The 72,089-nt window shown below is 43.1% G+C and overlaps 3 protein-coding genes across 3 annotated transcripts; 1 reads left to right on the top strand and 2 right to left on the bottom strand.

Moving 5' to 3' along the window:
- Window positions 1–52,708: 52,708 nt before the first annotated feature.
- Window positions 52,709–53,782, top strand: LOC128711912 (deoxyribose-phosphate aldolase). The gene is made up of 3 exons (XM_053806803.1): window positions 52,709–52,736; window positions 52,811–53,391; window positions 53,459–53,782. Exons 1-3 carry the CDS (start codon window positions 52,709–52,711, stop codon window positions 53,780–53,782), a joined length of 933 nt encoding a protein of 310 aa, XP_053662778.1.
- A 524-nt stretch (window positions 53,783–54,306) lies between these two features.
- LOC128715054 (uncharacterized) lies at window positions 54,307–56,048 on the bottom strand. The gene is made up of 3 exons (XM_053809937.1): window positions 56,031–56,048; window positions 54,565–55,252; window positions 54,307–54,329 (listed from the first exon to the last, which is right to left on the bottom strand). Exons 1-3 carry the CDS (start codon window positions 56,046–56,048, stop codon window positions 54,307–54,309), a joined length of 729 nt encoding a protein of 242 aa, XP_053665912.1.
- Window positions 56,049–61,113: 5,065 nt separating this feature from the next.
- LOC128714930 (uncharacterized) lies at window positions 61,114–61,479 on the bottom strand. The gene has a single exon (XM_053809811.1). The coding sequence runs from the start codon at window positions 61,477–61,479 to the stop codon at window positions 61,114–61,116; it is 366 nt and encodes a 121-aa protein (XP_053665786.1).
- Window positions 61,480–72,089: the final 10,610 nt, after the last annotated feature.

The following is a 72,089-nucleotide window of genomic DNA, read 5'->3' as shown; positions in this document are numbered from 1 at the left end:
GACAATCCTTTATACCCGTGTCCCGTCGGTGTAGAGTAGCGCAGTTTGCCATTCTGCCCTCTTATTAACCCCTGTTGCAACACCTTTCAAGAAAAGTCCAAAATCATTCCCAGCCTAGGACGAACCTTGGGAATTGTTTGTTTTCCATCGCCAACCAAATGAGCAAATGCGTCAAAGAGTTGCTGCCTGCCTTTCCTAATGGAAACATCATCGAATTCAGCGCAGCAGCAACTCGGCACGGCAGATTAAAATGTCCGGTCTCGTAAGTGATCCATCATGTGTCGGTTGCAGCATCCTGTTTCATTGCATTCTTGACCCCTTTCGAGCTGCTTCTTGACCGTTTGCACCCTCCGGGGACACGACCCGAAGATGGACCTGGGGACTTTCTGGACGAAATGACCATCCTTCGGCAGGCAGTGAACCAGAACTGGACAATCAGCATCAACAGCAGCATGCCTGTTTGGCGTAATACAGGTTCCAAGAGTTTAAAAAGATGTTAGAACATTAGAAGCAAGAAAGTAAACAGCATCATAATGATTGCCTTTTTTTCTAATGCATCTGACCGTACCGTTGGTACTTAACCAGGGAGGACATGTTAGCTTACAATTGATTACAGAGACGATTACAAGCGGTTTTCGTGGTGCGTAACCAAATATCGCGCCTATTTTTTTCATCCATAGGTTACACATACAGTTTTCTTCCTTGTCTTCTTAATCTTAATCTTCTTCGAAAAAAAAATTCGTTGTAAGATAACAAAAACAAACCTTGCACTGTGTTGATCGTTTGCACATTTGTTAGAAGTTCCTACCGTACCGTACGAGAACGGTAAACTCACATGTCACAGTTCATGCGTCGCTCAAATTTCAGTAGCGCACATTAACAATCCTCATCAAATTTGAATTTCTGCCTGGTAAGGGTTTCGCGCCCATGCAGTGAGCGCTTTTTGCTTCCTCATATCTCACCTCTCCGGTGGTACCAACGTCTTCTGCACTCGTCCTTTAGATCCTGATCTATATTATCTCGACCTTCGTGATTCGTTCGCTTCATTATCTGGCTAATTATTCCTGACAAGGCTGACTGACAGGCTGTGATTTCGGGACAGATTTTTCGTGGCCACCCTTTAGACGAACGATCCTTCTCCGCTCGGTACAGAACACCGGTCCTGCCGTATGTGCCTAATGTGAGATAAACCGTCGCCCGCTGTATCTTTGCCGTGCCAGGGAAAGGGAATCTTGATCGACACCATGGCGGGTAACCGCCGAAGATGGGGTATGATTGTAATAATCGTCCTCGTCACTTTTACACCGTCCACGGAAAGCGAACATCCGTTGGAAAGAAAGGGTGTTCAGGTTCAATTTTTTTGTCTTTTACAAGATACCTCCGAAAAAAAAGAATGGTCCAAAAAACGTTCAAGCAGATTATATCCTTTCGACGCACTTCTGAACATTGCTACTGTTTATGATTTGTTATTGCCTACGAGACAAAACATACACAATCGCAAGCACTGTTACAGTGCTCCTGGGTGGCGCATCTGATTCGTTTTGACAGCGGTCTTCTATCCGCCGGGGGATATCGGTTTGATTTGATTGCGTCTTGGCATCTGGAGTTTGTGTTCTTATCTGTTTTGTAGCAAAAAAAAACAACGTGAACAACAAATATTTGTTTCCTTTCCGCATTTTACTTTGCATATTCTTGAAATAAAAAGGGTGTAACGATGAATATTTCTTCCATGTTCTAGTGGTAAAGATCTGTATTTTTTTGTAGTGAAACAAATTGCTTAAGCAAATTTATCAATGGAAATTAATTCGTACGTAATCTCATCCAACCACATAGTTTACTTAGGAAATTGATATGGGGTTTGTTTTTTGTTTACAAAAGAATCTTAAACAATACTCGATCTTGCTTTAAAATTCCTCCGTACATTTCTTTAAGGTCCTGTTTCAGGGATTTAAACTTTTATGGTTGAAGTGCACCTTTATTGATGGTACACTTTTTTCACTAATCTTTTTACAACTCTTTTAATGAGATCAACGATAACATCACAGCACTCGAGTCCTGTTATTCAACTTGTGCGCCATGTTGGTTCTTCCTGGAATTGACGCTCCAATTATCTAAACTAGGACACTACGCTAAAACCCATCAGCCAACGGGAACCACGTGACAGGCAATCAGAGAGCATCCGGCACGGTACACCCACTACCAGACAGATCCGCATCCTTTTTACAAACTCTGCCAAACGATAAGAATCGGGACGAAGATTTAAATGAGGCTGCAGCGTGCCCGATCTGCCCGGTTGGTTGTGACGTTGTCCTAGTTTCGTTTATCTGGGAGTCATCTCACGCTCGATGTGCCAACCCGACGGCATGCGAATGCCCCTAGAGCTACGACTCTCTAGACTATCGAATGTGGCGGAAAGATTGCACCGCATCAGCTGTAGCACTGTTGGACTACCTTCCTCCCCATACCGAAGTGGCTTCGCATTTCCGGAACGGAAAGATAAATTTAGAACGCATTTAATGAGTGCTACAAATGGTAATGGTAAGCAAACACTTTGCGACAATAGAGTATAACGATGGAAAAGATTGAAAGCATGATCAAGGTTATTGATTTCATCGATAAAATTATGATATTTTTGGTGATGTTCTGTTGAGAAATAGCCATGCTTGACTTAGATCAATGATCTACAATGATATACGATATACATAGCCGTAGGATAGTCACTCCTTGCTACGGGGGATTGGCCCGGATGGGATTTTGGTCCGGTCCGTTCGTATGAAGATCGGCGCCGCTACCATCATGAAACCGGGCCGCCCCGTTTGTTTGCTTTTAAGTTCGAAATAAAAAATATTCTTATGGTTGTATCCTACTAAGAGAGAGCATCCTTACAGTTCATCTCGTAGTTCTCAACACCCTTTTTCTGGCAAATCTTTCCACAAACCCTTTCGCCTAAGAAAACCGGAGCGACGGATCGTGACGCTTCATTATGTAAATACAATAGGTTTCGGGCGTGATAATGCCCGTTGCTCTGCACGGTTGTCGGACAAAACCCCCGCGTTTGTTTAACGTCACCTAGCGGAAGGATCACGCGCCATAATCCGGACGATGGTTGATGCATCACTTTTTTTTGCCATTAGCTTCATTCTGCAGAGGATCGGATCTTTGCTTGTGGATGGTTTTACTGCTCTACAGTACCGAGCTGAGAATGAGCTGTTTGTTTTCTTCCCGATGCGCCGATGGATGGGATGTATGTGCACACGGGCACAGGGAAACGCTTCCTGCCGGCATGGAGTTGGTATGGAAATGAAGTTTTTACTCTACTTCGCTCCGGTTGGCATGGTTTGCAGTTGTGGTGCAGCAACTTTTTATGAACGTGTTCACTACATTTAGAGTGCCCTTTTGACGTTCGGGCAACCGGAACGGTGGCCCCGGCCTAACTGTGGCAAAAACAATATCGCAATGGATTCGCCTCACCAGACACACAACCAGGAAGATGATTGCTTTGCCATGGGTTTGACGTCACACCAAAGAGGCGTTGTTGCGTTGCTGATGAACAGCCCGATTTGTGACATACCTGCAGAGACGGGATGAAAAAACAAAGCAGAGAAAGAAGATTTAAAATAACCATCATTAGGCAAACGACTTCGGTAAAAGGATGTGCAACCCCTTGCTTAAAGCGATGCAACTGCAACCATTCAAGAATTTGCACAAATTGCTCCCTCCCAAGCATGGAACGATCAATGCGTGCAAAATTGCATCACACGATGACGGGTTAGAAGCTTGTCGTCACCACATTTGACAAATTTGCAACATTCATTTCTCGTCTGAGTAATTATTGGACGTTCTTTTGGCACGCCTTAACCACAAGGAAACAATTTGCATTGACATCGAATGTCGGATGGTAAGCTTTTTGTGGTTAACTTTGCAATTTGTTGCATGAAATCATCATGTCTTTCATGATTGATTTTATTATAATTTTTTTTAAATTGCCGAAAATGTTTTTGCAGGCGATCTTTGCTTCGAATGTTTTTGCAGGCGACTACTTCGAAGTTGTAATATTTTAAAACAAACATTATAAATTGAAAATAATTGTACGCTGTAAATTCCATCCATTCCAAGATGAAGTCATTTAGCAGGACACCATGTTGTTATGGAATGTACCCCTTCCTTTATCTATAAAACTACGAAGTTTTCCTTTATAATCGTTTCACAAACACCAGCACCATTGGTGATGCATTTATGAATTTATGATCATACACGAAGGATAAGATATCGCGCACGTTCTTGGGCCCAGGTGGTACACAGAACCTCTCAACAGCATTAATAACGCACATGTCCCACTGGGTGTCCACGGACCGGACCCCTTTTTTCTGGTATCGCTAATTAAACGGTCACCTCAAGCGTCCTTCATGAGTGCGCGAGCAATCCTTCACGGATCCTTCGCGATCGCGCACCAAACAGAGTCGCCCTTCTGCACGGTTCTTTGTCTCCGCACACGCGCACGATCACACCGAACCCGTCCATCTGACGTGCGGCCGACGTGTTTTGAAGTAAAGAAAAAAACGACACCATCAACATCTTCGCCCCGGACTGCACTACGCTGTGTAATTTATCTTTCACGCATCACGTGTCGGGGCGCTGTGGTGTTCGGAAATTTATTCCCTGCCAGTACACGGTACTTAAGCATCGGCTCGCGATCGCTTATCGTGTCGCGTGCGGAACATTACCAGAAGTTGTCGAAATTGTAAGCAATTTAAAGTATAATTTTATTCACTTTTTTCCCTCAGGCAGATGACGAACTCAGTTCCCTTCGATCTTTGCTGGTGACTTGTTTCTTTGCTTTTCGATGTTTTGATGAGCGAAAAAACTACTTAAACCTCGCTTAACCTCCTCCATCTTGCAACCATGCTTCAGCAAAAGGACCCATTTGTTCTGTGGCCATTCTTCATATGTTTTCAACCACTTTTGGGAAGGATTTCCATTCCAAACGAACAGAAACGCGCGTAGGGTGGTTAACTTCCGCTAGAGTGGTTTAATTGTTCGTAATTTGAGGTTACGTCAAGAAATTTGTTTGACGAACCACAAAAGAAGCGAAACCGAAACAACAGTGAAAACCTTGTGGCGTGGACGGATAAACGAACGGACACAGCACCGTGCGCATTATCCTTGCCAGCAAAATCAGAATGGGGGGCATAATCGATGGAACAATAAGGAAAGCTTTTAATTCGACGTTAAAGACAATTAGAAGCGTTCTTAATCGAAAAAAAAATGCTTACACGGTGGCAGTTTTTCTTGCTCTATTGATTCGCCGTCATTTGACGAACATATTTACCAGTCATTATGCAGTATTTTGTATGTTTGTTCTTCACATTCAAAGAGAGAGGAAGTCTTGAAAAAAAACTAAAACCATCACATCTGGAACTATTCGATATCGGGAATGGTGTATTTGCATTGTCAACATGTTGTGCTATTTGGATCATTTTCTTTGCCCGTTCATCAGATTGTGAAGAGAAACATTGAAAATTAATCGACCGTGGTGTTGTAGCAAATGGAGAAAACTAATGACGGTTTAATAGACATTCACTTAGATGAAACTAAACTAAAAGCACATAAGAACTGCTAATTAAATTCTGTATTTTGTACCTTTCAACTTGTGAAAAATATGAATAAAGTAAACTTAAAAATAAATATGAATAAATTTAAACAACCCATTTTAGCAATTACTTTCAACTCTGTTTCATTCTAAAGAGTACGTTTCCGGAGATGGACCGGAAACAGCATCCCAAATGGTTACGGAAAATCTAACCCTTCACAGAGAAAAAACGGTGGTGAAAGGAGTCGGCTGCCGAATGCCTGTCGAATGGTGAAATGTTGTTTGTTTGAACGATTCAATTCGATCCACACCGACCGTTCGTCCATCCCCGCTGGTCCCGTCCAAAGCACGCGGTAGGGAGGGCTGGTTTCACCCGCTTTTCGGGCATCCCGTACACTGCGCTTATTTACATATTTTATGGAACTTTATCAGCTGCCGACATCATTAAACGGTGGCGGTGCATGGTGCAGCAGCAGCCGCGGTTCCAACTTTGGGACACTTTTTTCCTTCGTTTATTTAATTTCCCTACCCTTCGTGCGTGGCCTGGACACAACCACCACTCCACCATCGGGAGATGGAAAGTTATTGCTTTTTCTGACGTTCGGCAGAGTTCATTCAAATGCATTTTTTTCTGGTTTTGGGAAAACACATTTTGGGATGCGGATTTAAATAAAATACAATAAATACACAAAACGTCGAACGAGTGTTGCTGATGGAAGCGAAAAAAAAGGATAACGAATCAGTCGCACATGACACGCGAAAGGGAGAGGAACAGAGTGCGAAGCAATAGAACTACAACAACGCAGGAAAAAAATATGACATTCGCTTGTGTTTTATTGACACACAGCACTTCTAAATCCTGTCAACCGAAGAAATAAAATGCAAGAGACGAGGATCTCCCTCCATCGCTATCCTCGATGGGCAGGAAAATTGCTTTCCCTTTGGTTTTCCGCATCAACGATCGCGAAAGAACGCACCGATCGGAATCGAAAGTGTGTGGCAGTGCAACGCATCCACCACCGTTGATGGAGTGGCATTCAAATAAGAGATGAAAAAATCACCTCTTTCTTGTTTGCGCATCAGTTGTTTAAGGGTGCCGTGCTGGAAAATGGTGTTATTTATTGTCTTTTAAACATGCAAACTGCTGGCAGCCAACTCTTGCATAGTAAATGAACTCAAATTAAACTTTTTTGAATTATTTTCCCATTTTGTGAATCAGTTAAAAAAAAGGAAAAAAATTATTTTCGTTTTTATTAAAAAAAAAATCTATAAGGGTTGTAAAAGGGAGCAGAAATTACAAGGGAGTCCAATGTGCCATTTATTCGTTCAATATTTGATCACCGTTAGATGTAAGCTGATACCATAAAAGCCATCCCGAACCGTTCCATTAGAAAGTGAAAAGCAAAACGGAACACATTCTGTCCATGAAGAGACAGGTTCATTCGGAATGAGCGTCGAATTGACGTCGAACAAAGAAGATTGATTTTTGTCCTTGAAGAGAAAACTCACTGGGCAAGCATACAAATAAAATTATTACCACAACAAACAGCCGGATAGAAATGCAGGGACTTGAAATCAGAACACTCATCCTAATAATCAGTGTGCGAAGCTATAAACCAGTATTTTTCTCAACAAACAACCACGACACTGACACGTTGTAAAAGATAGTTTATGATTGTAATTTATATAGTTCACTTTTATGGGTGCTTGTTTAGAAGGCAGAGCGAACATTATCCTTTCTGTAACAATTCGCTGTAAATAGGCTATAACAGTAAACATTACTCTCGACGATGGAGTGGCCGCTTCACGTTCCCAAACTGCTAGACGAACGATAGCGAAAACATAACGATCAAAAGCCTGAAACGTTCTATCCCGTCCATCAAACACACAACCATCGAACATTGATGCAATTCTTGGTACAATTGTCCATCTTGTTTGAGTTTGCCCTTCGTAAGTACGTGTCATTCAGCTTGCAATTTATTGAAATGAGAACATTATGCTGCTAGACATGATGATAGCCCCGAAAGAAGACCAAAATAGAGGAAGGGAAACATCCTTCCGAGGAGTGTGATCCTGTGACTGGCGCTAACAACCATCTCACGAGAAGAGAACGAGGATCGATCGATCGGTTTTTGTTTCTCGGGAGGGAAAAATACGCGTCACATCGCACAGCATCACCACAAAGAGATCCCGCGATGATGCCAGGTCGTAATTTTTGGCAAACGAACCGAAAACTCGAGTAGCACATCTTGGCCAGCTTGCACCAAGAAACGGTCCGCTGCCATTCCCAACAATGACCGGTTGGACAATTATTTATGTGTAGCACCATTCATTTGGACCTCATTTTGTATTTTTTTTTTTGCGTAATTTTGTTTCCTCTTTTCCTACCTTCGGTTCCCGGCTCCGTTTGGCAAAGTTCTCCAAAGATCTGGAAAGTCCTTTTATGTTCGGCACACAATGAGCGAATGGGAAGGTGTATACGGGGAGTGAACAATTCCGTTCAAACAAGCATGTTTCTTGTGCAATTGTTCTATTTGTAGATCACATAAATTGCAATTATGCGTCTTATTGCAGTGCAATAGTCTGCAAGTACGTAATGTGCTATCAAACATTATTGTTTGATGTGGTTTTATGTTGAACAATACATTAATGCTCATTACTGGGAAAATAAAACCCAAATGTTTCGGCTAGAAATTGGCGTTGAAAATCTGGATAACTTCCATCATGTTCATATAGTACAATACATATGTACAAGTCTTACAAAAACTGCGAAAGACTTGTACAACTTCAAACATCAATACTTTTGGAGGGAACTGGATCAGCCAAAACGATTGCTTCTATCGTTCCAGTGCAAATCAATAAAGCATTCAAAATTTTACACAAAAGTCGGTTGTAAAGTTAAACGATTCAGCAAAAACCAGTAGCATGATTACGCATTCCAGTAGCAATTGCCATATTGCCCAAACAGGGAGTTAAAACTATTTTGCATTTCTACATAAAATAAAACGCTCAAAATAACGTTGCTTTTCTGTTCATACACTCGAAACAAAACATTGAACATAAAAAAACGTAACAAGCCCATCTATAAAAAGGCACATCAAAATTGCACCCTTCCAACCCTTGCGCGTACCACACGTGTGTGTGTGAGTTGTTCGTTTTTTATGTATTTGCAATTGCAACTGCGGTCAACGGGTGTGCATAGCGGTGCACGATCGAAACCATCTGCCAGCTGATTGTTTGCTGCTGTCAGCTTCGTCCTGCATACAAATTCTGATGCTCCCCTTCGGGTATCCACCTCCTTACGCCCCCTCTCCACCCTTTCACGCTCGTTGCATTCATGATGGCGATGATGGAGCACGGTTTAATAGCTCTCGCGGACATCCATGTTCGTTCAGTATTGCAACGGTCAAACGAGATGTACTGTTTTCGCGAATGTCCTTCGTGTGTACACTCATCACGTGCCAAGGTGGACTGCAAAGGACGCCGACCTCGGGGCAGACCGTTGCGCAAATGAAACGAAAAAAGTACAACAAAATTGAAAGGCGCTCTCTCTCTCGAGTCACTTTTTAGTTTAACGATTTTTCCTTTATCTTCATAATTCAAATGAATGCATTTTCTCACACCGTTTCACTAGTTCCGTCACATTCATCAATTAGGTCATCGAATCGCAGTTGGTCCCTTTACGCTCCTACTGGCTCGCCTAATTGTGTCAGTGATGTTACGCTTTAATGTACGTTCGTTTAACGTCCGCCGTAAGTCCGATTGACATTTCCAAGGACCATTACGACGTATGTCGGGGAGGTCATCCGTTGTTTGGTTGCCATTTGTTACCGGTGCGCATCATTTATCAAAATTCATCACCATCACACATCCCATCCGATGGCTCTCGAGATTGATCGACAGCTTTGTTGGCACAGCTCCCTTTTTTTCCAGCCCTTATGTCCCAAACAAGCCACACGGAAATGCACACACGCCGGACCACACTGGACACCGGGATGGCTTGTAGCCACACAAACACACACAAAAGGCTTCTTCAGGATACTGCGGCGGACAACCATTCTGCGGCCAAAAGCTAATGTCAACGGGTGAAGAACAAATAGCATCCGCCAGGAAAAAGGCTAGCAAAACCGGAGGACGTCAAGGAAATGGTGCAATGTGTCGGCACGTTCGATAAACACAATGCTCTCTTCGGTTTGAGGTTATTTCAACAGTTTACCAACCAACAGACACCGGGACACACTGGGGGGCGAAAACGCTTTGGTAGGATTTTCCCGAAAGCAATCCAACGCTAAAGTGTCATTAAAATTAATTGCATAGTGCGAAAAAAGTCATTTTGCATCATCCATCAAACAACGCTGTGTCCATGTCGACGGGATAATGTCCACCGTGAGTCGATACTGTTTCTTCTGTTATGGGAAGATGGAAGGGAGCAAACAAATCCAACAATGGGATAGATGAATTTCTAACACATGTTTTCGGCCATCAGTAGGTAAATGTGTTGATGTTGGGAAGACAATTATTTATTTCCATAAAAAGAGATTTGTTCGGGAATCTAATAGGAGGGAGTTAAATAAAGGCTGAAAGAACAAATTATATTAAAAATATGCGAGTATACATTCATCGAAAATATCCCAAAACAGTCGTTGGTTAAAATTCTCGGCCATTTAAATTCAAATCCACCAATAACGGGTTTCTTCAAGTAATACGCCAAAGCTATTGTTTAAAAAACAACATTTTCAAATATTTTTTTGAAAAATTGAATGATTTCTCAAAACGCATATTGGAAACAAATCAGTAAAATATGACTCTCGTAAGACTCTTGGGAATCCCTGTAATTTATGCAATCAATTATTTTTCCAGGCTATTCTTTTTATATTTTCCAATGTTTATTTTTCCTTCTTTTAGTTTTTAATTAAAATATTGTATTTCCCATGATTGATATACCTCTTTTCATCAATCCCCATCCTGTCATCAAATGCTGAGCACTGTTTGTGTTTGTACCATGCACCAATCGAAATGAGTTCTGTCCACCCGTCTGTCCGAATGTTGAACTTAATGACAAACAAAGCAATCCCTTCCGTTTGATGCAAATGCACCACCGAATGCATACACCCACCCTCGCGCTTCTAACAGCTACTGGTAGGTCAAATACGTGCAGCGCACTCTAGACTATTGACAGCTTTTCAGCATGAGTTTGACACATCCTTTACTCGTCCTTTGTCGAACAGGGCAGGATTGTTTCAACCGCTGCTAGCCGGGTTCAATGTGCTCAGCTCGCTCGGCAGCTATTGTTTGTGTGTTTATATTTTAAATATCAATTCCACTGTTTGGGGAATAATGAAACACAACCATACCCTTCCAGACCGTGGGTCCTTGGGCAGACACCTCTGAAGGTTCACAGATCCCGGGCAGTGCCCGTTATTATAATTTCAATGTTTTTTTTCTGATGTTTTTTTTGGCTTTTTCCGGTCAGAAAATAAAAATGAAAACTTTTCCCATCCGATTTTTTTTATTATTCGCTGTGCAGTACTTGATAGCCACTCACAACTCTGGTGTGCTTTGACGGCGTGTTTCGGTCGCGAAAGGTGGTCAGATGTTTACGGTTTTGTTTAACTTTCGTAACGGACCGCAACGGGATGCGATGAAACGGTCCCGAACCGGACTGGTCTCCGAAAGGATATTCTTGAAATGTGGCGTAACGACCGCATGCTACACGGCCACGATTCGCTCCAATTGAGAGGCTACGGTCGAAAGTGATTAAAGCGGATCAATCATCATCACACACACCTCGGGAGTGGAAGTCGCCAACGCCGCTACCTTATCGTTTGAGCCCAACATTTTCCCGCTTTGATACTTTACCACTGAGCTACGAAAATGGTAGAATATCCCACAATTTATGATCCTGGTTCCAGAAGCGTGTTTTTGCCCGGCCGTTCCGTCAAGCGCAACTAATTCGATTTCGATACGATCCTTTAAGAACCTTTCCTGCTCAATCCGGATCCCGATGCGTACGCAATGCTTTGATCGACAACATCATCACCCATCGCTGATCGAAAGTTTATTGATGGAAGACCCGAGAAAAAAAAAATCAATAAAGCCATCACAAAGCACAAAAGTTCCAACCAAACGGCCGTCGGGTAGATCATAATTTATCGAAGAAAGTTTCAAATCGATTGAAGAAAGTACAGCTCAATGCCCAACGTCATTTAGGAAGGCATCATTCAAATGCCACAAGGAACGTACATTTATCCCGAAAAGGTCATCCAGCAGACTGCCATTGGGCGAACGCTTGCTAGCACAACCCCGTAAGCAAACGAGAGCCGGTCAAGAGCGTTTGGATCCTTTCTTTCACAGTTTACGACCAGTAAGGACATTTTGTGACAGTGCATTTGAAAATGTCACCGTTCGGTGTGTGATGAAAGTGGTGTACATTATGCCGCACCGTGAAACGTGTGGTCCTTTTGTGGCGCTCAAAGTCTTTTCACCAAACCCTCATCGTAATGCGCTACTAAAGAAGTTCATAAATTGTCCACCACAAAAGGGGGCCATCGGGAGTTTGGGAATGGCACCAGTTTAAACCACCAGAGTTTGACCTCGATATAAATTTATCCTATAGACTTGTTTTAGCTTTTAAGGGAATTGTTTCCAAGCGTACGTTTCCTGACAGCGAGCTACAAGATTTACGAACAAAAAAAACTGCAACCGGGTTTGAGCCTCGTCGTTGAATAATTGAAGCATCCGGAACCAGTTGCTGACAGTTACTTCAAGCAGTATAAAACATTTATACTTCATTTACCATTCCACCATGAAAACCCATCAAATGGTGAAGCAACATCACAAACGCCCAAAAAACCTTCCCAACAATAAACAAACCAAGAAGCTTTTCAGTGTTTTTTCTCCGATGGCGAATGCTCCCGAAATCAACAACAACCCAATACCGAAGTTTAACAATGCTAGATGAGAGGTAAATAAAACTTGATCCTGGATCCCTTTTTAGTACGCTCCTTGGGTATGCAAATATGCTCCTACCACCCATGGATTTTCAACCACTTCGTTCCCTGCAAACGCACGAAGAAAGTTTCCTCCATCCGTTTCAGGTGCCTGCCGGGAACAACCTTCATCACAACAATCTGCAGCCGCCAGTAAATCCCATTCCAAATCCATCCTGCAGCATCGTTTCGCGAGGATTACGGTTGGGGAATGATCACGTCATTTCTTGGGTGTTTGTGGAAACTTTAAGCGCTTCAACGAATCAATGCTGTTGTTTGATTCCTCAACCGAAAGGTATCCAGTGGTATACAATGCTTTGGAGCGTTTCTGTGGTTACATCATGCAACAGCTACCAGTGCACATAGGTAGAACCTAGAATCGGCCCTATGCCACACATTGTATGGTATTCTGCGACACAAATATCTTGTTCTTCGGTTCTTTTGCGCAAATCTTCTCCTGCACAGAGAGCGAGATCTCGCCATCAACCAGCATGACCAACTTTTACCTAACGAGACTTTTAACGAATGCTTACATAGACTCACCCACACCGTTCCACATCCGGTATTGTGTATACTTTGCAGCACGTGTTTCTGACGGAAAGTTCTACGTGCAGCCATTTTACCGAGGCGCAATTTAAAGCAACAACAGCTCCCAAAGAACATTGGCCCAATTTCTCTCAAAAGGGAGGAAAATTGTGTCGAAGGATATCGGCATGGACGAGTGGATGCTTACAGCTTTACTCCATCCAGAGACCCACTAAGCAAACAACCTATAGGATGGACAGAGAAGGAAAGCATCGTAAACGCGAGTACATGAATTTTCCTTTTGCTTGATTTGAACACCCTCGCCTTGCTTTCCACGGAATCCCTCCATTTATTTTCGGGTATGGACACGATGACTCATCGGTTGGATGTTTCGGTTCAGTTCCAGCTCTTCTTCTGGTAGACTGTAGGACGATTACACCCGGCTGCTCCTTCGCATCGTAATCAGGGTGAATACTTTAATGTTATTCTCCCGTTTGTTCCCAACCTCATCGAAGGCACCCTCAGTGAAGGTGTCATTTCCGAAGGGAGAAAAATCAGTTCGATCATGATGCGGCGTTAAGCTAAGAAAAGTGCAATTATAAGTCTCCCCACGCTATAATAATGACCATCCATCCAATGATTCCTACGCGCTCGGTTTGCACCACGAAGGTATGTGCTGCAATTTAATTACCGATCTAAAAGAAATATGGCCCTTCGTTTCGTTACCTAAGTGCCACATGAAGCGTGATTTGATTGACAAGTGAACATTTGCCGATGAAAATTTAATTATCACTCGGGGTAAGAAAGGCGTTGCGAATAATGTTGGATGTAATTAAAATATATCTAGAAATAAAATCCCATCAATCAGCATTAATCTTTATAAAAGAATCCATAACAAATAAAAACACGAACTGTTCTAAAACAAATAAAATTACATGTACAGATTCAAACTCCACAAATACAGTTCAGTTCATAGGACAATTATGTGGTTTTATTGTTTTAATTTTGAATTTAAAACAAATTCTCGTTTATTTTTATAATATGATAAATACACCACATTTATGGACTAATCCGCAGTGACTGTACGGAAGCATATTTCACTTATTAGTACAAAACACACTGAATTGCATACCTTTTTGCTGTACTACACATTGAAAAAGCATGTACAGCACATTGCATACTATCAGGGGCTTTCGTGAGTTGAAGTGTTGCACAGCAGATTGCAGATCGCAGGCAATTAGACACTGCGCAGCGCCATCTGTGGGCCACTAGCATAACACGAAGCGAACAGTTTTAGTACAAACTTTGCTTTCGGGTTTAGCACGAACAGCTGATTCCTTGCTTGTTGGAAACAAAATGTTTTTCTTTTATATGTAAACCAAAATTTTGTAACTTTCAATAATACTTTTCCATAATAATGGAGAAGATTATACAATCTTGTATGTGCTAACGTAGCAAAAATATTCCGTCCAGCTCCGTCAATCTTTACAACCCCAAGGAAAGCCTCTCGGTATCGATCGAACTGGAAAAACCTCTTAGTCAGCTGCTTCATATTGCGACACTATACCTACGCTACGACAGATGATTTTTACTCCCACTACTCCTCATATTTGTTCCTTCCTTCACGAGCGAACCCGTTTATCGAACGTACTGGGTCGAGTTCAACTTTGGGCGTGAATCCATCAATTTACAACGGGAAAACACAAGCGCCGCTGCAGGATAATGAACGAAGGTGAAAACACAACCAACCGCATCACCCTGAGGAAGGGGAAACCTTTTCCGAGCACAAACTGAGGAAGCGAAAGCACTCCTACCCACTGTCCCATTCTTTGAGCAACTTAGTACAAACAAGAAAGAATCATTTTTAAACCTCATGCTCCTCGTTCGCTTTCTGTGTCTTTCCGCACTGCTCGCCACCCCCCGCCATTCCTCCCATCCAACCGACAATTAGATTGATGGAAAACATATTTTATTCGCTTCACTGGAAAATCAGTCTCGGTTCGGTTGCGTCCAAACCAGAATTCATCCATCCGTTGGGGAAGTTGCTGCCGAACTGGTGCGGATGAAAAGTGAAGCAGGACGAGCGAAGGGTCAGAAAAATACGCCCATCGGTGGTGGTGCCCTATGTTTGTGCTAGTGATTTTCCACCGTCGGACACCGAGCACGCCAATAAATTTCCACCAATAAAAACTCACTCCCTGTTAGGCTCACCAGTCCGGGCAGGATAACTTGCGCTGGGTGATGAGGGAACACACAGCTTACGCAAACGTTTTGCCGATAAAGCAGCACAACAGACAAAACACTGTCTGAGATTCATTTGCGCGACGTGTATCAGTTTTGATTGCACCATGGGATTTTTTTTCTCTGTACCAGCCAATTACAGCAGTGGTTGGCACTTCTAATAGTTATAAACTAACTTACAATAGTTATAACTTCACGTCTCTGCACTGGATTTCGTATCGCGCCTTGATTTATGCAATCTTAAAAGTTAACGACTATGTAGCATGTAAAACATCATCCTCTCACTGGTGATTGCATACTTCCGGGCGTAGTGAGAATGCAACCAATGAATGAAACAAATTTATACAAGGAAGCATGCTATTCTTTTCCACTGTATTTTTTCACGCTCATTGGTGCCACAAACTTGCCGTCCACTGACTACAGAGAAATGGAAAAACCACGTGAGGTGCAGAACTCAACTGCACTAAGTTCGCCTATTCACCTATCACACTTCCTCCATTTGACGCAGTAGAATGACGATGGAGATATAAAAACTAGTTCAACAGACACACGCACACACAAATTAAACGAGTTCGCCAAATCCAATTAGGTTTGTGATTTTAAACCCCAACGGGGACGGTACATTTGCGCTGCAAAAAAATCCACCATCCAGAAAACGACCAGCTGGAATAGTTTTTGCCCCACCGAAAGGACTCTTGCTCTGTACTTTTTATCATGCCAAAGATGAACTAAACACAACAAAAAAAACCTGGAGAAACGCCCGAGTCAGTGAATAATGTAAATCAGGGAACATAAAACCACCGAGACAACACAAGACCGGGTAATTATTAAGCTAGTCTTTCATTACGGATCTGCGAGTCGTTTCTCGCGCGTTCCTCTGCGTACCCGCATCAGACGGAGGGTCGTTTTTTATGTCACATTTTCACAGACACATTTTACTACCACGAGCGACTGACAATCGTGTGCCCTTTTTCCAAACCGGAGAAGCAAATTTTCCCGGGAAGGTGGGGTGGGTTTTTTTTTTGCTATGATAACCGCTACCATACGGTGCGGTGATGGCGTAATCTTCCTTACCTTGCATGGCCCCCTGCCAGCCCTACCCCATCCGTTTGTGGTGAAGGTCGCGAAACAGCGACTGCAACGTGTGCGCCACTGGCGGGACCGATGGGACGAATTATACTGTCACCAGTTTCCGTGCTCCGTGTGCACGTGAAAACAACAAATCGTGCGCTCGATGGTTCGACTCGGTTGACGTAAAAGACAATTGGGCGGAAGTAAATTAAAGCACCGCGTTTCATGATGGTGCGGATATTTCATGCAAATAACACGTGGTGAGTGATTTTGTTTTAACTCTCACACGTCTTCCCGTACCTACAAAGTAAGCGCAATGTCATCCTGTTAATAAATGGTGAATTATGATGCGCGAAGCCTCCCACCAAGTAAGATTGTTTCGCCATAAACTCATCTTCCGAAACATTCAACTTCAGTTGTAAAAAGTAAACGATTTTTTTCAGCTACAGTTTGCTACAAAATTTGCATCTCGTAAAAAGAGAGGCACAATTATGATAATGAAGCACGAAACGGAGCACCACTGCAAGAAGGTGTTAATTTTTCCCAAGACAAGAACTCTTACAGCCCAATCGTCAGCACGACACTCAACATTACTTATCTTCTTACGATTACAAACTAGCTACTTAATTATTTCTACTCCCCGACAGCACCAAACTTTCATTGGCACGAGATTTGTTTTGGAAGAATGGTGTGAGACAATCGGGAAATTAAACTTCTTTGAATGACACGAAAACAACTGACACGACAGCAGCTGATACGTCGGAGTGCGCGAAAAGAATCAAATAATGTATACGTCCGATAACGCAAAAGCAAGGGCAACATCCGATTGAAAAAGAAAAAAGAAAACCCCCACCAGATGGTTTGGATGCTTTTATTTTTCAATCAGTCTAACCTAACATCATCTGCGTGGATGAGAGATTGTGCTATTTCGAATATTAAAACAATCGCACATGCTTCTGTAATACAACTATAATGCGTTCTTATCAGCATATTAAGGGGCGTAGTTTTTACCCTGATTCATCAATTTACTCTCGACTCGTTAATGATTTTTTTTTTTGCAATCAGCAAAGCAAACCAACCGTCTGACAACGAATGCCACATAAACCGCCGGAATCATGTCAATTCATTCGATTTTTTTTAAATGATCAAAAGCCAATTAAACGTAATGCTCGTGACAGTAATGCGTGATACAAATTTAAATGTACCTGTGGGTATTTTACCTGGACGAAAAAAAAAACAAATGGCCGGGCTTTAATCGATCTTACTAAAATATTTATGATGTCGCGCCATGTGCTATGAGCAGGAAAAGTGCACCATTTAAGCCACGAAAAATCCAGATAATGCAAAGCACATCCGAACCGACAGGAAGTTGGGAACGAACCGACAGGAATCACTGGGCATTCTGTACTACTGTGCACTCTCCATCTCGCTTTACGCAATAGTCAGCGCTAGAAAACAATTGGAGCATAATTTGCATACGGTTGGCCCACCGTTCGCAAGCACACCGGAACGATAAATGGTTTCCAGCGGTGGATGGACTGGTTTTCGTGTGCGATAAAATGTCAACACAAAATTTTCCTCCTCGTCGATTACGGATGTGGAAACCGTGCTCGCAGCACTTGGTCAATTAGATTCCGTTAATTTATGCAATGAAAATTCGATACATGTTTGGCAGGTTGTGGAGATTGAATTATAAATGTGGTGATGTTTACCAGTGGTTCATCGTAAGGGAAAACACCATATTTGGATCATTTAAAAAACAAAATGAATTGTTTAAAAAAATAATAATAAACAAAAAAACATATCACAACCAAACAACATCGTCTGGGTATTGGCGCAAGTTCGGTTTGTTCGATTTTTTAATATTACTATTTATATTCAATGTATCATTTCATAATCTTCACCCACTGAAAAGTTCACTCCCGTCCAAGGATTATGAGTAAACGGAGAGTAAAAAAGACTGACGCGACCTGACGGTAAATATTTCACTTCCATTTCGCTGCCCACGTCCTCACCAAATGACGGAAATGGGGTAGGATAATCCCCGGAAACGACCTCCAACGTGACACAATACAAAGCACTAATCGGAACCGGAAAATCCCCGAGGATGAGCATCAGATTGCAAACAAAAAAAGAAACCCAACTTTCCTGTTCGACCGAAGCCGAAAACGGGTGGTGTGAAAATCGATCGATTGCCGCGAGATTGGAAAATGTCCAGCACAGACACATTCTCTCGCACATACCGTATGCTTGGCACTTCTTACTACGCAAAACCACAAAAATGAACGGCACGGCACAAGGCATTCGATGAATGTAATTCCTAGCATTCCTGCCACAAATACCGGCTCGTAACACTCCAAGGGGTAGGTTTGAATATTGAAAGGCCTTTCGGGAGATGAAGAATAAAAAAAAACAGGCGACATACCATTTTATGGTGGGAAAACTGGAAGAATCAACTCTCTGCAGGCGCTACAGAGGGACATCGAAGTTGAACCATAAATTGGAAAGATAAAATAAAATGATTGAAAAAGCGATTGGCTTTATTCATACTTTTCCCTATAAATTCATATTGCCAGAACAATGGTCCACAAAGGACAGAACCATAAGGATTTTGAGCGATTTATAAAATTGCTTTCCAGTGTTGTCCCATCGACCGCCTTGCACAATGACAGAGTCGGAAATCGAAAATAAGAATGCTCTTAATCAAGATGCAATAAGTAAGAAAGCTTAACTTTGCGAAGATACAAAAGCTCCATTCCGCCGCAGGGAGTGGATGAATAAAACAGACATTACACGATCGTGGTTTATCGATAAAGTACGTCCGTAACACTAAGTGCAATTTGATGGCTTTATGCAGATATACCTCTCTACAGAAATTGGAGAATAAACAGTTTTATTTGCGTCATCATTTCAATTTAATGTGTCTTAAATTGATTTTACGTCCAGGCCCAGGTAAATCTTCAAATGTATTTTTAATCGTTAATTTTAAGTTTCAGATACGGTTAGCAATTTCCATACCATGCAACCTGTGTTTACAACTAATGTGGGGCAATTAAGCAAAGCCGCAAATCCTCATCATCAAAACCATGGCATCACAACAATGAACAGTTTCGAATCTTCTCGACCGTGTTTAATGATTCTCCGCTTCTCCGAAACAGGGATTGACGTGCTGACCAAACAAGACCTAGAATGCAAGGAGCTAGTGATTGTCTTGCGTAAACGAAGCCGTAATTCCAATTTCAATCGCTCACCATGATGCTACCCAAACTAGGTGGGTAGTTAACGTCAAGGCTGGCACTGATAAGGGACGAACCGGGATACCAAAGGTGAGTTCAGTTGGACAGGAGCCCATTCCCATCCCTCCTGTTCTCAGTCTTAAAGAAGACCGTATGGTGTTATACCGTACACACGGTGGTATCATTCTTTCATGCCTAGCAAAACGACTTCTAAACCTGCGGGTTTCAATTTCTGGTATGTCTGCAGAATTTATCCCCCCTTTCCCAGTGCATCTCGAAAGCATCGTTCACGAAAGTGCTCAACGTACGAACCGGCATTCGATTTTTCCATCAAAGCTCTCCAGGCACGTCTAACTGCTTCCTGAGTTGGAGACGGCGAAGATGGGATGCAGGCGATTACGCCCGATTCCGGAGCTTGATGACGATTTAAGGCGAACGTTCTATTCACGTTTGACATTTTCCCTACACAGCTTATGTCACGCACACGAACCCACTTAAAGGTAACGTTAAGCGAGCAGATGAAAAGCCTTCGTGAGGGCTGATGCCTACGTAACATGATGGAAGTGGAAGCTAGAATAAGACCGGAGATTAAAGGCGTTTAGACTTCCGTTTGAAAAGGGCCCGGAACGGTGGCAGATGAGTAGGCAGCTTAAATCATACACATATTCACATTGAAGAGATGGACAATTTTTTTCTTAAAAAAAAAACGGACGATCAAGTAATGTTCAGATTCGCAATTCTCCAAATTTCCCATCTTTTGAAGCGTCATACACCGATATCGAAACATACATTAGCATTCACTCTAAGTGCATCCAATCCATTTCGTTAATCATAACTATTTGGAACGTAATTATTGCAAGCATGCTTCGCGCGTCGTTTAAACACCTCGCTGAACTTCAACCAATGTGCAGTGGCGGCGGCACACTACCTATAAATTTGCCTCCACGAAAAAACCACAAAATAACCCTCGCCGCGTACAACATCATCATTTTATACTACCACCAGGGCGCATACAATAGCAATATGACGGCGACCTGACCAAATTGTAATTAAACAATTGAGGCCATAATAATCCCCCTTGCTCTCCTCTTCCACCACCATCGCCAGCACCAGCAGTATCCACATAAACGCACACGCACGGTTTGGCATCGCTACACACACACACACACACTGCACGTCGAAAAGTGCAACGCCACAGTTGGGGTGCACGGTGGCAGGTCGAAGAGTGAGAGATAATTTCGCATGTCCGTAATGAATGATAATGAGCCGTCTCGCAACGCACGAGCCACCACGAGGCATCGTGCGGTTGATAATGTTGAAACATGCTCACCTTAAACACATCGTAAGTGTATCGTAGTAAGTGCGTAAGTCTCTCGCCAACACGCGGGTCAATGTGTCGCTTCGTGCTTTCGTAAAATCTCTCGCCTAAACCCCTCTATTATTCTCATCTCGGTCAAATGGTTTCGCATTCAATCATTGGAAGCAAAAAAAAACGCATGGCAATACGGACGAGCACAAACGCACACCGAACCTCATAACAATCAATGACTGTTAACATTGAAAGTTAAGTAGCGATCGCGAGTATACTTGCACACGCGATCATTATCATCACCATTCATTAGAGAAAACATAAACACAAGCTGCTAATGTATGCACAGAACTGGGAATTCTGGGTGCAAAATATGGTGCATTTCTAATCTTTTTCGATGGAAAGTTTGTGGCGCAGCACTAGGGCTATTCAATTTCAGGTGTGTTGGTTTATAGCAAAATTCGAGCAGTCACAATAGAACATTTGTTTAATAAATGTATTTTAACGATCTTGTTATTATTTACGAAAAAACGCAATAATATTTCAAAAACATTAATTTTCATTATAATAATATGCTCAAACACAAACAAATTGGACAAATATTTTGAGACTAATCTAACAGCCAACATCAGCAATTATCATTGCTATATCTACTTACACTTTGATAAATATTAGCATGAGAGAATAGGTCAAATGTTTTCCATTACCTGCAAGAAAAGAAAATACAAATAATTAATGCTACTTCTTCGAAGGTTTACCCCTCGAAAGGGTTTCTCGTACAATAAGATATACAGAAGATAAAAGCACCGTTTCCAGTTAATCAAATCAAATATTGCTTTCAAAGCTGCGCAGCATCCCATTAATGCCGTTGTTCAATAACAGTCGTTTGCTTCGAGAAGAGAGCACCATTCGCCAGTGAAACATGAAACTGTAAAAAAAATGTAACACCCACCAGAGATTTTCTTTCCCAAAAACACAAACCGTGAGCTTTGCCCGAAGGCACATCCGTCCCAAAAGACGGAAACCGGCAAGTAAACGCCAAAAATCCAAAGCAAAACGGACCATTCTATCCTTGCGCACAATAATATCCGGTAATGTTGATCTTGTTTCACTCAATTTTCCTCGTTTTCTCGGTAACGAGAAAATGAACGAGTCAGACACAAGGGGGGCGCGTAAAGCGCACCGGCAAAAAGCTTCCAGCATTTGAAGCAAAATTGCACTCGTAATTCTATTTCGCCCAATGTCCGGTCGGCAAAGGTGGATCATCAGCATCTCCACACAGACAGGAGAACAAAATCCAAACACACCAAAATGCTCGCTCTGGTGCGATTCCCTTGCCTTCGTTCGTAAAAATTGGAATGAATTTCGTTTCGACGTCCACCGGGGCTGAGGTGTGGTACATTAGGTTCTGCCCCTTTTTCGTGTTGTGCTGCCGATGAGGAACCACCGGGAACCACGATTTACACAGAGTGATGCCGGCAAATGTACGATCCTTATCGCAATAATGTAGATTAAATTTCACACTTTATGTTGCGAAGCCCGGCCACCAACTGTTTCCATTGTGAACTGTTTAAGTGCACTATCAAATGTACACCGAAAGTACAACCGATCGGTGTATCGTCAGAGAGCAGAAGAATTAAGAGCATCGGAAGCCCTTTTCGCATCAAGCTAAGGCGCATCGCTGGACAGGATCAGAAGCTTCCAATAGTTCCCTAGGTGGTCAATGTTATAAGGTTTCGCAAGAGCAATACCCAACATACACCGTGTCTCGACCAGAGCTTATCAAATAAACCACGAAAAACGAACAAAGCATAACCAACCGTACGGAAAGGGACACATTTTACCATCGAGACTTTGTACCTTTTGTGTGCATGTCGGTTGGGAAAGCTTAAATAAGCTATCATTTGATGGAGTTTTCCACCTTCCTCGTGGGTGTACATTTTTTTGCAAGAGTCTCTTACACATAAGCTTTTCCATAAAAAGAAAAAAATATATAAAAAGAAAGATGGAAGCGAAAAAAAAGACACCAAAACCACCCGCCAAGCAGTCTGGGCAAGGACTTTGTTTGCCGTATAATTTATTTAGCACAAATTGCTATCCATACCATACCCAGCACGGTGTTGTCTGCATTTTCTATTTTCCACTTTTTAACCCTACGGCGCTAGACGACGCCGTTTGCCGTTGGTCCGCCTCCGGTCTGCTTTCCAGCAAGGCAAGCCGGAAGGAAGAAAAGCACAACAATTCGATGTGCTTTCCCGACGGGAAACAGTGCCCGGAAGCAGTCGCGACGACGAAGGTGAATCGGATTGTAATTGGAGTTGAAAATGTTGCACTTCTTGAAATGATTGCATTTTGCGCTGTCTGAGAAAAGTGTGAAAATTAAATTTAAACCATATTACAAACCGACTTCACTGAATGACCGGGCCGAGAGTATAAAATTCATCGTAAATTTTATTAATACAATATTCTTCAAATATCATTGCACAGTTTTGTGAAAATCATTATATTTTAAAATAGCTGCTTGAAGAAATGATAATTCGGGAAATTCTATTACATTTTTCCCCAACAGATTCACACTGAGTAGAAACACAATAACAAACTGACCCACGTGGGCGACTCTTCGGTAGCTTGCGGGCGAAAAAGGTTCATCGTTTTTTTCAGTCAATTTTCCGGGAAATTCTTCCATAACGTTCATTTATAATTAAAATTAAGCTCTCTTAGTCTTTCTCAACCAAACGAACAGGTCTTTGCGGGTTGATGGGGTTCCCATTCGGTCTGTTGTTTGAATAATACTCCAGTTCATGTCTCCCTCTTCAGGGGGAGAAAATCACCTATACAAAAAGGAGAACCTTCCATCGAATATTATAAAACTTTGTATAATATTCGTTTACAAATTATAGGCATGAATTCAAGCGTTTCTATGCAAACCTTTCCCGTAACACCGCAGGGACACCATTAGCCACGGCAAACGGTAAACCTCAAGCAAAACTGGTTTGTTTTCAAAAGTTGGAATGAGAAAGAAAAACCTTAAATTAATAGCCCTTTTTTACACACCACCAGGTCCAAATGGTGGTAAATTTCCTTTTTACTACCATCGGTTTTTGCGGTCACATTCGGACATCGAATGTCACTTTTTACTGCTGCTACTGCTGGTATGTGGGAATGGAGATGTTCTGTAGTTGGAAAAAAAGCTTTGCAATAAACTACCAACACCTTTGGCAGGAAAGCAATTCGCCTAGCCGACCCAACTGCAGCCAGCTAAACTGTACGAGTAAAATCAAATAAAAATTTTAACGACACACCGGTGTACCGAGCATTGGTAAGACGACCCTTGGCACCGGTGAATGCTACCTGATGGCTGATCACGATCACCCTTGTGAAAACTTTGCAACGTTGCGCTCGTTGCCAATTGACGGTACGCTGTTGGCCAGGGTGAAGAGTAACGATGTTAAGTTTAACCACAAACGCGACAATGCACTTCCACCATTTTGTGCTACTGTCAAGTGCATCTAGCCAATGTAATGGAATACCCGTAGTATGGCAGCGCTGCTAGAAACGCGAGTAGGAAATAAGAAAAGAGACAAAAAAGCGGGAAGCTTTCTGGCGAATGGTAATCGTAAATAAAGCTATCTACATGGTATCAGCATCCGCAAAAAAAAAGTACTTCAAGAGAGTGGAAAACGTTGTAAAAGCTTTCGTACCGCCGTACACCATTTTCTAGGACTCTTGGAAGATAGAAATCTATTGCCTGAAGAGATGCACCAGCAAAACACAGCTTCAACAGAACTTGAGTTCAACTAAATTTACAAAACAGAGTTGTCTGTTTCACAAATACATAAATAAGTTGAATACATTATTATTCGTTTCGTTACCCGTTACGAAGATAATAAATTTCCGATAATTTAAAGAAGCAAAGTCCAATAAATGTAAAATGATTGTGTTGCAAACCGCTTACACGTGTTAAACAATCTCCATTGACTTTCATCAAATGCATAATAGGCATCCATTAAACGTAAACCATTAATGGTGCACGATGGGTTTTTATCACCGCGGGGCCTTGATGGGGTTTGAAAGCTATTTGCAAATTAGCTGCCAATTCCCCGACGCATATCTTAACGCCGAAAGATGCTGCGAACCGTCGAGAAAATTGGCTTTCATCCACTCGACAGCCGTCGGTGTCGTCTGTCCTGGCATACGGCACAGACATTTAAGCGGTTCAGATATTCTTCGTGAGAAGCCTTTTACACATATTTCCTTCATTTTTCCCATTTTTTAATACATATATGTGCTTCACCTCATAACACTTATTGAGGTTTCATGTGTGTCTTGTAGGCAAGCGCCTAAAGTTATGTAATTGTTTAACATACACAGATTTTCGCTAAACCTTTAACTTGAAAGGGAACAGGTTTATAGAAACCTTTATAGAAAATCCAAAAAGATTCCATTCTAAAATATTCCCATCTACATCGATATAAGTATGGCGAAATTTTTATAAGTTAATCATGTAAATATTGAGTATTGTCGTGAAAAGACGGGGAAAACTCTGGCAAAATAACACAAAAGAAGAGACTACGAAACAACCAACCGTCTATTGGAACAAAACCCATTCCTTAAGACCGTGTTACAATCTTCTACAAGACATCATCTTCTCCGAGTTCTGGAGACTAGGTACTACATACGCCCCTGTGAGTCTTTTACAGCGCTCTTTTACGGCTTCTTCTCCTTCCATTCTAAATTGCCTTGCAGTTAGCATGTTTTCCACCGAGGAGAAAGGAGCTTTCCAGAACAACCGCAGACTCACCGCAGGATGTAACTAAAGTAGTACCTAGACCCAGAGCACCAGCCCGAAATTGAACTGACACGATACAGCGATAGCAGGAAATACACGACACGAACACGGAAAAAGGAAAATGGCAACTTTGGAACGTTCCACTTCTATTATCTTCTGCACACTGGCTGGTGTCCTCAAAAACTACTCCACAAGCAGCAAAACGTGACCAACGCAATACTCATCTCACTACCTTTTACTGCTGCTATGATGCTAATGTAAGCATTCAGAAACTCCAAACAAAACAAAAAAACAACTGTCCCATAAACAAGACACACCAAGACCCTCCATCAACGGGACGCACACTAAATGGAACGAAAACCCCGAAAAACCATCGGATGAAAGTGAAAGTGCACACACTCCGCTCGGAAGGATGCATGGGTAAATGGGATTCGGTTCCACTCTGCAAAACTCACCCCTAAATTGTGACCCATTTTAATCACAAACACGTGATGCACAACAAGCTTCGTGCGGTCGGTTCGCTCGGTTTGCGTGTGGAAAAGCGAAAGAAAAGCAAAAGCGCGAATAACTTCCCGTGCTCCCCCAGCGGCTTGAGGACCCACTGCTGACCGGTGTGGCAAACCATCTGTCCAAAAAACTTGATTCTCCACCACGCAGCGAAGGCACTGTGTTTGGCGCGCTCGTCAAAAATAATTTATAACAGTACGATGTGTGCATAAATTAAATATGAAACGACCGGTTAACGTACGGGATGGTGCTGCCTTTACGATGGGTACAACTTGCCATCGTAAACGAGTAGGAAGTGGAAAAGACACATTAGAAGTTTTGCGTGGTTTATATAGATCATCCTGTATATTTATCTGATTGTAGTTGCCACACTTTTTGAATCTAAATGTTCGTACAATCGCAGCATTATCTTTCTCTTGCCCCTCTCTTGCTATTCAACATACCCAGCCAAGCCTTCAAAAAACCTTCTGCTCACCTCCAACCACTTGAAACTTGACCTTGCCACTTGGAGCTGGAAGCGGGCGATCATTCGCACCTTGAAATGCGCCTTCTCAACGCGCTAGTGGCCAAATCAATTTCAACTCGCACTCACATTTTAAAAGGTACCACACACACACTCAACCAGCACTCAGTAACAGCGAGCCAATGTACACACCAAAACCTCTTTTGGGATCACACTTCACGCTCCATTGCCGGGACGTTGGGGGTTAATTTATGTTTATGTTTGCGTATTTATTTTTTATACACATATAAGGTGACAATCGCCGGTAGCACTACTGGCCGAAGAAACTTCAAGGGGCAGCAACTCGTTTTCATGCTTTAGTCCAGTGTGCCCGCAAGGGTTCACCCGGCACGACTTGATACACACACACACACGTTCGGGCAAATGTTTTGCAAAACCTCGTCGAGTTGGAGTATGCAAAAAAAACCCGCAACGATACGCAGGACAAAAACAATCTGCCGCTCTGTGTGTGTTAAATAACAGCAGGTGGTTTCGGTGGCGAAGGTCGATCTCCGTTGTCGCTGTACGCGTTAGAGAAAGTGCTCGCGAGTCGCCCTTGAACTACGAAAAACTAATTCCAAACGATGGTCAGAGTGCGACTTTCCACTACCCCCTGCCCTACCAAACACTCCAACGGAGAAAGAGAGATGTGGCAAATGCAGAAAGTGAAAAAGAAACCATTGGTTTTGTACGAACATACGGCGCGCCCGGTAGCGTTATGCTAATGAAGTCGCTTGACGTGGTCATTCGTCAGTCTGCCTCCGTCAGTTGGATCGTACCTTTGAGACTACCAGCTAGTACATGCAGCTAAAACGAAGGCTATTTGCTACCCTATTTCCTTCCTGCTTTTTCAGCCACAAAAAGCACTATATTAGATTCCGCATCCACACAAACAGCAAATACACGTTCTTTTGCGTACTTCCCTTTTTCGCTGGGCAATTTGCATTCATACTCAATATGTAGCCAAAAGGACAACAAAAAAAAAAACGTTCGCGAAATGCCACATGCATTTACCATCTTTTATTCAGATGTCAAAATGTAATCTGAAGAAATGCAAACCCAATGTACAAAACGTTAAAAAAGACACAACTACTACTTTTGTGACGTACATGAAACAGAGTATTTAAAAAAACAACACTTCAGTCTAGAAAGGAAAGCATAACAGTGACGCTAACAACTTCAAACAGGATGAAACAAAACCAACGAGTATTCAAAAGGGAAACAGCTTCAAATACTCCCGGAACCGGTGGCTGCCACCATGGCTGATGATGTGGTGGAATTTAGATTACTTTTTATACCCTTAGGCTGACTAGCTTCGGTTCTTTTTTTGTTGCTCTATATATTTGCTTTGTAATGAACGCGCACCATACCCAGGATGGGAGTGAGAAATATATTACATCATGTTGAACAACACAACACACCGCCCGGGAAAAAAGGACACGTACGACAACAAGCGAGAACGCTTTAAATTTGCATGAAGATTAAAATTTTGCTCTTAACGTACAATAATCCACCCGTAATGGCGTTATCTCTGCAACTGATTCAATCGATGAAACCGACGGCATCCCTGCCTAGATGCGTTCTAATCAAACACATTTCATAACGGCTACCGTTGGGCAACACTTTCCCACCCCAAGGCCATCCATTTCCCGTGGCCCCTTTTTTCTACCGGTGGCGCCATTCAATGAAGTTTCCTCGTGTGTATCGTCGTCTGGCATCGGTTGCATCATGCCCGGCGAACCATGTATACCATGTGGTATTACGAAGGTTCAACATCGGTTTCCGACCGAAGCCACTGCTCCCTTCTACTGCACTACTGATCTACGTACGGTCGTTTGTTTATCAAGCAACCCGCAATGTCGTACGTTTGTTAGACACACACTCACACAAACATATATTCTAGAGCCTTAGAATGCTCTATAAACAGGGTGGAGATGTAAATTGCAAAATGCTAAATTATCGCATCGCAAATTGTGCAACGAAATGCGTTCGATTGTCGTTGCATCGCAGTTATGCACCGACGGGCATAACGAATTGACATACACTTGAACCCATCGGACATAAGTCAAGTAAATGGTCCCTTCCAACTCTTACTCTCTTTCACGCACAACTGGACGACCCTGGGCATACGAGCGGCTTCCCAGACGCGCATGAAGCTCATTGATTATGTTCTCTTATCTGGCGCCCGAGCGCGCTAATGTCCTTCGATGTCCTTCCGGTGCTCGACCCAGGACTTCACATCGCGTTGACCTTCGAAAGGGCATAGGAGTTCGAACTGGTTGGACTAAATTGGACGGCCGCCTTGGGTTCATCGTGCTATCCACTCCCCCCGATAGGCGATACAATAAATATACCAATTATTTAACCGACGCTTAGAACCGAGTTGCGTTAGGCTCGTTCGGGCGGGAAAGTTGAACCAATCCATTTTCAGTTAGAACTTTACGTCCGCCCATCAGAAAACAGTTTACGTACGTCCCCTCTCTTCGTAATGACGTTGGGTAATCATTTAATTTACCTTCATTTTGTCTGATGCTTAAAGGGTTTTACTCCTAAAGTCTATCCTTTGCAAAGAACCTCAAAGAGAATTAATTAAAAAATAGGCCTTATTTCATGAAACATGATATAAATAAAAACAACCATCCCCACGTGTTGGTTACTGGTGGGAGATAACACAAAATATCGTAAGATAATGCGTCACCATCCAACTACGAGGGTTGGGTTAATTTAAAAAGAAACTGTGTAGGGTGTACTGCATTATTTTAATGACTCAGACCAGAATGTGGGCCGGTAAATTTATGAGTTATGAAATCAATTTATTCCCCCCAATAAAAATATGTTTCAAACGGGCAGTGTACGAAACCAAAACTGGTAAGACGTTCCTATAAGATAAGCCAAATGTACGAATGTCCTGTTAAAGTTAAGAGAAGAATCGAGAAATCAAAATGTACCAAATTCTTATTTATGTAAGATTCATTATAACAGAATGGAAAGAAAACAAGTAATCTCTTATAGTTTCAAATCAAGAATCATTTTTTCTTTTTTGCTTTGTCCACTCAGAATCGATCATTAACACTGCCCATTGCGCACAGAACCGGAATTGCAGATGAATATTTAATCAATTTCAATTATAACCCGGTATTAGCGGTATGTAAATTTATTTACCACAATTAGACAGCTTACCAAATACAGCGTGACACGTGACACGAATATGCACGGTACGATTGTCAACACTTCCTTTGCTGCCTAGAGGCATTCAACTTTATGCATTGGGTCTCATCTAGCTAGCGAGCAACTAATGACGATGATTGTGCTTACAGAACAATTCCTCTTCCCATTGCCATAAAAACAATTGCAAGTAGGAGTGCAAACTACCGCACCAGAACCTTGAAGGCTGGGTGTGCTGACTCGAAAGAAGTGTTCAATAGACCATCGAAAGAAATTATTAATAACCTCTTCTAATCCACTGTTGGGAAGGAAGGTAAACGATTCTCTATGTACTTCGTACTGCACGGTTTACATGAGCAACATGAGTTGCTTTTTTCCTGCTTTTACTACACACACACTCTCTCTCTCTCTTTAAGCACTCTACTTAGCTGCTTCATTCCATTTTTTTGCGTTCTTAGTGGATACAGCTGTGTGTGGAGCTGTAAAGTGCGAGCCACCAACTTCTTCAACTGCCTGAGCTGCTATTGAAGACGCTCGACTGTCTGTTGTCTGGCTTCCTTTCTGCGTGTTTTCTTAACACAGCTGTTTACGCTATTGGATGCTACACGGAAGCATCTCATCCAATCGATCAATCGCTTCATATATCACTCAACACGCCTTTCCACACTTTACAGTTTTTAGATGCTGAAATAAATTCTATAACATCCAACTTTAAGCAAAATCAAACAATAAATTATCACTTGATTGATTGAAACATTTGCACACCAGACACGTGCCCGTAATTAAATCATCAAATCAGCAGCGGGTGCCCTCTGATCTATAAAATTGTTTAACGATCCCTTTGCACTGGTGCTCCACAACGGCCAGCATGTATGCGCGCGAAGAGTGAATTTATGTTGCTCGCAAGCTTCCACTACAAAACGCCAACTTCCCGGCCGAAAAGGTGCTAATTTCAGCTCATGAATAGCTTTATTGCTTCATTGTTGTGTGCCGAGAAATTCTCGTCGACACGGTTGAATCACTTCGAAGCTGCGTTACCCAAATCGAGCGCTGCCCTGGCTGCGCGTAACATGCTCCGTGCGGTTGCTCCATAAATCTTACAGTTGCTCTGGGGCTCAACCTGTTGGAAGCCCTGGGAATTTTTGTCGATCGACTTCCCAGGGTAGCACAATGAGACGACATGTACGTATGCATATGTCCACCGTACATGGGCGCGGAACGATCATTCTCTTTGGCGGCGTCAGAAGAAAAAACCATGTCATGATCGTTCACTTAAAAGCTCATTAATTCAAGCTCGCTTCTTGCGCACAGTTTTGCTCATCAATTTGTACATGTACATTTGAATATTACACATTTTTTATCTTTCCGATCACACATTCTAATAGCTGAAGGTACACAAAGTAGTACATGTAAAATTTTCTCTTCTGCTTACCCAACTGCGCGTAGCGAGTAGAATGGAAAAGGTTCCCAAAAAAAAACACCCTGTAATACATATTTAATCACAACTGTACAGCCACTAAAACAACATAATCGTAACGGAGGAAAATTCCGAAAGTTTGTGCATTGCGAACGAGTGCCTCCTTGGGGATGACTTCCCATTCCTTGGAAAAAGTTTTTCACAAACACAAACACACATTCGTGGCGGAAATGCTAATGAAGACACCAGCAGCAACGAATAAAATCACGAAAATACACTTCCGTAGCTAAACCACTTCCTCCTAAAAGTCCGGGAATCTCTCCAGGGAGAGTGTACGCTTGCTAGTGAAGTTGAGATAAACTCCTCTTCGCAAGTCTAGCTAGCTAAGACTCCTCACAAGAGCCGCAAGGAATCAAGCAGGCAAGCAAAGGAACGTGAAAGTTTATCCCCAAACAACATATCTCCAACGTTTGACGTCGAGTCCATCTTTCGTTGCCGATTAGAAGCATGGTCTGGGCAACTCCTCCATACTACTCCTCAACAACCCACTGCTAGTATGTTTTATCATGTTAAACGAGGCAACAAAATTAACGTAAAAATAAATGGTACTGCCTTGCTAAGCGTACTCCTTTTCGTCCGAAGATCGAGCACGAGAAATGGTTGCTCAGCATTGGAAGTAATTCCCAAACCGCACGCAACCAACTAAGATGTGTTCATTTCGGGTGCTTAGGGCAAAAAAAGCCTTTCGCAAGTGCTGCAATACGGAGGGAAGCTAATAAAATTTTGGGCAAAATATTCTTGGCAATAGGTTTGGCGTGTGTGAAACTGTTCGAGTAAGCAAAGCCAGAGCATGGCAAAATGCCATTTTTCTTCATTCAAATGGCAGAACCCAATTTTAATGTTAGATATAAGTGTATAATTTACTAAAAGGCAGCAAACATTTGACAGCCCAGTAGACCTTAAATCTAGAGGTTAAAATGTGACTTCTTGGATGGATGTGACCACAGAGTGACTTCTTATGCTGTATTGACTTAAGAGTGTAGTACATCTGAAGCAAGGTTCTTCAACACTCGGATAATAATTCAATCAAACATAGCACAATAAAAATAACCTTTAAATGTAAAATAAAAATTATACTGTACGTCTAAATCATCATTACTAAATACACAGTAAGAGAAGTGGTTTGCACATGGTTGTATACATCATTCAACAGACTGCCTCAGAACGCGTTTATCTTCCAGCTATCTGTACGCCCATATATTACTGGTTTAATGTTTTATTGGGGCACTCACAAAAAAAAACCATCTCATCCTACAACAAACTTCTTCCACTGCCTTAATGCCTTCGGTTGCGAATGAATGAACTCACGTTTTTGATCCAGAGCTTATGAAGCCTCCACACGAACACCATGGTTTTGTGGCCGGTATTTTGACCTACTTTTAAATAGCCCGGCGAGACCTGCAAAACTGCCCATCCAGAAAGCGCAACCGTACCATTTCCTTCCCAACCCGTGCTGCGTTTTGCTTCCTACCATCGCAAGGACATGGAGAGGCTCTCCAAAAAAAGCCAATCCAGTTCCCGACCGGGTACGGATCCGGTCATTGGATCACTTTCGCGTGGCGTGAGAAAACACAACAAAACTTGGTCCGAAAACCGCAATACATACACTCACGCACACAGTATAGAAGCATCCACCCACGTGCGATTTCTCGCCGTGTACGGGCTGGTGTGCCGTGGGCCGTTGTAGTTCCACACAGGACTCCCAGCACGGCTTGCCACTGCCTACAGCCGTCGGTATAGCGGTGTACGAAGCGTAACGAGGCGTATCTTTGGCGTAAACACCTCTATCTACCCATGGGCATCGCGTACATGGCAGCGGACGCCGGCTCCGATTAGCTACGGTTCAGTGAACTCGCGCACCGGCAACAGAGAAGAAACCATTTTAAGATGCGTAATCATTAGCTACAAAATTGTCCTCTTGTGTTTTGTGCTTAAATCGAAATTTCGGGCGCCTTTCATAAACGGACACTTTTTCACCTCGTTCCATAAGTTTAGTTCGCTTGCCTATGCTTGCATCCGTTGCTTAATGATGCAGATTGATAAGTTTCTGGAGAACGCAGCCATACATTTGGCCTAATTCTGACATTTACATTTGGTGCATGTCCAATGTCGGATCATGTACCTATCTTAAGTAGAGTTGGGTAACGCACAACCGAATGAGTGAACATTGCTCTCACTGATTATGTTGAAAATGTCTAAATGAACCGAAGGTGCCAAGTGCCTTAAAGAATTTCCACAGTGACATTCAAAATACTTTTCAATTGCACATTCTGAGTACTTGAAGATACTTCACACCTCCTTTTGGTCGCTTCGTCAGCAGTTTTAAAATAGCCCTCATCCTCCATGTCTAGACAGCTTGGAAGTAACGATGACTTATTAGATCTCAGTGTTGCACTTGACTTTGTCGCTTAAAAATAGCTTCCATCATGTAATTATATCCACAATTTGTCGTTTGCACACCCTTTCTAACGCATTGCATTTGGGTTCCTATCGAGAATGGTTCGTACGATTATTCTGAACAGTTCACAGAATACCCTGAAAAGTTTGACTAGAACTCTTCTTTTAATTTCATGTCCAACATTTTAACATTTCTAATAAAATAAGTGTTATGAAGATGAGATTTATTAACCCCAAGTAAGGAAGAGGAGGTGCACAATCGCAATCGCACATCACAATGTCAGTTTAATTTTAGATGTATGAACCATTGCAAACTGTCCAAAATAGGAGGAAACATAAATCAGTACATAACCCCCAATGCAATTCAACGATTATGTTAATGACTTTCAATCGACTTTGATTGTGCTTGATTTGCTTATCGTGGCGTTGACTTTCGCGATCCAGTCTCGTCCGATGGCATGATTGTTTCATTACAGCGCTCAACGTTAAATTCATAATCGGATTACGTGATTTGCAACTCCTCGACACTGTCATTTGACATCATTGATGATTCGCAAAATATGCACACATCCACCAATAAGTTATATGAATATAACATAGAACGCTCGATTTTCGATGCATCAAATCGTGCCATTTATCTTACATAATGCAGCATTTTGGAAGAGTGCCCAACGAATTCCGTACCTGTAAATAAAGATGATAAAAATACATTAATCACATGTCCGAAGGAAGTTCAGATCCGTAGTAGTTACAATCGTTACAGATACTGAATTACAATCAAAAATTGCGAATGTAGCCCGTTTAACAAACACTCCAACAAAACTCCCTAAAGAAACCTTCCCTTCACAAAATGACTCCAAACGGCCAAAACCACCAAACAGGAAACATGCCAGACATACAACAACATCACCCACAAAAAAAACCGATTTTTAGCAGGCGGCGGACCGAGCATACACTGTGTTGCTAGCACATAAATCGTTAGTTACACACACTCCTACCTTATTGGTGGCTAATTATCGTCTAGCATCGCCCTGTCTTACTTCGAATGATTTGAGGCGGTGGTGGAACAAAAAACGCACAAGAAACAAACCGTCCGAAAAACGAAAACCTGATTTCCGAACAATCAACGCCGGAAGGAGCGAAATAAGGAAAGATGTTTTAACAATCCCGACGCAACTGGATGTGGCGGTGGCCAGAAACAGACAACTCCCACCCTCACACTACACGGCTGTTCCGTTTCTACTGCACTGAACCGAGGAGCAGCTCTCTGAGGCAGGTTGTTTCACACCGTAAGAAGGGCCCGGAAGGCAGCGGAAGCAGGGAACACCTCAGCAGTAAAGCGGTAAGCTCGCTGGTAGGCGATCATAATTCAGTAGCGAGCAATGTGCAATTACGGAGCATGATTTTTCGATAACACGGTGCGCGTCAAGTTAGACTACCTCACACGATGGTGCGATGGCGGTGGTTTGTAGTGGAACCACATAAAATATGACTAAAAACAGTACCATAACCTATTCATTACCGATCAATAAATGTCTCATGATTTTAGATTAATCTCTGCTTAAACATCTGAGCCACATAAAATTGTATGAAAACTGGGGTTTAACACACAATAAGAGAGTATAATTTCTTCTCTATTCATGTTTTTAGTTAACCGAACCGAATACCACCCTCTTCGATCGCGGAGGATAAACTCTGCGATTGTGATCAGTATGCATAAACAATAAAAGTCTTCTCCCGTCCTATCTAAGATCACGGTTCAAACCAACGGCAATCCAAACATGAAAACACAATTGTCAATAAATTCTAACCAATACAGGTATGGGTCACAAAACTTATCGAACCATGCTCCGAAACATCACACCACTCGCCACCTCGTTTATGTTGCCGCCACCATGTCTACTTATCAATTCTGGCCATATTTTTACGACCCATTGAAATTCCGACCGAATAATATGCGACGACCCGACGAAGTAACGGCGGGTTCACACCGAATCCCCAACTATTGGAAGTTGGGTCAGAATCGTAAAAAGAAGGGTTTCTCTTGCTTTGTTTTGCATTTATCGCGATCACAATGGTGGCGAAAGAACTTTAATGAATAACTGTACAAACAACAGCAACAAAAAAAACATGGTGAAGATGCGCGAAGCAGTGCCTGGAGTTTTGAAGGTTATGATGCGAGGTGACGATACGATGAACTAGTTTTGTGCTACGTTCGAAAGTTTTTTACCACCCCGAAGGTACTTTCTTTTTTGTTTTCAGGTGAGTTGAACCTTTTTTTCCATTCCTGTGACAACGTAAAGGAAGAAGCACGGCAAAAAAAAAAACCGAGCGGAAGAGAACGCGCCCAGAGGCGGGATGGTGACATGGTTGTACACTAGGGGCAAAATGTTCCCATTTTTGTGCCGGTGTTTGTGATTTATGGATCACTCTTGCATGCAGCGATGCATAAATCAACCCACCCCGAAGCGAAGGTGGTCTCCGGAGTCCCCGGACATAAAGTACACGTCGGTTCCGCTTAGGCAAACAAGAAGATTATTAGATCAGATCAGGTAAAACTGTGGATAACAAGCGGGAACTGGGTGGGGGAACGGGGGGAGGGATGCTAACTTTGACAGTACAACACGAAGATGCGCTCTCGTGGACTGTCTCAACGGTCACGAGCCTTCAAAGCATGAAAAGGGTTGCACGGACACAGGTATTGAGCAGTCACTTACAACGAGAACCGGACCATCTCGACCGTTTTCGCGTGGTGAGAGCTAAAACAGCATGGAAACGGAGCTTATTAAGCGCACGAACTTGGAAATTGAAATCGAGCCCTTTTTTCTTTCCGTCCGCGCTTTCTTCGCCAACCATGGCCACCACAACGAAACTGCCACTTCGTGAGGTGTTCTTTTTTTTTACCATCCAGCCTTTTGGTTCATCCTCGTCGAAAGGCTGAATTTCTGAAGCGTACCGGAGATTGTCCGTACAACTCCATTCCGTTCACAAATCGAGATGGTGTTCCTTAGCGAAATGATCTTCCAACACACTGGCGAATTGCTGCCTTTGCTGTTGGGTTCGTGTGTAGTTCCTCGCCGGCTACCAGCACCGGCAGAGGAATCGCGAATCGAAGCGAGAGAAAAAAGAAACTCCACTAGTGGGCCGCATCCATCGTAACGGAAACGTAACCGGGGCTATAAAAGCGAAGATCACTTCATTCCACCGGAACACATCGCGTATACTGCTGGCATGAAGCATCCACAGCAAGAACGCGCAAGGATGATGCTATTTGTAGGTGATCGCGTTTTATTTTCTACGTTGTGGCCACCACCTCTACCACCACTATATGCCTGCGGGGTAATTTCGTTGGGGCCATTGACCTTTGAACCGCGCTTAGACGTTGGCGAAAGGAAAGCATAACTTGCAGCGAGCAGGGCATTGATTGGTCAGCGATTTATGTACCTAATGTTCGCGCGAGAGCAGACAACCTAGCAATGGTGTGCCGCACAATCGCAGCACACCAAAAGAAGCACCAAGAGACGAATTTCCGATTGCCTCAAAACGAACTGGAACAATTTTCAGCTATGTTGTAGAACTGCTCTCCACAAAACCCTGCGTACGCCCCGACGATCCAATTCGTCATGGTTTCAATTGAATCCATGCTGCATACCGGTCGAATTTCAGCTAAATATTTCTACTTATGGGTGAGGCTTTGCGCAGGAAACAAGATCCGACCGAAACATGCGGGCTGTCCGTCATGCTCAGCAGGACATGCATGGTAGCGTGATAATGATCATGTAACTACACCTTCCGATAACGATCAACACGATCCAAACGGGCAGCGGAGCAAAATTCCTACCCATATCTACGGTTGACGGATGGGATACTTCATTAATTTCTTCTAAGACGGCTACCAACGCATCGTCACAATGATGAAAGAAACTGCGCGCTCATCCGTCAGCAAAATCGTGACACTGCAACTAAACCCTTACGGCACACTTCATTGCTGTAAACTTCATAACCTCAGTGACAGAAAGAGAGAAAGAGCGAGAGAATGAGCGAGAGAAATAAAGAAGGTTACAATATTCTTTGCTAATGTTCCAGCATCACTTAAGAGTGTCTCATTAAAATGATATTCTTGAATATTGTTCCTTACTGCAACGGCATCATCATCTCCAATGTGTCGACAAAATAACTCCCCTGTCATCGATGCCCTCAAGGAGGTCTCATCATCGTGCTTTCTTCTGCTGCTTTCATGGAAATGGGGACGGTGTACTGGGGGTGTCACATCATATGGTTATCACAATCTCTAGTGGAGAACATGACACGGAAATGTCTTTGGGACATAATAATACCGTATAAAATATGCCTCTACAATTTCTTGCTTCCAAGAACTCGTATCACTGTTAAAAAGATGCTCTGAGATGGTAAAAGAAGAAGCAACAAGAAGTCGGGATTTTTTGTTTTGTAACTCTTCTTCTGATTGTACTAATTCTGGATAGCACATTGCCCACAACCGAATAATCGACACTTTGCGTGTGTGCAGTGCAAAGTTCAGTCGAGATTTGAACACAGGTCGGTGATGCTGTTGGAACCCTGCATTACCGATTCTGTCATTTGAACGGCCTAAAACGAACGTTGCTAAAACGTCTACTTCAAAGGAGCCCTACGACTCGAATGAAATGTTTATTGACAGCTTATTATGATACTTATTATGATGATGATTATTATTATGATTATTCGTTTTCCTAGAAACGATTAAATCTATGACATATGGGTTGAAGGTCATTATATTCTTTCCTAATCATATCGTCACTATCGACAACTGCAACAGCTGCAACGGTATGAAAACGAACCGTCCATTTTAATTCTGCCCTGTTGGTGTTTTTTTCATGGCACAACATATTTTGAGGGCATGTTAAATCTATTTCATGAAAATGGGTACGTATTTCTTTTAAATTATTTCCTTTCGACTAACACATGATGCGCAATGTGTTGTATAATGGACCCATTTGTACCCATTGAGACGATCCTACCGGTGACACAAGGTCGTGAGACCTATGATGCTCAGTTTTCACCAAGGCTCAGGTAAAGGTAAAGCATTATATTTCGCGCCAATAACATCACCACACACTTGCGGTCGAAGATACCACACGTGCACACAGTTGTCTTATCCCATTCCCAAAGTGAAGGAAATCGATATTTGAATTAAACATTCATTACCACCCTCGCTGGCAAAGCGAACAAGCCGCGAAGCCTTATGACAGGTGCCGATCGAACCGATCGAAACAGAACGTAAAAACGACCAAAAGGGAACAGGGCCTTCAAACCGGCATATAACACTCTGCGTACATTATTAGCTTGGGCGGAAGGTTTTTGCCAAGCACCGAAAGCGTTCGCTTTTTGCAGAGAGATGTTGCTCTTCCTCAGCCACGGCTCAACTATCAACCGGATATGCATGCACACGATGATGTCGAAAGGAGGTGGGGGTGTCTCTCACACACAGTACGACGTCTGTATCGAGGCCGTGACTTCTATTTTTATGTGTCTTTCAGCCGTACCAGATGCAGCCGTACCAGTTATCAGCTGTACACGATACGGAGCTGTTGCCTCGCTACAGCTTAACGTAACGCCTCCGTAAGGCCAAGTGAGAAGTGCACGATTTCGCTGCCAAGACGATGCACATATGCCATCGAGCGTTGCTCTAGCTGGGTGTTGTTTGGCTACAAGCAAAAGTAGGCACAAAACATGGTCATTCGATGTCGGTTCGTCGTCGTCGTCGCTCGTCAATTTCCTTTGCCTTCCTTTTTTTTAGCACTCACGTTTGTTGTCCCTATCGTTTCGTTTCTATCACGTTTACAGGGTTTTTTTTCTGTTGCTACCATCCCTCACACTTCTTTGCCTACATTCGATTCATCAGACTGACTCACCAATAAGGGTCTCGAAATTGAACGGACACACAGCCACCCCTACGAACGCATAACTCGTAATCGAGCATAAAACTGAGCTTCAAAATGAGGAAAAAATTACACTTCGCACCAACCAACGATGGGATGCGTTGCACGATTGCCCGGCAGACAGCGTGGTTCGAAACTTCGAGACGTACGCGTCTGAGGACACCTTCCTCGCACGGTGCTAAGTGGATGCCCTTTCGTTTCGTGTGACGTACGTGAGTGGAATGAGATGCAATTTTCATCAGGAAAATGGTGACGCAAGCGAAAACACAGCACCTTCTCATTTTGCCACCTGTCACCACTGCCAGTGATATATTGGAAGCCCAGGAAGAGTCACTGCATATTGAAATTGTCGCACATTCTCGATGCCATTATAAGCAACTCTTCGATTCGTCAAATATTTGTTGTAAATTGTAAGTTTTTCTTGTTACTTCGCTAATGAAATGTTCGAAAATCGCTAATGAGAAATGACTCACTACTTAATTGCTAATTTTAAAGTAAGCTATTATTCAATTTCTTCAAACGAAGGAAATCCTAAGCAAACTAGCATCATCCTACGAAATAGATTCTTTAGACATTTTTACTTCTTCCAGCTTATTTGCTGAATTCTCTGAATTTAGTGACACGTCACACATCACACTCGGCACTCTTTCGGTGGCCTTTCTCCATCCACCTCCCTGGATACGATCGATCGAAAGGGCCAAATCGAGAGACTTATTCACAACCCAAAACGCAAGTACCGATTTCCTGAAAAAGCACCACATTTTACGCTTCCCACGTACCATTCGTCAACCGTTTGCCTCGTATCCCCATATCAGACGGGCTTACCCAATGCCCACTTGCTATGCAGCAGCACCAGCCCTCGCGCAGCATTGAATGATGGCACTCGATTATTCAGCGGTAGCAAAAGCTGTTCTAGTGTATGCGAAGAACAATGGGATTGGAGTACGACAAGAGAGAGAAAAGAAAAACCCTTCGGAATGGTTTCATGTTGCAGCAGATCACCCAACCAGTGAAGAGTAACACAAGGACCAACCAACAACTGCAGATGCGACACGTTCCGTTCGATGGGAATATAGCAGGATTCGGTGGATTTTGCCGGCACTTATTCGCTTTGTGGTAAAGCATTGCGCCCCGTAAAGGCCACATCTGACAGCTGAAAAATGCGCTGTAATTGTGGTGACAAATTTATTAACTTGGAGTTCAAGGGGAGTTTAAGCCGGAAGCTCTGTTCATGCACGGGAAAGGAAAAATGGGCATACGTGTTTGGTGTTGTGTAAAAGCTAACAAACTATTACCATTTGGTTTTATCACTTCACATCAATTTTGCAACATTGATCCAGCAAAATAGCAACGAAATCGACATGTATAAGCTGTATGTTTACAAAACATTTGCATTAGAAAAAAAATCTTCAATCTGTCAAACTTTCACCTTACACTCAGCTCCAACGAGATCGTTGCGCAACTCAATACCGACGTGATGAATAGGAAACCCCTCTAGCCAAACTAGTCAAAACATACCACCAACAACTTGCTGTAACGAATCTCAACAGTGCAACAAACAAAAACTCCCTCAACTCAACTACCAAAACACGTCTAGAAATAAATTCTCCAACATGTCTACATCGGGCCAACATCAGGAACCGTGCATTGCTTTGACATTTCCGTATGTTGCCGCACCGTACCAAACATTGGTTACAAAACATGTGGATGGGCAGAGAAAAAATAGCAGAATGTGACGCACAGCAAAAACGGCGCACACTGCCGACATTCCCACCACACCGCAGTTGCGTTACTACGCTTTCTTTTCCCAATTTTTCCTCCGCTCAGCGATTGATCGCCAGCAGAAAAAAAAGTTCATTTCCGTTCACGGATCTCTTCTAGAGCACATCTGTGGCCGGTCGAAACGCCACGGCCTTTGTCAGACGATTGTCGCGTTCGATGGTTCGAGGATAGGTTAGGAAGTTTGAACCGGTTTTCATGTTTCTATGCTGTGTTTTCGTTCCAAATTGACACGATCCACATTTTGCGCTGGCCAAAGCGACAACCAATAACAACAAACAAAAAATTGAGGGAAAAAAACGTGAGCATCGCGTGGAAATGCTGCACGCGCCGAGGTCGAAACAGGGGAATGAATGGTCGCACGAGAAAATTGTCACTTCACACAGCATGATCCAGACGAAACTTAAAGAAACGTGTCCGGTTCAAGTTGTGGAAGCTTTATGGCGGTTTTGGTCATGCGCCGTTCAATTCTTTTATTTGCTTGTAACTAAAAATTTAAACTGATTTTTTTTAAAGTGATTTGAGCTTGCTTTAAACAATCGTTTCGAAAGGAAGAATAATGAATTAGATAGGAAGTGTCCTGTTGGTGGTAAATATTTACTATATCAGCTGCAAAATGATTCTTAGTTAAAGTTCAATTAATCAAAAAGTAAACAAACAACAATGTCACACATTTAACGAATTCCATTACTCATTGACAACTTCCTTCAAATTCAATTGGTGTGTACATATCGCATGAGTTAAGTACACTCAACTGACGCACGATAAATAGACTCAACAAATCCAAATCCAAAGGATGACATTTTCATTTGCATTTAGCACACTGTTTTCCCCCCGTTCTCCGTCCTCCTTTGGACATGAATATTGATAAACGGGTCCAAACCATTGGATGGAACCTCCGAAAAGATCGTAGACCACAGTGAATTGAGAATTGGTTCTATAAATAAGCATCACCAGTCAGTTGCGCAAAACACCCCTTGCCAAAACCCTTCATTCCCTGCTTTTGTGATTGGACACATGTTTAACTCTATCCCGTACTCAACTACACACACACGCACGTAGTACGCCCCCTCAATCTTTCACCCAGCGCGGGCCCTCTATCACGAAACAAGTGAATGGTTTTGACATTTCGCCCTCGTGCAGCTCGTTCACCCATCAATACGCAACAGCGCCGGTATTTAAGAGCACCATTGACAGCAAGCACGTGGTTTGGGCAACGCTGGCAACAATAATAACGAAACACAGTGCACTTGCAGGCGGCACATACAGCAACACGCCCGTGGAGTCACCACCCCCACAGTCACCGACGTCGACCGTCGGTCCTTGTCAACCTTTTCATCTGCACATAACCAAGTGTTTACACAACCATTGATGATGATCATGATGGTGATATGATGATGGTGCACAGCATATACACGGCATGGTAGAGCATTGAATGGAAGCACTATAAATAACCTCGGCAACCTCTCTCTCCCGATCAACGTATAGCGAGCGGGCGGAAGATGACGCCTGGTCTGGGAAAATGACCCCGCTACATCGGGGGTGTTCTCATCACCACTCTGCATTTAGCACGAAGTTGTCGGGCGAAAAAGCAATTATAATGAGCCATCAGAACTGCTATTTTACATTCCAGAAATAGTGTCCCATTTCTTCACAAGCAAACTCCTCACGGCCTTTCGTACATTTCTTTACCATAATCAGGTATCTAGTTCAAGGTCTAGGAGATAAAGGAATAGTGTGCCACCAACATCAGAATGTCAGAATGTTGGTAAACAAAACACCCTCTTCTTTCTTCAAAATTGAAATGGAATTTCAAATTACTTTACTGATCATCTACGTCATACAGTAGTACTGTTCAAGAACTGCCAGGAAGTTTTAGCAGTAACCTGTAATGTGATCTCTTTGTAACATTCAAACGTTCTATTTGTAGCAGAATGTTTTCTGTCAACATAGGAATCTTTAGTTCGCGTTTCAGCACGTACTGTTTATTGATGTTTCATCGCATGAACTTAAGCACAATAAACAGTATTTTTTAATAGAGCTTGGGAAAACAAACCCACAATGTACTTCAAATACTCGTTTAAAAATAATGAATTTGCACCATAGAATTGATATTTCGGAATTCGTCTTTATAGGATATTTAGGAAACATGGAATGTACTGATATATTCGGCTTTCAGGACATTTCAATTGAGAAAGGTTGGTATAAAATAATTGTCAAATTGAACAAGATCCTAAAATTTATGAGAGCTCCTTCAACGCTTTGCGATTCAATTTTCAACAAGAAACCAGAACCCCCATAACAGTTTCAATGGAATATGAACTGCTTTAATATTACCATAAGATTACATTTTACGATAGCTTAATTAATATTTGAATATAAATTTCATAGCAATTCCACAACCACTTGAAACTAAGCTTGCGCTTTTCGTATTAAATTTCCACAGAATTGAATTTTTCTCTCAATTATTTCCAACCCAAAGGCTGCTGCTGTACAACAATTCGTCTGCAAACTTCCCGCCTTCCGATTGTAAACTTAGTTGCTCTTGTTTGCGTAAAACGCGACGCTGTTTATCTGCGTCCACTTCCCACAAACCTTGGCAGCGCAGTAACACCGTGCGCTCATAAAACACCACCAACATAACGCCATGTAAACAACACCCTTTCCCTTAACGGGGTGCCGGCTCAAGCCCTTCGTTCGCGAGGAACCCATAGTGTAAAGCGATATAATTAAAACCGGGAGCGAAATCGAAAGAATGAGCGCAACGCAACGCTGCAGTGCATACGCGCGAGACCAGAAGAATTTGATCCCCCCCTCCAAAAAAAAGCACAAACAATCGCGTTCGGTCACATTCCTGCCAGATTTCTGGGCTATTTCTTCGTCTGAATGATGCCACCGGCGTGTGGATGAGGCATGTGTGAAGGCAACATTTGTTTACAAAACAGTTAGCTGATCGTGTTCCGCACGCGATCAACGCGCACAATAACTTCATCCATCGATCACGTTCCGTCAGTTTCAGTCAGGAGACAGCATTCACGGGGTTTGGAAAGAGGACCACAATTGGGAGATTACGTCAATTTGAGCTGATCATTGTAGGAACTACTGCACTGATGCTTACTATCTCGATAAACTTGATACCGTATCATATGCAAACACCATGTAAACGCCACCCTGACCTTGGCCGTACACAATTAACTCCCGCCAGAAACTCCAATACCCATACCAATCTGTCATCGCGATCAACTACAGGTTCGTGCGTAGGCGCACGCGACCTCGCACTCGATGAGCTAATGTTTCAACTCCACTGTCACCCCGTCAAGTGTAATGTAACGCCTGGGAGGTGTGCGCGTGGGATGACAAACTAATATGGAAATAATCGCAAAAACGTGGAGGCGTTATCTCGAGTGCCTGGTTAATGTAGCCGAACCGATGCTCAAGTGAATTCCTCGCACTTGACAGACATTCGAACGGGCTCGCCAATAAGAAAACATATCCAAACGAGGTGAAGTTAGATTGGGGTGAATATAGGCACACTTGCCCAGTGTTGAATGACGTCTTGCAGCTCATCCAAGCGGCCGTATGTGTCTGTGTGTTTGCCCCAACATCAAACACTCTCACCAAGCCATCTGGCAAACGATGGTGTACACCCGCCCTGGGGGAAAAAAACCCGAACTTGGCCGTTTTCTTCGAGCCAACACCTAAAAATGTTGCTCCCGGTCCGGGGGGAACTAACACGGGGGAAAAACACAAACACACAATCCCCCGTGCGTGCTCGCGCGTCCTTCCACCATTCGAAACAAATAAAAGTTTGAGAATAGTTTTCAGCTGCTTCGGGATGGATATTTTATTGCCGTGATGATCTTTCCGCCCTCTTCGTTCGTCGGTAAACATTTGCACGAGTGTGCTGGCTGCGCATGATGGTAGAGAAAGAAGAGAACCAACGCGCCTGCCGTCCATTGCAGGGATGATTTGTTTACAGTAATCATGGTCAAATAAAAATGCGTCTGCCAGAGCGAAAAACTGCTGCGGCCTTGAGCTGTGTGTCTCAACATTTGGAACCCCCAAATGTCTCTGGGAGACGAGAAGATATTCTCTAAAGTTGACGTAATGTTGCTCCTCCACTATTGGGACGCCCACGAGCTGCTGGTGGCAGAATGAAAGTTTTCAGCTTAAACAAAACTTTGCCGCCTTAAGGTAGGTGAAAGCTAATGGCAACCCAGCTTGGGTGATTGAATATTTACCAAACGTTACACAAATATTTATCTTCATCGCTCTACGCCACAGTGTGCAAACCCAGCGTTGAATGGTTCAATTTTTAAACAATTTTTACAAAATTTTATCTCCTTTCAAAACATATCATAATGGAGGGAAAAAATGACGCACCCTGTTGAAGGCAACGCTCCGATATCTTCCCATATTTGCAACGCCTTTCCAACTATTTCATCCTCCCTTAACACCGTACTATAAAATCGTTTGCTTTATGCGCAAAACACTCTGACGAACTCATTGAAATTCAAACCGGAAAGAAGCCCATCATGTCATGTAAAGCGGTACAAACACACGCATACACCCGAGTTCTTCAGCTTTCCTGGCTTGCCCTGTTGCACCGGAAACATTGTGCGCCTTCTTCAGGATTTTATTACACCAACCATCCGATGCCTCGGTTGCCGTCGAACTGACCTTCTCCTTCTTTCGAAGCATTCCCAACTGAGGGTTTGTGGGCATGTGAGTGAGAAAATTATCACATCATAAAAACCCCAAGCAACAACAACTGGACGAAACGAATGAAGATAAGCGAACGGTTCTATATGGGAACACACAGAGCATGTACAACATTGGAAGGCGCCCTTTTTCCCTCGGGAACGTCAACGACTCGAATGGTTCTGTTTTTCCAAAACTATCCCAACAACAGCACATTCGCTATGTGGATTAGTTTTTACGGCACGTCCAATCGAGAAGCTTACCGGCCGCCGTTTCGGAAAGTCCTTGAGGAAGCTGATCCTGACGCTTCTTGAGATGAAACAAAACCGGGTCGAGCTCTGGAAGCTCATCTTCCAAAGCGTTGTACCTTTGCTTTAGCCAACAAATTCTTCAAAGTGTGGCAGGTAAACGGGCGACAGGTAGGGATTATATTACTGCTCAACTTTTGCCGGCTTTGGGTCCCTTTCTCGGTCATTAAAGAGCCTGTACATGTACATGTGCGTCCTATGATATGAATGAAGGTGTCATGTAAGATTTCTTCACAAGAAAAATCATTCATCCGTGCAGAAGAAATATGATCCCATGTGAGGCACATTTGCAAATCGGATTGGTCGGAGGGAAAACAACATCAACACGGTACACAACCCTGGCAACACTGTCTGTATTTATCTTGTGCCAGCTTTCCCCTGGAGCTGCTTATTCTGCTTTGCCTATGGTCCATAAATGACTGACAGGCAAGGACGATTTGTTCTCCCCAGGACTCATTATTCACGTACCAAAGCGAACTGAAAGAATATTGCTTTAAGCGAAAAATAAAACGGGAAAATCCTCCGATCCAATATATTTCAACGTTGTACCAAGCTCGCCCAATCGGACCACATTGTTTCAACACTCATTTGCTCATTGTACTGCAACTTGCAATGTTTTGTTCCAGTTTTCTCACCTGCAGCTGAAACCAAACAACAGCAACAACAAAATCCGTCGATCGAAGAGCGACCTTCGTGTGATTATAAATAGATTGGCAGCACTTTCGCCCAAGAAGCCGTTCCAGTGCAAGAATTGCTGGTGGCGAAACCCAGAAAGGAAAAACTGCATCATATTTCCCGTTGGTGGGCTACGACAGTGGGGGGAATGCATGGAATGACATTCGAAAGATAAATCGATAAAGAGGAAATTAGTTTTCCTCCAGCGCAAAAAGGAATACTCCCAACCGTTCGCTAGAGGGAGCTGAAGTTGGCTGGAAGTCTCTACGATTGCATAGAATGTTTTTAATTATATTCCATCACTCTGGGCGTCCTTCATTCACACAACCATTGCATATCAAGTGTGCTTGTATGAAGAGAGCTTCGAGAATTATAATAAGAGTACTGTTCTAGCTTGTGTTCATCAAAAGGAGCTTTCGCTTAACAACCATAGTTTGACCTAAATAGAACAATCTTACACTTTTTTAAGTACAAATAAACACATTCCATTTTTACACCATCAAACCATGTGCTCTTAAGCATAATGCATTCCAAAAGCGTGTACAAAACCCTACCTTACTTAAGCCCGACCAGCAAGACACCGCACGGCGCATGAAAAAGCCATCAAGTGAATCGAGAGAAAATCAATCACTAAAGAACCACGGAAGCGAAACGATAAACGGTACAGACTGGGCCCCAGAAGCGAGCGAGTGCAGCTCTCTTGCCGTACTTAAACGCAAGTGACGTAATCTGATTTTCTTCCACATACAATTTATTAGTGCTTCGGGACAGCTTTTGCTAGCACAAAAAAAACCAACCGATTCGCACAACGATCTAGCGCAAAGATTCGTTCTACCCGGTGCCTCCACCTACAACTAGCGATACTGAACAAAAAAACCTCGGAGCATAAAATAAGGCCACGTTAGGTTCTTTCCGTGCGGTCGGAACCAAATACGCTCCGTGCGCATCTAAGACGATAAAATATGGCACAAAACCCGGCCGAACATAATGCGATCTTGTCTGATGCGATTTCTACCGGCGAATGAGTTTGTTGCGGTACAACTTCTACATTCGCATCTTCGTGGAGCAAAAAGCAGATCATAAAAACGTTGCTATTTCGATGGTAGCGACTGATTGAGCGACATCCAGCCCTAACTGAACTAAACTGCGAACGTTCATTTAAATTTTGTAGACATATTTTTACACAAATTTATGTGCTTAACGATGCAGAAAATGGAGCCATTAATTTGCAGCTAATAACCCATTGGGATTCATTACTTCAGCGGGTTTTATTTTATCTCAGTGATGAGGACATTTTGAAATAGAAATCAATTCTCTATTTTAAAGATCGCAGCGATGTAACCCACTATTGAAAGTAAATGATTTTATTTCATTTTTATCTTTCATATTTAAAGTTGTCAAAATTTCAAGCTGACATTACAAAGGTAGCTTGGGCAGCTTCTATGTTGATTTGGGATAAACTTGGTTGGAGTGATCCAAAACACAAGATCCTCCTATCTAGGTCTAGCAGGACAGTGAAGGATATATGAGTAGGAGTTGCTTAGGAGAAGACCGAAAAAACGTTGGATGAAAAAAAAAATGAAAGATGGTCTACTCTCTAATTTCCGTAAAATTAGTCTTGTAAGTAGCACAGAGGGCCAAATAAGCTTTATTCCGCGATCTTCAACGTGTTATACCGAGCGCCAAAAAGCGACCCTTAGGTATCTCCTCCAACGAATATCGCACTAATAAACGGCAAAAAGTGACGAATATTTCATCTTTGAAAGTCAAACCAGACAGAATAACATTTAAAAGACTAAGAATACATGGTCACAACGATAGCGATGATACAATCATCATCATCACCAAGAATAAAACTGATAAATTGTTTCCAAAAGCAAATCAACACCTCGGCAAAGAAAAGACCCATTAGCAGCGTAAAGTCACCAACCCCGAAAGACCAAAAGCATACAATCCGCAAAAATTAGGTCACAAAGTTAATGATTTTAAAATGCTCAATCCCCGGCTGTTCCATGCTAGCGCGCTGACCAGTTCGGTCTGCTCGAACGGTAAGATCGCCAAATATATTTTGACCACACACCGCAAAAACCCCGCTAGCCGGCCAGTCGGTTGGCAAAGGTCTAAATTTAGCTAACCGTAAGCCCATTGCATTAGCATAACCATAAAATGTTCCAATACCCTACCACCGGCACATGATCGGACAACCGAAACCGGTATTTGCCAGAACAAATGCTTCTGCCGCATAATGTTGCTTGGGGTACCGAAAACAAAGACCCACCGTGTGTAAGAATCAACAAAGAAAACAGTCAACATAACGCAGAGAAGCATCTGCACCGGATTGGAAGGTGTAGAACAGCAAGCACACAAACGGCAGCTCGCTAGTTATGATGTTCTCCAGTAATCCAAGTTGTTGGGGACTGCTAACTGTCAGCACTGTAGAGCAATCCTTAAAATACGCTCAAATGCCTTATAGCGGAACACCCTGTCAACAAGTCCAATAAAGCGTTTTTCCCCCTCCATTTGCTAATCAACTTATCATCAGCAATTTTCGGGGGCGCCCGTTTCGTGTTGTCAGCAAACATTTGATTGTATTTCGGATTTATGTCAAGCTTTTGCATGGCTTCACTCACATGGCGTTCGTTTTGATACGCAAAGCGAAAACAAAAAAAATATGAAACACAAGTTTCAACTGTGCACAGCTGTTCTGCATAAGTTACTTCATTCAAAAGTTATGTTTTGAATTCCGAAGCAACAAAGCGGACTGGGCAAAAATCTGACAAACATAAGGGAACGCTCAATACTCTTCCTCTTGCGCTTTCGTATTTTCTTCGACACAGATACACATTAAATCGAGTTGGCCTTTTCTTTTTCTTGTTTCACGCTCCAAACGACATCTGACACCCAGCTACAATGTTCACCGAGCATCACTTTAATTGACAAGAGCATCCACCGTGGAATACATTTTGTCTAAACGTTCGTCTGCTTGTAGGACTTCCCCAATACGCCCAAGCATTCCAATCGGAAGAAAAACGCTGACAAGATACGATAACAGCTTGCGAGCTGGTGATTTACTTTTTTATGGACTACGATTTATTTCGCGTCTCCTTCGGAGCTCCCAATGGCCTGTGGGGCATCCAGCAGGGGAAGAAATACAGGTTCACACAGCCCATCGTAAATCATAATTAAATCCCAAAATTAATGGATCACTCAGACGAGCGAGAAGGTCGCCGAATTTGTATCATTTTTTTCCTGCGGCGAAAGCAAATCGGGAGCAAACATACATCATACTGGTAGGTCGTTTGCTATTGCCATTAACTTAATTTAATAAATAGTCAACAATCATCAAACAAACTCGTTGTGAGCTTCAAATTTCGCTCTAGATCTAGTATTTAAACTCGCGTAAAGCTTTTTGTTGAGACCCGAACGTTGTTTCCATAGTAACATAGTTAAAGGGCATCTTCAAACTCATCCCCCATAAAACATTCGTTTAATTTCAACATGAGAAGCATTTGAAACTGCATTTAAAGCTTTTCAAGGCCAACTACATTAAAGAGTCTCCCATCCCGCTAAAAATTTAAATAAAAATAAGGAGGGACATACATTAATTTCCCAAAATAGGTGGACTCAGTAGCTACCGATTTCTCCCGCAATATAAACCTCTTCAATTTCTTCCAATGCAGTTTTTAAACCTCTAGGTCCGGGGTCCGGAACGGTATTTAATTAAACTTTACACTGCTTTCGCGTACCTTCTATGCAGACGACATGATCTCGGATCTGCTGCGCGACCTGCACGTCCGGGATGAGATCGATCAGGTGGTAGATGGCGTAGATTGACGGATGGACGCTCTCGAACCGCTGAATCTCCTGGCGGATGGCCAGCGAGTTGTTGAACATCCAGGGCAGATGCGTACGCGAACTGTTGTTATTCATTTTTCACGCTCGATTTTCCGCATTCAAACACACCGGAACTTTCACTCTTAAACGCAGCACACGGTATTGGGAAGGAATTCTTCACAGGTACACCTTGCTCTTGTGCCAGTTTTTGCCTACTTGCCGTGGTGGACTCCAGGGATACACACAAACACCAACAAATGCACTCACATCAAACCACCTCTTCGCACTGAACGCACAATATGCATGCTTTTCATAGGATTTTGATCCGATTTTATCACTCCGCCTGAAACGACAATCGACACTGTTGCGAGGAACAATAAAAACAGCCGCCCAAACTTTGCTTAACGATGATGGTGATGATGATGATGATGAAAATGAAATTTACCAAAATTTTCCACACAATCACCAGTACGCATCAAATTTTTACCACAAAATCTAAATTATACAGCAGCTCACACACTGATAACTCTTGGCAAGAAAGCCTGATTCCGCTTTTGTTTCACACTCCTTTCACTGTTTCAATTTGTTTGGCTTACTTTGATCGTGGAAGCTGTCGACGGCGGCAGGGAGACGGTGGCGTGGAAAACCTGTCGTCGTTGAAGCATACGCTGCAAGCAAGGGAATTTAAGCCCACTGCCCTCTTTCCACTCCCTTCCGTTTAACATGTACACGCGTACGGTGGCACAATGTTTACACGACTTTCCGCAATCACATTACACCCTGTCACCGTGTCACATAGCGCAGTTGCAGTGAAACATACCGTTAGATCTTCGGGCCAACGCGGAGAAAGCTGTTTTATTTGGGGGAAATTTCACGCACGAAAACAACACGCACACGTCCGACGCGTATGAAATAACAACACTGTTTGACAGTCCATTCCCAAACAAATCGCACTGCACTGACGTTTTCGACCCGTGGTGCGTGACGGGGAGGTTATATCATGGAGAGAATATTGACAACATTTGCTAGAGCAAAAACAAAAAACATTGTATTCAGACAGCTAGGGGAAACCAGCAATAACGATTGTAAAATTTGAATAAATATGATATTCTACAACTGTCTTAAAACAAAAACTTTAGAGCTCAGAAATTTTAACACAGCCACAGCTTTGATAGCTATGTTGGGAAAACGTGAATAAACATTTCTTTTACATATGACCGTTATGTGCTTTTGGAACTTGATTCATTTTCGTTTGTATTATTATTGTAACTGTTTGAAATGTACTTCAAATCTATTTTATATTCGTTATATCGCCTTCAGTCCTCAAAATGTTCAAAATAGAGCGCAACGGAATACGTACACTTTTGCCAACGTGTACACATGCCTTCACAAAGAAATTTGTTATTTGGGCTATCACTGTCATCGAAGAGCACAGAAACGGTTGTTTTGTTGCAAACTCCTGAATTTTAACTGAGTTTTTCCTTGTTTTTAGGTAAATAATTAATCTTTTTACGTATGTCAGCATCCGGAACCACCGCATGTTCCTTATATTTGCAGAGTTTTTAATCATTCGTTGCACTTCTTTTCATTTTAGAAAGTTGTTTGTTATCAGCCGGCTAAACAAAACGGTGGGCCAAACTTCACACTACCTAACTAACAACACTTCCAATAGAAATGGTGGCAAACGTTGAAATTCCATATGGTATATCACTACGTATTACCTACTTTTACCCTTGTTTGTAAAAACTGCTCCGTTTCCCTTGTTCTTCTTTTCAGACGCAAAACAGCTTTCCAACGTGCGAGTAAATCTTGCGTGCGTGGTTCGTTCTGTTGACCTGTTGACCTCAGCTGTTATCAAGCGCGTCACAGATGCCGAATTTCGGGAGTACACACTGCAAGCATTAAAACTAACCGATCTGACCACACTAGCCGGCGATGATACAGAATCGAATGTGGCGCGGCTATGTTTTCGGGCTGCGTATCCATTTTCGGATCTTAATGTCCATGCCCAGATGAAAGGACAAGTGCATACGGCGGCTGTGTGTGTCTATCCGAGCCGTGTGGCCGATGCTCACCGAGCGCTTAAAGCACTTGGAATGCTCAATCGAGTTCAAATCGCTTCCGTTGCGACTGGGTTTCCTTCCGGATCATATCCACTCGAAACGCGCCTGAAGGAAATACGCTTCGCAATCGAGCAGGGAGCCAGCGAGATTGATATAGTGATTGATCGAAGCTTAGTTTTGACCGGAAAGTGGCAGGAATTGTACGATGAAATAGTAGCCATGCGTAAGGCTTGTGGCGAAAAAGTTCACTTGAAGGCGATCCTTGGCATCGGAGAGTGTGGCACAATGGTGAACGTGAGTAAAGATGCTCACACAACTAAACTTTGAATTTCTTTACTAATAGTGTAAAATATATTTACAGGTTTATAAAGCCTCAATGGTGGCTATGATGGCTGGATCGGACTTTATAAAAACATCCACGGGTAAGGAGGCTGTCAACGCCACACTTCCGGTCGGACTGGTTATGATTCGTGCCATTCAGAAGTTCTATCGTTTCACGGGAAAGAAGATAGGTCTAAAACCGGCCGGTGGCGTACGGACGGTTCGGGATGCTATCGCGTGGATGATCATGATTCGGGAAACACTCGGCGAGGAGTGGTTGAAGCCGGAGCTGTTCCGATTCGGTGCATCCGGTTTGTTGGATGATATCGAAAAGCAGTTCTATGCCGTTTCGAAACGATTGTAAGAGTGGAAAATCTCGTTGGCGAAAGATTAAATATTACAAAAAGTTTATAAAAGCAAGAAGGAACTACAACATTCCTACCTCTACAATCCATTAATACCTATAAAAATACACATTGTTCCTGTTTTCTAACTACGTTCTGTTCGGAATGAATCCTTGAAAGAAAAGAATACAACTCTTCACTATTTTAATTAATCGAACTAATTTTATTTGGCTTTCTTGTCATTCTTACTTCGTGTTCCATTACTTATGAAACGCAAGGATGGCTATGCAAAAAAAAAAAAACAAACGATTGGTGACGAAAAGGTACAGAACACTTGTAACGTAAGTATGTATAAGTAATAAATAAAACACTCAAACAGGTAACTAATGATGATTTGTCTGTTACAAAGCAATCCGTTGTGCTTTCTACGGTTCTATCCTGAAGCCCGTCTCCGGGGAGGAGCTATAGTTGACGATACGAAACTTGCCCGATCGCATGTAGTAACCGTACCGGCCACGAACGTTACCCTTGTCATCGCGCTCTTCTACGTGGAACTGACGATTCTTCCTGTCGTGGGGTAAAAGAAGAGCAAAAAGACACATTTAATTAGTACATTAGGCAACAAGGGACATCTTTCAAAACACACAAACTATAGCAAACAAAGGGTGCAAAACACACACAGAAAACACAATCGTGCAGTTAGTCACAAAAAATCACCACATTTACCCTTCACCCGTGTCATAGCCAAACTTGTAGCTGTTAGGCCCATGGTGCCCATGCATTTGATAATCGATTCTAGCACCTTCATCCTCTCCGGCCACGCGGCGCGTATACTGATCCACCCGACGGTTACGGCTCGGCACAAACTCGCCACGGTTCAGCTCATCTAGTCGCAGCGGCAAAAGCGAACGGCCAATGGCGGCCGTCGCTTCGGATCGTGCGTCCTGCTCACCGAGCAAAGCGCTGGCCAGCAGCCGATCGAGATCGATCGCATCGAGGAAGAACGTATCCTCTTCGCTCGATTCCTGCACCTTCTCGCTGTCCTGGCGCGATTTTTCGTTCGCATTCTTTTCCGCCTGTTCGGTGTGCTTCAGGTTGATAAGCTTCTGGGTCGGGACATACTTTTTGCCCTTGGTTTTCTTTGGCTTGGCGGCGTAATAGTTTGGTTCGCTTTGGTCGACCGGTGGTGGCAGGAGTGGTTCGGTCAGATCGTCCTGGCGCGGACTATAGGAACCGTAGGAGGTCGTGTGGGGAGAGCCGGTTGATGCGCTGGGCGAGCCGGTCTCCCCATTCGCGAAAAAATCTACCAACTTCGATAGGTCCTCCAGCTCCTCGTCCTTTGGCATCACGCGGATCATGTACTGTGGTTTGTCCTTGCTCGCTTCCGGTGTCACCACATCGGACCGGCTGGTGACAAGGGCTCGCGGAGTGCTCTGTTTGAGTGGTGATGCTCGGAGCAGGGTGGCTCCCAGCAGACAGGTAGTTGCGATCTGCAAAAGTGATTAAGAAATAGGAAAGAAATGTTATTACAAATATCATATGTTTGTTTGGGATGAGTCTTGTGAGCGAGCGCCTGGAAGTATGCAATAATTATTTCAAATTGTGCTGAAAGTGCTAAAATTGTCTCCAAACACTAATCAGTGATTAATGCAATCGCAATTGATTGCAGCAATCAATTATGCCACTAATGTCAAAGAAAAACACAAAAGAACGATAAAGAGGACGTTGCCTAGGAACACGCAATCTTTTAATCAACCGTTGCAACTCTTTCCAAACGCTGCGTTACATTAATTTGAGCATTTCTCTTCCACCTCAAGCTGAACGCGTCGCGCATAACAAGCGGGCGCGCGTGTATTTGAGCATTACAAAATTACGATGATGGCCAAATTAATGCACTCCGAAGATCGTTTGCCATCAACGCCTCCCAATCTCCCACACAAAGGCGAATGATGCAACGATAGATGATGTTCGGTGTGATGTGCCCGTTTTGTACCGTTGTTGGGTGCTTTTCTTCTCGCCATAAGGCCGTTGCATCCAAAGCGTCTCGCTGTTATCGAACGTGCCGGGGTTGTAGAAAGAGCTTGGAGGATGCAACGTTATTACTTCCTTAGTTTTCAATTATCGCGCTTGTGTTTAAACGCACTTCCGGTACCAACGGTCGAAGCGATCTTTGTTTCGAAACTGATGCGAAAATTAAATGTAACGACTTTACATAAATTAAGAAAATAACGCTTAAATAGTAATTATAAAACATAAAATGTTCTTTACCACTGTAAGCAACTTCATGTTGTAAACTTGTCTTGTTCAACGAAATTTCACCCAACAATTAACACTCGTTTTCCGTTGATCAATTCACTCGCACAGAACAGATGGATGTGTTTCCGCTACTTGCACTCGTTTTTGGTTCAAGCTTAGTAACTGCACTTGCACTTTTATCTCTATCTCTCTTTCCAGTTTACGGTCCGACCTTGCCAGCTGATGCTCGGAAAATAACCTTCCACACCGGTGCACCGACCGTACTTATAGAACTACGCAACGATCACTTTCCCCACTACGAAACCGTACGGAGCGCGAAATTTTCCACCCCTTTCGCTACTATCTCTCTTTCCCAAAAGGGGAACGCGCAACAGTTACACACGGTCCCAGTCTCGAAGGCGTAAGAGCCGTGCCAGCGAACGCCCCGAAGTGGAAACGCTCTTTAATGGATTTACAAAATTTTTCCTTCCAACGTGTGACGGATGAACATCCAACCGTCCAGCCAGTGTGCCAGCTCGGATCCGATCTGTCCGAGAGGTGTCACTGGATTACGTTCCAGCGAGCAAACGAAACATTTTATATCTCAAAATCCGTTTTGCCGGGTTATACCACCCTTTTCCAGAGGGTCGCTATTAGCTGGACCCTACACGAAAGGGCGCATAGTGTCGATCGCCCGCGATTAGGTATCCTAATGCAGCCCTTTTTTGCCTTCTTCGCTTTCAGTGGCACGTTCCGATGATCGACAGTCTCCTCCGGATTGGCATGCAGGAAATTGGAAACCGGTAACAATGATCAGAAAAACCTGAAACCCTTGTGCGGCCACACCGGGACACGCAGGAAACAACCTTCGCTGGATGGGACGGAGTTCGATGACATAATATTCCGTCGGTGGCTGAAAGTGGATCAAACCCGTGAAAGGGAAAAATTAACCCTTCGGTGTGTGTGGAGGTGTATAGTGACGAAATTATCGAAGCATTTTAACATTACAAGTCCTTTCTTTTAATAATAATGAGCTTTATGGGCTCATAGTAAATAAGCTCTGGTTGATCCCACCATATACAAGCTCAGCTTCTTGTTCGAAAATCTCTTCCTGGTACGATAATTAGAGAATTTTCAGTGAGTATTGGAATTGGTGGTTCTGTAACTAATCCTTTGCAGGTCCAAGACGTTCCGCAATCTTACTTAGAAAAAGCTTTAATTTTATAAATCCATTTCAAGAGTATCCATATGTTCCTTTTGAATACCAATTCTTCTTCCCATCCGAAGGGTTTAAGATAAAGACAAGAAAATACATATCATTCCTGTGTAATGGTCAGCGGAACCTGATATCATAGCGTAGACACATCCATCAGAAAGATCCTCATCTCATCGTCCGTCCACGGAATGCCACGGTCCAGGGTGACAAGACTGTTAGTGCATGTGGGCCAAGCATGTCGGTGTATGTTGCACACAACACCCCGCTATCATCCCGCTCGCACTGTCATGTCGCAATGGATATGGATATGTAGTTCAATATTGCCGGTTCACAAGCTCAACCAGTCGGTTAAATAATTTAACTTCCGCGAGACATAATTGTCTTTATTCTCCGTACGTCGATCACGGCGGTGTTTGGGTGTATACTGTTTTGGATGCGTTACATCTGTGCTCAATCGGCTGTTCCCTAGGTGAACATGGGCAGGTAGAGTTCACTTCCTGCTGATTATGTGACAAAATTCTCACATTCAAGCAGTGTTGTGGCGGTCCAGCTGAGGGAGCATTTTGATGGGCATATGCAGTCGGTAGTTTGCAGCTCGATAGAATAACTGCTGCTGATTTATTGTGCCGGTATTAAAACACTCTTGTCGAAGCGTTAATATTGCTCACATCATTAGGGAACGCGTGATTGCAAAATGGGAAAGCCATATATGGCATGCACTAGTGAAAGAAAAACCCATTTTCTCCAACACCTCGGCTGGTGGTGGGAATTGGTAGTACGGTGTGCATCCGTACGCAAACCGGAAGCTGTGGGCGGTGGGGTGTATTAAAATCATTTCCTTAGCTTGTTTTTTCTCATATTCCGCATGCGTCCGAAGGTGTGGACCTGTGCATTGAATTGATATAATTTAACCTCCAGCATTCCGTGCCCTATTGTGCCACGGGAGGCAAACCCGGTCATTAAATTCTGTTTTGCTCTCTTCGGAACCTGCGCTGTTAACACAGTTGATCAGTAGTTTGCAGCTTGTTAAATCGTGGTAAACCATCGAAACACGGTACCGTGGGCTGTATGAAGCAAATTATGTATCAAATCCAAATGGTTATGCTTTACCGACCGTACGTGCACCCTTGAGTAAGATGTGTTTCCTCGCCTTCATAATCGATTATAGTATTTTTTTCTCCCCCGGCAATGGCGCTTGAGGACACACTGATGGAAGCATGATGGGTGAAAGATAGGAATATAAGAAAAAAGTAGAAATGAGAAGAAATCGCGAAAGCTGCAACAGATACAAATGAGAGGAAAATGTGGACAAAAAAAACGAGTGCTTCCTATCCTGCGGTTCAGTCGAGCGCAACGCGTGACGCCTTGGCACTGATAAGCCCCTCAGTGCCAAAGTGCCAAAGTGATCCACCTCGAAGCGAAAGCCGAGGAAAAGTTTAACGCAATGAAAGAGGAGGTGCAAAAGCGGGGAACCAAATGTAAAACAGGTCTCTACAGCATCCGTGCGAACATAAACGAAATGGAAAAGTGGCATGAACGGAGTGCGAATGCGCGTATGCAAGAAGGCTTTCGTGTATCGAGGGCGCGCAACCGTTTGATGGCGTTGCATAACTCGTTCGAGTGGTGAAGAGAGGAAGCTTTTCTTTTACCTTCCCCCCGAACTGGACGCGTTCGAGATCGGAAGCGAAACCAGCGGCCAACCCATATTAACTCGGTTAATCGGTGTACGGGTGAATATTCCACTTTACGACCAGTTCCTGATGGGCTAAACGGTACACAATGATTCGCGGATTCATGCGAGCTCTGGTTGATCATAAGATATTTGTTGTTAGATTATGCTCACAGTAGACATTTGAAGCTGAACCGATCGATCAACGTATGTGGTTTACTAAATGATCTATGTCCAGATCTAACGTACAACGCACAGCATATAAAGATCGTTCAGACCTCCAACGTCCGCTTCTTGGCTTCAAAAACATTGGCGACTTCTAGAACCGTACATGTCCAGCCCTAACAGAATACGCCCCAGGATAACACTTAAGATATATTGTTCGAACTTAAGGTTCTGTATCATACATACCATCTCAAAAGGGGTTGATAGTGGCTAGAACTACCGACTCCCAAATAGTCCGTTTTCACCTCATTGACCATCAGTCGTATCTGTGTGGCCTTGCGTTTCCTTTGATCTCTACGTTTACCAGTTTCATGACACCTTCGACCGTATTGTCCACATTTCAATTTCATTCATGAAGCTATTAGCGTAACAAAAGAAGTTATTTGCGCGTGTGCCACACATGCAACCGAAATATCAACTAAACGATCGACGCTCCAGATAACGTAAACAACAAAGTGATCGTAACCTTGCTGTCAAACTGTTAAGCAGAGACGCTATCTTCCCAAAAGCCAGAAACAAAACGGTCCTTATCGGTGTGCAGAATCTCGTCCAAACATTTTGTTACGGTTTCCAACTATATAAAAGATGCCTACTTAAGCCGGTGGTGAATTTGCAGAATGCAAAGGTACTGAGCACGAAACGCAGTAGTCCTTCAAGCCCAATTAAACCTCTATTAGCCCCACGCTGACATAACTGGTGATCTGCGTACAGTTTGATTTGAAGTGAATAAAAGGTATTATGAGACACATATGCAGAGCTAGTAAGTTCCTGTCTCGAGTAAGTAGATTACACTTGTTACATTTGTATTGTGGCCTTCTTTGTACAAATCCTCACCCATGTTTTTCTTTCCCCTTTTCTTTCTGCTATACTTCTCGCAGCGCAAACAAACGCCGTTCGTCAATATCATAATTAACAGTGCCAGCCCAAAATGACGATTTTGACGATGCGCTCCGGGCCGGTTCGTTCCAACCACAGTCGTAACAGAAACGGTCACGCATCAGTTCCACGACGGTGGTCGGTACAGCGCGTTTCAGACGTAAGTAACTACCCACAAACAATGTAAAGAGTAATAGAATTATGACCTATTTTCGAACCTCCGACCAGGGCCCCATCGTCTGGGGGCTGTAAATCGGTTTCGGATTGAAGCAAAACGACACCTGACAGTATGACTACGTTAGCATCTCATTCGGTAGCGATCATTCAAATGCTCAACTCCGCCTTTCATGCTCGATATGCTCGTTATGTAGAGCTCGCAGTACGAATCGAAAATATCGTTCACTGCTAGGCGTTCTGCTTCAGAAGGCAAAATTGTTGAAGTACACAAAAGCACCCCAAAAATAATGTTATGCTTTCGATAATTGCATGAGCATTATAAGCTTTTTGTCTTTAGGGCCAGGAAACAACGGGAAATCAAAGTGAAACGATCTGATTATAGGCCGCTGCTAAACGGAGTAAAAGTCTAACGTTTGTCAGTTCTTCCACGGAATGATTGAATCAAACATGTAACACAACCATTGTGGGACAGTCAGTGATACAACGAAAATGACCGCATTTTAGCACATACTTTCACGTAACAACACTGCGCTTGTCCCGTTCAGGTTTAGCATAGAGCGATGATCTAACGTAGATCCAGCAGTAGCACTCGGCCCAGTGCGGTTCCGCTCGATTGGAGACATAAAGTTATATTATTAGCACCGTTTGTTGAACGGCTAACTGCGGCTAATTGTATCGAATCGCTGACGCCGACTTATAACCGTAGTCTGCCAAATTAAGCCATCTAATCCATTCGCATGGTTGTATTTATTTTCAAAAAATATTTTACGGCACAGCATAATCTGATAATTCCTTAGCAAAGCATTGTAAAAATCACACGCCTAACGTACGTAAAAAGCGATCCCTCCTCCTTGAGGTAATATGAGTGTGGTGTAGCTCTCTCTCTCTCCTTTTCTCTATAATGTATTTCCATCGTCTCACCCTAGCTCTGCCCTTGGTCCCACTGTAGTGCTTCAAAAGCATTCGATATTGTTTTTGATATCGTCGAATATTTTCTTCTCAATCGACGGCCGCACGATACGATCGTTGGGGACGGATGATCCCAGGCTGAGGTACACCTGTTTCTTTAGCTTTTTGGCAAGCCTTTGTGCTAGATCCTGTGCACCGCTACCATCAGGTGGACCGATGATGGTGGTACCCAGCACGTCCGATGGGTTGCTTGCATTTGGCATTGCGACCGCCATCTCGTCGAACGATTCTGCCTTATCTTGACCGATGTAAAGGAACACTGAGTCCTTCATCTTTAGTACGCGAATGTTATACAGCACTTCGCACACTTCGACTTGCGCAAGATGTGAGTGAAAGTTTGGAGCAACCATCTGTGAGAAATGAATTAGATCAGATTCGCTGTAAATTTTCGCATAAACAAGCAGAAATAATAATACCTTCATTCAAAGGAAACAACTGTATGGCAGTGAAACGAAACGAATGCTGCTTATCCAACTTCCGAGAAGATATGCACACTATTTCCGTAGCACTTATTATATTTTACGTTGCATTTACAGTTATCTATCGTAAAATATACTGAATTTCACTCCGGCATAAATGCGTTGGTTTATTTTGTTTGGATGACCGGAAAATGGGTTGTTTACATTCGCAATGATTTGACAATATCACCAAGGGAAACTTGCGGTCATGTACGCGTACATTATTATGTATTGTTCAATCAAATGTCACAACTAAAACAGTATTTAAAAATTAGGAAATCTACCGTGATACTTTTTGTGCCAGTATAGCGTACTAATAACGTTTTAATAAATAACTATGTTTGTGCTGGTTGGATTTAAACTACACAGTGGTACAGGCGAAACGGGCGAATTCATCCAAGACAAATTTAACTGTCTCGGCAACCACTAGATGCCGCTAGTAGCAAAATGGGAGAATTGTACATTACACGCTGTAGGATTTGAAACACTGTTTACAATTTCATTATCCTTGTTTGATTGTAATTTTTAGATATTGTTGTTTTAATCGATAAATACATACTTATTCGATAAGTGGAGACAGAGGTTACTTTTTCAAAATAAAGCTTCGTTTATGCACTTTTTTACCCTTTTGAGTAAACTGAGCTGGAGTATATTAGCTCATTCTTTTAAATTGTATAAACTCTCTCTAAATGTTGTTATACAAAAAGTTTATTGTGCCCTTTTTCCCCACGCTGTGTTTCCCCACAGGCAAATTGTACTGGAATATTTGTTCACATCAAATTACAACTCGTTACTAAAGAACATCGGTAAAATTTACAATCCTAACCCGTTCCTTTTGTTTTCTACCCTCTCACAACACTGTTCAGCTCAATTGACACACTTCTCAACCTGTTTGAAATATTATACCGTTCTTTGCTACTCTTGCTTTTCTCTTCATTCTATTCTCGTCCCTGCTTGTGATTGTTTCAATTTAAACTAAATTTTCTACCATTTCTTCTATGGGATTGTTTAAAGCTTCTTTTGTGCGTGCCTTCATTTTCTTCGATGGAGGAGGCTTTTTCCGTAAGAGTTAAAGGATGTTCCTTAACATCTTTCGACATTTACTTACCACCACATTTTCACCTACCCATCATCCTGCTGCCAGCAGTCCGGAACGGAGCCCTACATTCCGGACGAAACTTACAAACGGAAGGGGACCGACGAAGCCAAGTGGAAAATAGAAAATGGCAAGGGCTTCGAGTTGGAGGCTGTGGAAAGTCCACCGTGCGGAATGGTGTGGACAAAAGGATGATTCCTTTACCGTATCCTCGCCATGGCGGCTTTTGCTGAAAATGAAGATGATGATGTGCTTTGAGGCTGTTTGAGAAAGATTCCTCCCTTTCACCCGTTCGATATGCGTCGCCCTTTCCGTACTGTGCCATCATTGAGTGGGCCCAAAGGTTTTTACGAATCACAGCGGAAAATGGTGGCATCCGACGGGGTGGCAGAAAAGGCCCGAAGAAGGCTGGCAATGCGAAGAAAGGATTCCTCCCGCCAACGATGCCGCATCGGCTGTGAAGAACAATGGGCCGAGTTTACTTGGCTCTTTCATTGAAGACACAAAAAGCCTTCATCAGGAGTAGGCGTTACTTCGCATGGGAAAGAAGCGTACAAAGCGTGCAAACAACCGAAGGGAAAATAAGAAGTTTACATCAAACACCGAAGACGTCGACTCGCAAGCATTGGCCCTGCGGGGATAATGGAGTTTCACTTGCTTTGTTTGCACGGTTCTCCATTTTCTTCTCACCGTTCCCAAAGAGAAAAGGGGCACAAAATCGAATGTTGGTGAGATACGTACGATTTCCTGCCTTCAGCGACCTTTCCACGATGAAAGCCTGAAGAAACTGAAGAACAAGTACGCGCACTCACACACACACACTTTTCCGGTGGGTGAACGACAAAAGTTCGCTTACCGCATCCTTCCGCCATCGCGTTTTTCCTGCGCGCCTTTTGAAAGGCGAACATTCCGATGGAAATGCGTTTTATTAACCATCAATTGCGTGGATCAATTCATGGCGCGTGAACCGTTTGGAAAAGCGTGTCCTCGTGAGTGAGAGAACACTGTTGACGGAATGGAACGGTACGACTGCTGGGGGGTTTTTCGGAAGTTTTCCGAAGAAAATGACGTTAATGAAAACGATACAGGTTGTTTGGTGTTTAAGTAGTGCGGCGAATATGCGACCGTTCTGAAGAGATGAGTGGGTTCATCCGTTTCGCTGGTTTGGTAAGATGATAACCGATGCGCGATGCTGTGATATCGGAGTCAGAAATCAATGTTTAAATTAAACCGTTTTCTTTAACGATTGACATGTATCCAATACACATATTAAAATTAGATTAGACTCTTTTCTATGACAATAAACACTGCTAAAAAAGAAACACATGTAGGACTTCTTTTGGTTATCGTTTATTCACCAAATCGATTTCTGTAATCAAGATTTTGCTTACGTGAGATGCTAACAAATCACGTGCTGGTTGGGTCAAGTTGGGTTAGCTTTTTTTGAATCCTCTTGCTCCCAGCCATCTATCCTCTTGGACCTCTTGTAGTCGATCGATTTCTCTATTTGATGAAGCGCCCTCTACGGTCAAACACTCGAAGCCACTCAGATTGACCGTTGAGTAACAGAGGCTGTGCCGAGAAACATGATGATACTTTTGATAAACATATGAAAAACTTCCTCTTCTTCTTCAGTATTATTCTTATTATTCAGTATTATTATGATTCTTATTATTCTTATGGAAATTAAGACATCTTATGAACTAATAGAGTTTTGGAACTGTTGACAAATATTGTGGAGTTAGAAAAGTCAACAGTTTAACCAAAAACAAATGATAAAACTGCACCACGGTTTAACTCAGCCCTTTTCCTTTGCCTGCATTTCCCCCGACCACGGAACGCTTGTCGTGCCGAATGAACGAAGATGCAATAAAAAACGTTTAACACAATAATTTGTCCATCTTTCAGGCATCGCTGGGCAAACTAATTGCGAAACCATATGCAAATACTCTCGCACTCAACCCCTCGGCACAACACAGTCGTAGCGCACATCCCTTACGAAACGTTATGTTCCTACATCCATGTCGAGTGGCAGATATTAAACACAACCTAGCCCCGTGCCGTAGTGTTCCCTTGCTCCTTTGCCAATGGTCCGACACCCACCGCGTAACTAATCTGAATTTTATTAAAAAAGTAAATAAGCAAAAGCCAGAGGGTAGCAGAAGAGCAGAGATCGGGTTTGTTTGCAGGTTGTAGAGGCATCGGGTGAAAAAAACATCGCCACACATCATCCCTTCCGGATGCTGCCTGTTGCCCTTGTTTCGGACACTAGAAACAAGTGCAACCCTTGATCGTTTTTAAGGAGAGGAGAAAAAAAACACCCAAATAGGATCCCTTTTCAAGCAACACGCACCGATTCGGAGTTGTGTTTATCGGTCTGCTCAATTGATTGTAGCTGTGTGTGCCATCGTTTCACCCTAACCTTCCCAAACTGCAGCCTATTGAGAAGAGCAACGCCATTGATGATCCTTCCTAACCCTACCGACGCATCGCGTGTGCCGTAACGGATAGGGCGAATTAACTTTTATTTAATAACCTCCGGATTTTCATCCCTTTCAACTGGAGAGGAGTTGCCGGGGTGCCGGTTCCGGCAGCGGGATTACATTGATTATCCTTACCGGTCGGTTTGAAATTAGAAGCAAACAATGGAAAGGGGCGAAAAAAGTGTCACAAGAGCAACTCCCTGCTAAAGGGACCTTCTTTGCACGTGCACTTGTTCCATATATACACACACACACACACAGCACATCCGGATGATCACACAGATGATGATGCTTGTCGTTGGCTTACAGCAAACGCGCGTGTGTTAAACTCCCCGCTTACACCGACACGGAGCTGGCCATTTATCTTTGTATTAATTTTATGAGCTATTAGACGTTTACCAGAAGGTTATGAAAATTTTTATTAGCTGCTCTCCGACGTGCATACCACCCCGGGCGAGCCACCGTCCCGTGCGCCGGTATTATCATAGGGAGCAGATAATAATTTTCCCGTCCATTCCCGTCCATTATGACCGTGTGCAAATTTATTACCAACGCGCCCGCTTTTCAATGACGAACGTCTCATTCCGCAGAGTGACGAATGGTTTTGTGATGCTCGGTGGCCTTTTCCGTTACCATTTTAGAAGGAATTTGGAAAAAAAAGAACTTAGAAGGAACTTAAAAATAGACACATTTTGTTATGTAAAACGTTGGGAAATCTGAAACATAAAAGTTTTTTTTATTTCTTTTTTTGTTGCAATTTGTTCAAAGATGTACAAAGTAACTTTAGATAATAATATTTTTAGTATATGTATGGTTTTCAAAGCACGTAGCTAAATATTCAGTCACGAGCACGATGTAATACTTAAGTTCATGCCTGAAAAACTCTCCAACAAGGGTTTTGTTTTTTACTTTTTCCAAGAAAAAAACAATACACAGAAGAACGATTAACATTTAAACTAACCCCTGACAATTCATACCGGGAATACAAACGTTGTGGCGGTTTGAACACACATCCTAACGACCAAACGACAAAACCCTTTTGGTAACGATAGCATCGAACCATCCCCGTCTGGACCATGTCCTTTCTCCAACCATTCCGTGTTCACGTCACGACATGAAGTCTATTGTTATGCTAGAATTTTATTAAAAACATATGAATAGCGATCGTTTTCAAAATTACTACTATCTCACCCACTTCCAAAAGCAATGTCCGTGTGTGTGTGTGTGTGGTTGTCCCTTGAAAAGCATCTTCTTGTAGCGCCACTTTTGGTAGCCACCTCTCTCTCGCCCGATTCGCTACACTTGTCGGTGCGTCCAGTGTGTCCTTTCCCCTTGTGTGCTCTTTTATTAGATTTTATTGGAAAACGTTTACCCTCTCAATGCAGCAACCAACCGGAACCGAAAACGGAGAGGAGTAAAACCCAAGGGGGGGGGGGAAGAGGACAAACCATTCCGAGCACGAACCGTACCGTACCACTTCCGAAAGGGTCAGTTCCGTTTCGCAAAAGGACTCACCGAGACAATGGATTCGGTTCAATGCGACAGGCGGCATGGAGTGGGGGATGATTCAGACACAAACACACACACACACATTCGTAGTCGCCAAAAGTCGTAAAGGATATATCCCTTGTTTTCGGTCACCGAAAGACACTTAGTGCGGAACGCGCCGTGCAAGGATTTGAGGGTGTCGATTTCAATAAATTTTGCCGCTCGAACAGACGGAGATTGTCATCGTCACCCCTCGAAGGTCGTGTTAGTCAGGGATGATATGATCATACGGTCCGGCCCTCGCCCACAGAGGCAAATCGGAATGCAAACGCAATCGAGAGCGGAAAAAAACCCTCAAAAAGCGATTTGTCCAACTGATTATCCTTCTCACTTACGGGTGGGTGGAAAAATCAAATAAGCACTTCACCACCACCGATACTCCGCGTCCGGGTGGGTACGCAATAATCTTGTGACGCGTGAAGCGAATTCACGTGCTGGCAGGATGAGCTCAGGGAAGCAGAAAGGACAAATAACCTGTTTGTTGCCCTCCGTCGCGTCGTTTCGTACTTCCGCTGGCAAACGGGTATTCGATCCGCACCGGTACCACATTTGTCATCGGAAGTTATTATTAAAATGAAGAGTGATTAATGTTTGGTTGCGAAGTGGAAACACACGGGATGAAGACAAAGGTGGAAACATGTCTGGGGGATGAAGGCAAAATTTATGGGTTGCGAAGCACGCTTCTTGATGTGTTTTATAATCTACCGAGAACACAGCTTGCTCAGGTGCGAAGAGCTCTATCTGCCAGAGAAGAGATTATGGAGGGTTTCAAGTGGATTTAATTGAAATAAATGCAGCTTAATATGATTAAGGCAGACCACACATGTCGAAGTTTTCACTTGTAAGACCAAAATATGTTTAATATTTTGGTGGATTAAATACACAGCGAAACTGCTATGTAGCCGATATTTAGATTACTTTGACAAGCAGATTGCCTAACTTTAGGCAATTTTTGCACCAATGTGTCATAAGGATTAGATTATGGCTGATCCGTTTTGTATTCCTGACATCATTGTTTGATGGATAGAATTAATTCTATATATTTGCCAAATATTTGATGTCCAATTTCGGTTCGATTGCCTCGAACTCGAAGATACCACTTTTGTCAAAACTGTCAACTATTTCCGTAACTCTGCAAGCGAATCACAAATGCACATAGCTACCATACCCAACACAAAGTAAAGATGTTGTTCCGCTTTCAATCATCGATTTAATTGCAACGCAACTTACCCGCCGAATGCTGTCAAGCAATCATTTATCCTCAATACCAATACCACCCTCTGGCGCTCTGGTCTCTGTCGCCTGTCTTTCCTCACAGCTTCAAAAACACTTCACGAGCGCGCGAACTAAGCGATAATCGTCAACGCATTCGACTTCAGCGACACGACACATTCCTGTCCGAGAAATTGCGAACAAATTGAATTCACCCATGAAACACGGAGTGTTGGGTATTTGAAGCTCACCAGCGACCGTGAATAAGGTCCGGAATTAAAAGCGGGAGGAACGAACATTAAACCCAATACGAGATCGAACCCGTAACACCCAATTGCTTCCAACAAAACCCATTTCGGGGTGACGTGTTGGGGTCATTTAAAATTCAAATCAGAAGCTCCATTTGAATTCGGCCAACATCCACCCGGCGAAGGCGAATGGAGTGAATTTATAAAACACAACGCCCGAGCATAAAAGGAGGGGAAAAGGACACAAAAGTCCATCCAGAAGGTTTTATTTTGCAAGGTAAGGCTCTCCTCTTATCGGCAACCAACCGGATGATTGTGGCGGAACGGGCTTTAGCTTCAAGAGCACGGTTAAGCAGGCACTCTTACTACCGCATCACCTAAAGGCGCTATAAATAAAGCAATAAAGCGGCATGATTGAAAGAGCCGAGGAACTGAAGTGGTCCTCCACAACGTATACGTACGGGACCTACCGCCAAGATGCGCATGTGGATGGGAAATCTTGTTAGCACTAAAGCTTCCGCGTTTACACGCGTAGACATCCAGTGGTCCCGGGAAGGTTCTCAGTATCCCTGTACCGGTGCTAATAAATATTTGCTCTTATCAGCGTTCCTTTCAGGAGCAGAGCAACAACAAACAGACGGATAAGCGCGGATAACTTCCACCTAGCGGAGGCCAATGTCGATAGCTTCCCAGTGGTACGAAGCTTTTACGCGGTGTGCTAACAAGATTCACCCAAAGGCCTCCAGACGGGAGACCCAGTGACTCCAGGGTTCACACAAAACAATCCACCAGTACAGCTTCTGGCCAACGTCCGCCGAAGGTGCCCCAACCAGATCGGTCGTTATCATAATTGAGTTGATAACAATTTTATTTGATTCCCGTGCGGCGCGCTCCCGTCGTCCGTCGGTTCAGATGCCGCCCATTACCCATTAGCATTTGCGTAGAACCGAACTCTAAAATTTATTGATCTCGGATGCTTTACATTTTACGTGCCGGTAGCTTAGATATTCTATCGCTCTTATTCCGATCCCGAGGTTTGCCACCCAAGTTGCCGGTGAAGAATGCTTCGATGTGGTGTTTGCTCGCTAGTGGCTGTAGAATGCGAATACCCCGGTATCGGGTTTTCTCCATATCGTGTTATGTTTTGGGCGTTTGACTGAATTTTTTGGAGTTTTTCAATCAGGGTCGAGCCTGATAGTGAGCCGTGGTGTAGCTTTTGTTGCCACCTGTAGGTGTGCAAAACCTTTGGGAATTTGGGATTTGTTTACTTCATTGATAATTTTATAATTTCTTACTTCAAAAAAGAGTTAGACCAAAGTTAGTTAGATGTATTGGCTTTAGCAGTAATATAAGCCCTCTCTAATCTCTCTTCAATTGTCAGGTTCTAGGTCATCATCATCTAACTTGAAACGTTAGCTCTGGAGCTCTAAGTAGTTTGTTTTTCTATTGTAGATTGATTCTATGGGTCGAATAATTTCAAGATCATAAATTTCATTAAGGCAGTTATCGGTACCGGTTGTGGCTTTGCCAACAACAACAAACCATAACAATTCCAAGACCACCCCTAAACCCCCAGGTGATAGTTCTGGGTGATCGCAACTGTCAACCAAAGACACCGCCTTCAGCAACATCACCCCGTGAAACTGTTCTCACGTGGCCGGGAAGATGTCGACAGAGAAAAGAAAACAATTCAACATACGCACAGAAGTCAGCCGAATGCTTTTAGTTTGTTGTCCGTTGACCACCGAGGAGCTGCTAGTTCCAAACTTCCAAACCTAACAACAACAAAAAAAATCCCCCCGAACCTAATCATTAAGATAGCGCCCGGCGGAAAGGTCCGTTAAGCACGTTGCGCCGCTTTGTTGGCTAAAGAGCAGTAGTCAATGAGCGGTTTACAATGTCTCCCGGTTGTCAGCGTGAATTAAGATACGGTTCGATCCGTCGGTCCTCGGATCACAGGTATAAAATCAACGGATTGTCCTAGGATCTAGGAAACCAACCGTGCAGCAGATTTTGATAATTAAATTCTAAACCAAACCAAAAAAAAGGTTCCCAAAAAACGGTTACGGTATCTTACGGAACCGATCCTTAAACCAGATACACACACGCACTAGCCACAAGAACGGTGGGTTAGTTCACTCGAACACCACCGTCCCGTCTAACAGTCCATCTCCGGACGGGGGATGGGTTTTATGATATGTTTCGGTAAATTTTTACTACATTCCAGTTTAATTTTAATGAGAAGCTGCTGGAAAGCGCGCTGTGCCGTGTGCGTCAGTATGCGCGACCACGGTCATGTTAATTGAGTAGTTGAGACATTCCAGAATTTCCCCGGGCAAACCAAAAACATACCGAAACGCCCAATTCCGAGCCCAAGCAATCGGAATTTGAAGCAGTTCATTTTTGATAATTTTCTGTCACAAATGTACACACGTTTGTTTGTCCTGTTTGTATGTGCGGTATGTAATGTATCTAGGCGCTTGAGCGGACATTCTTGTCCATCCGTAGGTGAACGCTTTTGTGTCGGATAGACATCCCACGTAGGAGATGTAGAGAAATTCTTTGCACTTTCGCTGTAAGAAAGAAGATACCTATTTGAAGGCTACATTTAATACTTTAAGTTATCCTTTTCATCAAGTGATGTACTTCAAACCAAAGTAAACAACACATTGATGGCTCTAATATTTTAAGGTTATATTTGACATTCAGTTTTAGTACACTACCTGTTTGACATGTTTTAACTGCCATTTTCATCTGTGTGACAGCTTCTGCCATCTGGTGGCAACTAATTAAAAGTTACATCAGAATTATCATTTTTTCGTTTCCAATTATATTTTTTCGCATAAAATAAACTCATGCTAATAAAGCTATTAATATTAGCCTCGCTAGGATAAGATTGTTTATCTTCCACTGCTGGTTTTGTGTCGAAAAACGAATTTTTATTTCTTTTCTTATCAATTACGCGCCCTTTTACGCAATAGTAAACTTTTATGATTCACTAACCGTCTTTCCTATCTATAATTTTATTCCTTACGATAATGCACATTAACACAAGGCTTATCAGCTACCGGTCGAATGGAAAACTGAAAATGAAAAATAGCTCAATTAAATCGGAGCTTTCCATTGGCAGAGGCGAGCCGTCTTCACGTTCGAGTGCGTGCGTTGTAGGTGGCAACGCTTATGTCGAGGGTACAAAAGGGAGTTTCAATTTCGTGGAAATGATTGTTCACATTAAAAAAAAACAGAGGAGCACACAACACACAATCCAACCCGCTCAAACACACCTTCCCTATTGGTTGGTTCGATAGCAAATGGGAAAACTGCAGGCCGTCTGCACATCGCGCGGCTGTGTGTGCCGCTGGGTTTTCCAATGCAATACTGCTCATCGAGCCAGCGAGGTAATTAAAAGAAAAATAAAGTGGCATAAACACAAAAAAAAATCCCAACCAAACAGAGCGAACATCGAAGGGAAAACTCCTTGCCGAGTGCGCTCTGCTCCGGCTGTGTGTGTGCACTAATTAGTGGGGCTGTTGGACATTTTTGTTGCGTCCATACGGGAACCCTTCGGTTGTAACTGCACGATTTGCGATTAGTTGCTTCTCACCCGGCAAAGGGTTGTCTCACAGGGGTAACCTTTTTCATCGCTTTTCAGGCGAGGCAATTTTCGCACGGCCATTATACAGCACCGCGGAGACACGTAAAAGAAACCCCGAGCTACCCCCAAGCGAGCTGACGCTATTGACGGTTGATTAAATTTTCCTTTACCAGTTGCGAGCTGGTTGGGTTTTCGCTTTTGCGCCAGCAGCATCAGCATCATTGGCCCGCGGATGGAAGCGATTAACATTTTTGGCAAACATCTTTTGCTGCCCCGTCGAGTCGAACTCGTTTGCGCCGGTTTGCGTGCGTAATGATTTC

The sequence above is a fragment of the Anopheles marshallii genome, chromosome 3 (assembly GCF_943734725.1).
Source record: "Anopheles marshallii chromosome 3, idAnoMarsDA_429_01, whole genome shotgun sequence".
Taxonomy (NCBI): domain Eukaryota; kingdom Metazoa; phylum Arthropoda; class Insecta; order Diptera; family Culicidae; genus Anopheles; species Anopheles marshallii.
Note: the sequence above shows the minus strand (reverse complement) of the source record. Positions and strands in the feature narration are given on the sequence as shown.

Excerpts from the sequence above, each read along its gene's own strand:
- LOC128711912 (XM_053806803.1), top strand. The coding sequence starts at position 52,709 with ATGGTGGCAAACGTTGAAATTCCATATG. Across the intron at positions 52,737-52,810 it reads AAACGTTGAAATTCCATATG|ACGCAAAACAGCTTTCCAAC; the intron begins GTATATCACTAC and ends TCTTCTTTTCAG. Across the intron at positions 53,392-53,458 it reads AGTGTGGCACAATGGTGAAC|GTTTATAAAGCCTCAATGGT; the intron begins GTGAGTAAAGAT and ends ATATATTTACAG.
- LOC128715054 (XM_053809937.1), bottom strand. Across the intron at positions 54,330-54,564 it reads CGTGGCCGGAGAGGATGAAG|GAAGAATCGTCAGTTCCACG; the intron begins GTGCTAGAATCG and ends ACCCCACGACAG.
- LOC128714930 (XM_053809811.1), bottom strand. The coding sequence starts at position 61,479 with ATGGTTGCTCCAAACTTTCACTCACATCTTGCGCAAGTCGAAGTGTGC.